The 61,519-nt window shown below is 43.8% G+C and overlaps 1 protein-coding gene across 1 annotated transcript; it reads right to left on the bottom strand.

Moving 5' to 3' along the window:
* Positions 1 to 3,635: 3,635 nt before the first annotated feature.
* On the bottom strand, positions 3,636 to 49,233 carry LOC139397296 (voltage-dependent L-type calcium channel subunit alpha-1D-like; the record flags this gene model as incomplete). The annotated part of the gene is made up of 29 exons (XM_071144091.1): positions 49,150 to 49,233; positions 45,961 to 46,100; positions 44,990 to 45,142; positions 38,947 to 39,143; positions 36,481 to 36,584; positions 34,595 to 34,767; positions 25,411 to 25,498; positions 25,256 to 25,282; positions 24,746 to 24,906; positions 24,223 to 24,448; positions 23,774 to 23,981; positions 23,387 to 23,507; positions 22,944 to 23,058; positions 22,780 to 22,837; positions 20,985 to 21,039; positions 20,746 to 20,890; positions 18,313 to 18,442; positions 17,966 to 18,025; positions 15,998 to 16,104; positions 15,772 to 15,859; positions 15,483 to 15,590; positions 15,295 to 15,347; positions 15,009 to 15,155; positions 14,628 to 14,829; positions 12,498 to 12,656; positions 6,312 to 6,422; positions 5,386 to 5,469; positions 4,325 to 4,360; positions 3,636 to 3,764 (listed from the first exon to the last, which is right to left on the bottom strand). Coding segments are annotated over exons 1-29 (3,450 nt in total), but the record flags the coding sequence as incomplete, so codon positions are not given.
* Positions 49,234 to 61,519: the final 12,286 nt, after the last annotated feature.

Genomic DNA, 61,519 nt, shown 5'->3' with positions numbered 1-61,519 from the left:
AAACCCACAGTTTCATCAGCTGTCCTGTTGGCTGGTGTCAGACAAACCCACAGTTTCATCAGCTGTCTGGGTGGCTGGTGTCAGACGATCCCACAGTTTCATCAGCTGTCTGGGTGGCTGGTGTCAGACAAACCCACAGTTTCATCAGCTGTCCTGTTGGCTGGTGTCAGACAAACCCACAGTTTCATCAGCTGTCTGGGTGGCTGGTGTCAGACGATCCCACAGTTTCATCAGCTGTCTGGGTGGTTGGTGTCAGACAAACCCAGTTTCATCAGCTGTCCTGTTGGCTGGTGTCAGACGAACCCACAGTTTCATCAGCTGTCCGGGTGGCTGGTGTCAGACGATCCCACAGTTTCATCAGCTGTCTGGGTGGCTGGTGTCAGACGATCCCACAGTTTCATCAGCTGTCCGTGGTCTAGACAAACCCACAGTTTCATCAGCTGTCTGGGTGGCTGGTGTCAGACGATCCCACAGTTTCATCAGCTGTCTGGGTGGCTGGTGTCAGACGATCCCACAGTTTCATCAGCTGTCTGGGTGGCTGGTGTCAGACGATCCCACAGTTTCATCAGCTGTCTGGGTGGCTGGTGTCAGACGATCCCACAGTTTCATCAGCTGTCTGGGTGGCTGGTGTCAGACGATCTCACAGTTTCATCAGCTGTCTGGGTGGCTGGTGTCAGACAATCCCACAGTTTCATCAGCTGTCTGGGTGGCTGGTGTCAGACGATCCCACAGTTTCATCAGCTGTCCAGGTGGCTGGTGTCAGACGATCCCACAGTTTCATCAGCTGTCCGGGTGGCTGGTGTCAGACGATCCCACAGTTTCATCAGCTGTCCGGGTGGCTGGTGTCAGACAATCCCACAGTTTCATCAGCTGTCTGGGTGGCTGGTGTCAGACGATCCCACAGTTTCATCAGCTGTCTGGGTGGCTGGTGTCAGACGATCTCACAGTTTCATCAGCTGTCTGGGTGGCTGGTGTCAGACGATCCCACAGATTCATCAGCTGTCTGGGTGGCTGGTGTCAGACGATCCCACAGTTTCATCAGCTGTCCGGGTGGCTGGTGTCAGACAATCCCACAGTTTCATCAGCTGTCCGTGTGGCTGGTGTCAGACAAACCTACAGTTTCATCAGCTGTCTGGGTGGCTGGTGTCAGACGATCCCACAGTTTCATCAGCTGTCTGGGTGGCTGGTGTCAGACGATCCCACAGTTTCATCAGCTGTCTGGGTGGCTGGTGTCAGACGATCCCACAGTTTCATCAGCTGTCTGGGTGGCTGGTGTCAGACGATCTCACAGTTTCATCAGCTGTCTGGGTGGCTGGTGTCAGACAATCCCACAGTTTCATCAGCTGTCTGTGTGGCTGGTGTCAGACGATCCCACAGTTTCATCAGCTGTCCGGGTGGCTGGTGTCAGACTATCCCACAGTTTCATTAGCTGTCCGGGTGGCTGGTGTCAGACGATCCCACAGTTTCATCAGCTGTCTGGGTGGCTGGTGCCAGACGATCCCACAGTTTCATCAGCTGTCTGGGTGGCTGGTGTCAGACAATCCCACAGTTTCATCAGCTGTCTGGGTGGCTGGTGTCAGACGATCCCACAGTTTCATCAGCTGTCCGGGTGGCTGGTGTCAGACGATCCCACAGTTTCATCAGCTGTCCGGGTGGCTGGTGTCAGACGATCCCACAGTTTCATCAGCTGTCCGGGTGGCTGGTGTCAGACGATCCCACAGTTTCATCAGCTGTCTGGGTGGCTGGTGTCAGACGATCCCACAGTTTCATCAGCTGTCCGGGTGGCTGGTGTCAGACGATCCCACAGTTTCATCAGCTGTCTGGGTGGCTGGTGTCAGACGATCCCACAGTTTCATCAGCTGTCTGGGTGGCTGGTGTCAGACGATCTCACAGTTTCATCAGCTGTCTGGGTGGCTGGTGTCAGACAATCCCACAGTTTCATCAGCTGTCTGTGTGGCTGGTGTCAGACGATCCCACAGTTTCATCAGCTGTCCGGGTGGCTGGTGTCAGACGATCCCACAGTTTCATTAGCTGTCCGGGTGGCTGGTGTCAGACGATCCCACAGTTTCATCAGCTGTCTGGGTGGCTGGTGTCAGACGATCCCACAGTTTCATCAGCTGTCTGGGTGGCTGGTGTCAGACAATCCCACAGTTTCATCAGCTGTCTGGGTGGCTGGTGTCAGACGATCCCACAGTTTCATCAGCTGTCCGGGTGGCTGGTGTCAGACGATCCCACAGTTTCATCAGCTGTCCGGGTGGCTGGTGTCAGACGATCCCACAGTTTCATCAGCTGTCCGGGTGGCTGGTGTCAGACGATCCCACAGTTTCATCAGCTGTCTGGGTGGCTGGTGTCAGACGATCCCACAGTTTCATCAGCTGTCTGGGTGGCTGGTGTCAGACGATCTCACAGTTTCATCAGCTGTCTGGGTGGCTGGTGTCAGACGATCCCACAGTTTCATCAGCTGTCTGGGTGGCTGGTGTCAGACGATCCCACAGTTTCATCAGCTGTCCGGGTGGCTGGTGTCAGACGATCCCACAGTTTAATCAGCTGTCCGGGTGGCTGGTGTCAGACGATCCCACAGTTTCATCAGCTGTCTGGGTGGCTGGTGTCAGACAATCACACAAGTGCAGAAGCCGGATGTGGAGGTCCTGGGTTGGCGTGGTTACACATGTTCTGTAGTTGTGAGGCCGGTTGGACGTGTTGGCAAATTCTCTAAAACGACGTTTGAGGTGACTTATGGTAGAGAAATTAACATTCAATTCTCTGGCAAAAGCTCTGGTGGACATTTCTGCAGTCAGCATGCCAATTCCACACTCTCTCAAAACAAACTTGAGACATCTGTGGTATTGTGTTATGTGACACAACGGCACATTTTAGAGTGGCCTTTTATTGTCCCCAGTACAAGGTGCACATGTGTAATGATCATGCTGTTTAATCAGCTTCTTGATTTTGTGCCAATAATGCTAGTACGAACTTGACCCCAGGTGCAGAGAAACACAGCAAGCAGAGGTAAGGATTGATTATATTGGCAAAGGAGAAATGCTCACTAACAGGGATGTAAACAAATTAATTTTGTGCACAACATTTGAGAGAAATAAGCTTTTTGTGGGTTTGGAACATTTCTGGGATCTTTTATTTCAGCTCATTAATCAAAACACTATCCTAAATATAAACCATCAACTTAGTGAATTCCATTGATGTTTAATATGAGGGTTTCAGCATGAAATTACCTTTATATATATATATTTTACACACTTAAATGTATTTTATTATGTCTATGTCTTGGCTGTAAATGTTTTGGCGTCACACTGGTGGCAGTTGTGAAAAAAGTTCATAGTTGGCAGAGTTTATTGAAAATAATAAGGTTGATTAGATGCTTTTTTCATTAATTAGGCAATTCTGTCTTGAACCATATGGTCTATCTACTAGAAACGCAAGGACAAAATGACACAGATCTAAAAAATAATACTGTATGAATATATATATATATATATATATATTAAAAGTTATTCAAGTATAAATTACCAAAGTTATCATAAATGACCTGTTAATAACCAAAATTACCGAAGATTTTGGTAACTTTGGTAAATTACCGGTAGCTTGGCAACCCTATACATGAGCATTTCTTCTCTCACCTGGAAGGACTTAATGAAGGTCCACAGGAGCGTTCGGATGCCCTCCCCTCTGCTGAGCAGCTTGACCAATCGCATGACTCGAAACAGACGGAAGAATGTGATGGAGATGCGAGCGCTGTCCTCGGTGTTCTGAGAGAGGGAGAGAGAGAGAGGTGGAACACCCACAGTGCTACTTTAACACACAGCTAGGAGCAGGCCAGAGATCAACACGCAGTGTGTGCATGTGTACGTACGTGCACATGTGTTCAACCACCTCTGTGCATGTGTGTACACATTCAGGTAGAGGAACATGCAACAGTCCTTAACTTGTGTGAATGCGATGCAGACACGTCCCACACACATACAGTAGCTACACTCCTAGGAGTCATACAGAGGCACTCTCCCATCTCCAGAGTGTCCAGACACAAGCAAACCTGGACAAACCCACAACATCTACAGTATGATCCAGGTCAAACATGAACAAAACAACACAAAAAAGACTGATAATGAGATGATGCTCAACACGAGCAAGATCCCGAACCAGAACTGATCTTGTCCTTGGAACCAGCCCAGGCAAGACAAAACCTCAACACAGTATATGGTTTCAGAACAGGATATTTCATGCGAACAAACGTGACGACTGACAACATAAACAGCTCTGTGCGGAGATGACGATGAGGAAGAGTGGGGTACTGGAAGGGGCTTCTTACCCCTGGGTCCACAATCACCTTCACCACTGGGATGGCCTTGAAACCAAAGGTCTGGGTTAACCACTAACAACTTCACTTCTTCGTCCCTCATATCATTGAAGTCAGCAATTAGTCATTGACATAGTTATTGACATAATTACTTATCTAACAACTAGTTCAGAACGTCATGACATTTCTTTATTGGTGATTCAATCAACCATCCACAGGATTCTAGAAACGTCTTCAACAAAAGGAGTCAGAGAACAACCATAACAGACATGTTACATAAGCAACCATATTGACACTGAAGACACGCCATCATCTGCCTTTTATGCAAAGCACGACCGCAGTAGCTCAGTACTGATTACCACACACAGTAGTACATTCAGTACATCAAACGCGACATACAATTCTACACATGTGAAGAAAGAAAAGGAAACAACATAATGCAGTACAACTTTGATGAGCACCAGAAAATAAGGAGATCCCAGAAAGACAAACTTGGTTTCATTCATATCAAATAACTACGTATATTGTTTCATGTAGTACAATTTGAAATAAACCACGTAGTGAGACAATCTCTGCATGTGTATGTGTGTACGTCCATATGTGTGCTTACATTTGTCATTCCAAAAAAAGGGAAAAAACAGAGGCACACAAACGTCATGATGGCACAAAGTCACAGAACAGCACCAGGCATGGGATCCCTAATCTAGACAACATATTGGAGGAAGGCCTTGCAATAACCCTGGGAGTGTTTTGAAACGGTTCTATCGTTAGAAAATCGTACAAATCTGGTAAAGATCTGACTCAGTTGTCATCATATTTATATAGATGTCACATGCCATTTGATCTCCGAGGCTCACCGGGTTGCATTCAAGATCACAACATTACTCCAACACGGTGGACGCTACGTAACAGCTAGATAGCTCCTCGGAAAGCTATTGCTCTAGCTAGCATAGTTAATGAACATGTTTGGGACATGAAAACATGTTGGGATCTTGAATGTAACCCTGATGTTTTTGTAATGCATTCCCTCTGATTGTGCTACATGAACAAGGAGCATGAAGATGGCTACTTACATTGATCTCTGTGATTGCAATGTCAACGACGCTACCAACAACAATTAAGGCATCAAATGTGTTCCATGCATCGGCGAAATAGTGCTGTAAGCGCCACCCCAAGGACACAAAGAGACGGGAGAGAACAGAGAGAGAACAGAGAGAGAACAGAGGCAGAAAAAGAGAAAGAGAAGGATAGAGAGAGGTGAAAATACAGACAAAAAACCATGAAAATATACAGCAGGAAATAGAAAAAAAAGATTCTGAGTGGCACTGTGTCTGGGAGAATACAAAATGTATACATGCCTCTAAGTAGCCCAACTTTACATATGAAACAGTGAAGTTCTGACTATGATCTGTTATGAACCCTCTACAACCCTCTACTATATAAGGTGCTATACGTCTCTCACTGATACAGTGCCTACACAGTGCTGAGTAACTCGCCACCATAGACCTAGACCCAATACCAGTCCTGCACAGGTAATACATCATACCTATGGTGGCCAGCCCTGACAGAGGTCCCACAGTAGGACAAGGAGCCAACAGACTGGCTTTAGGACCAGAGATGGGTTTGAGTGAGTAGAAAAAGGTGAGGGAAGTAAATAAGGAAGGAAGGGAGGAAGAGAGGAGGCAGGGATGAGGGCAGGTCTACTATAATACTCTACCTGAGTGAGAATGATGTCTACTACGCTGCCGATCACCACCAGGGCATCGAAGACGTTCCAGGCATCCCCAAAATAACCCTACAGGCCCGGGTACGGAGCCCAGCATGGGTGTGTGGGTGGGGGGGGGGGGGAGTGGAGAGTAAGAAGTAGGGAGGGAAAGGGTGAGGAGGGAGTGTTAAGGTAATATTGCAGGGGAAGATACTTGGTAGAGGGAGTGGAGTGAGGGGGTGAGATAACTGGTCTATGGTGTGAGTTGAGAGGCAGGCAAACAGACTGACTCACCCTGGGTTTGAAGGCGATGAGTTTAAAGATCATCTCCACAGTGAAGACGCCAGTGAAGACCATGTTGAGGATGTCCATGGCATAGTTGAACAGGTGAGACTGGCCGTAGTGCTGAGGAAATGGAGAGAGTGGGAGAGAGAAGAGGGAGAGAGAGGGTCGGAGAAAGAGAAAGGGGGAAGATAAGGGGCATAAGAAGAACAGAAAGAAGGATGAGCAGAGAAATTAATTTACAGTTTATGAAATGCAGAACAGAGAGACAGAAAGGCATAGTGGGACAGAGAGATAGACTCAGATATAGAGACACAAAGAGAGACAGAGATAGACTCAGATATAGAGACACAAAGAGAGAGACAGAGATAGACTCAGATATAGAGACACAAAGAAAGACAGAGATAGACTCAGATATAGAGACACAGAGAGAGACAGAGATAGACCCAGATATAAAGACACAAAGAAAGACAGAGATAGACCAGGATATAGAGACACAGAGAGAGACAGAGATAGACCCGGATATAGAGACACAGAGAGAGACAGAGATAGACCCGGATATAAAGACATAGAGATATAGAGACAGACATAGACCCAGATATAAAGACACAAAGAAAGACAGAGATAGACCCGGATATAGAGACATAGAGAGAGACAGAGATAGACCCAGATATAGAGACAGAGAGAGACAGAGATAGACCAGGATATAGAGACACAGAGAGAGACAGAGATAGACCCGGATATAGAGACATAGAGAGAGACAGAGATAGACCAGGATATAGAGACACAGAGAGAGACAGATATAGACCCGGATATAGAGACATAGAGAGAGACAGACATAGACCAGGATATAGAGACACAGAGACAGAGATAGACCAGGATATAGAGACATAGAGAGAGACAGAGATAGACCCAGATATAGAGACATAGAGAGAGACAGAGATAGACCCATATAGAGACATAGAGACAGAGATAGACCCGGATATAGAGACATAGAGAGAGACAGAGATAGACCAGGATATAGAGACATAGAGACAGAGATAGACCCGGATATAGAGACACAGAGATAGACAGATATAGAGACACAGAGATAGACCCGGATATAGAGACATAGAGAGAGACAGAGATAGACCAGGATATAGAGACATAGAGACAGAGATAGACCCGGATATAGAGACACAGAGAGAGACAGAGATAGACCAGGACATAGAGACACAGAGAGAGACAGAGATAGACCAGGATATAGAGACAGAGATAGACCTGGATACAGAGACATAGAGAGAGACAGATATAGACCCGGATATAGAGACAGAGATAGAGACATAGAGACAGAGATAGACCCAGAAATAGAGACACAGAGAGAGACAGAGATAGACCAGGATATAAAGACAGAGATAGACCCAGATATAGAGACATAGAGACAGAGATAGACCCGGATATAGAGACAGAGATAGACAGACCCGGATATAGAGACACAGAGAGAGACAGAGATAGACCAGGATACAGAGACATAGAGACAGAGATAGACCCGGATATAGAGACATAGAGAGAGACAGAGATAGACCAGGATATAGAGACATAGAGACAGAGATAGACCAGGATATAGAGACATAGAGAGAGACAGAGATAGACCCGGATATAGAGACATATAGAGAGACAGAGATAGACCAGGATATAGAGACACAGAAAGAGACAGAGATAGACCAGGATATAGAGACAGAGATAGACCTGGATACAGAGACATAGAGAGAGACAGAGATAGACCCGGATATAGAGACAGAGATAGAGACAGAGATAGACCCAGATATAGAGACACAGAGAGAGACAGAGATAGACCAGGATATAGAGACAGAGATAGACCCAGATATAGAGACATAGAGACAGAGATAGACCCAGATATAGAGACACAGAGAGAGACAGAGATAGACCCAGATATAGAGACATGGAGACAGAGATAGACCCGGATATAGAGACAGAGATAGACCCAGATATAGAGACATAGAGACAGAGATAGACCCGGATATAGAGACAGAGATAGACAGACCTGGATATAGAGACACAGAGAGAGACAGAGATGGACCAGGATACAGAGACATAGAGACAGAGATAGACCCGGATATAGAGACATAGAGAGAGACAGAGATAGACCATGATATAGAGACATAGAGACAGAGATAGACCAGGATATAGAGACATAGAGAGAGACAGAGATAGACCCGGATATAGAGACATATAGAGAGACAGAGATAGACCAGGATATAGAGACACAGAAAGAGACAGAGATAGACCAGGATATAGAGACATAGAGAGAGACAGAGATAGACCAGGATATAGAGACATAGAGAGAGACAGAGATAGACCAGGATATAGAGACATAGAGAGAGACAGAGAGAGACCCGGATATAGAGACATATAGAGAGACAGAGATAGACCGGGATATAGAGACACAGAACCAACCAAGGAAGGGCCTACAGCAGCACCTAGATCTTATGCACAGATTCTGTCAGACCTGGGCCCTGACAGTAAATCTCAGTAAGACCAAAATAATGGTGTTCCAAAAAAGGTCCAGTCACCAGGACCACAAATACAAATTCAATCTAGACACTGTTGCCCTAGAGCACACAAAAAACTATACATACCTTGGCCTAAACATCAGCGCCACAGGTAACTTCCACAAAGCTGTGAACGATCTGAGAGACAAGGCAAGAAGGGCATTCTATGCCATCAAAAGAAACATAAATTTCAACATACCAATTAGGATTTGGCTAAAAATACTTGAATCAGTCATAGAGCCCATTGCCCTTTATGGTTGTGAGGTCTGGGGTCCGCTCACCAACCAAGACTTCACAAAATGGGACAAACACCAAATTGAGACTCTGCACGCAGAATTCTGCAAAAATATCCTCCGTGTACAACGTAGAACACCAAATAATGCATGCAGAGCAGAATTAGGCCGATACCCACTAATTATCAAAATCCAGAAAAGAGCCGTTAAATTCTACAACCACCTAAAAGGAAGTGATTCACAAACCTTCCATAACAAAGCCATCACCTACAGAGAGATGAACCTGGAGAAGAGTCCCCTAAGCAAGCTGGTCCTGGGGCTCTGTTCACAAACACAAACACACCCTACAGAGCCCCAGGACAACAGCACAATTAGACCCAACCAAATCATGAGAAAACAAAAAGATAATTACTTGACACATTGGAAAGAATTAACAAAAAAACAGAGCAAACTAGAATGCTATTTGGCCCTAAACAGAGAGTACACAGCGGCAGAATACCTGACCACTGTGACTGACCCAAAATTAAGGAAAGCTTTGACTATGTACAGACTCAGTGAGCATAGCCTTGCTATTGAGAAAGGCCGCCGTAGGCAGACATGGCTCTCAAAAGAAGACAGGCTATGTGCTCACTGCCCACAAAATGAGGTGGAAACTGAGCTGCACTTCCTAACCTCCTGCCCAATGTATGACCATATTAGAGAGACATATTTCCCTCAGATTACACAGATCCACAAAGAATTCGAAAACAAATCCAAATTTGAAAAACTCCCATATCTACTGGGTGAAATTCCACAGTGTGCCATCACAGCAGCAAGATTTGTGACCTGTTGCCACGAGAAAAGGGCAACCAGTGAAGAACACACACCATTGTAAATACAACCCATATTTATGCTTATTTATTTTATCTTGTGTCCTTTAACCATTTGTACATTGTTAAAACACTGTATATATATATAATATGGCATTTGTAATGTCTTTACTGTTTTGAAACCTCTGTATGTGTAATGTTTACTGTTAATTTTTGTTGTTTTTCACTTTATATTTTCACTTTGTATGTTGTCTACCTCACTTGCTTTGGCAATGTTAACACATGTTTCCCATGCCAATAAAGCCCTTGAATTGAATTGAATTGAATTGAATTGAGAGACCAGGATATAGAGACAGAGATAGACCTGGATACAGAGACATAGAGAGAGACAGAGATAGACCCGGATATAGAGACAGAGATAGAGACATAGAGACAGAGATAGACCCAGATATAGAGACACAGAGAGAGACAGAGATAGACCAGGATATAAAGACAGAGATAGACCCAGATATAGAGACATAGAGACAGAGATAGACCCGGATATAGAGACAGAGATAGACAGACCCGGATATAGAGACACAGAGAGAGACAGAGATAGACCAGGATACAGAGACATAGAGACAGAGATAGACCCGGATATAGAGACATAGAGAGAGACAGAGATAGACCAGGATATAGAGACATAGAGACAGAGATAGACCAGGATATAGAGACATAGAGAGAGACAGAGATAGACCCGGATATAGAGACATATAGAGAGACAGAGATAGACCAGGATATAGAGACACAGAAAGAGACAGAGATAGACCAGGATATAGAGACAGAGATAGACCTGGATACAGAGACATAGAGAGAGACAGAGATAGACCCGGATATAGAGACAGAGATAGAGACATAGAGACAGAGATAGACCCAGATATAGAGACACAGAGAGAGAGACAGAGATAGACCAGGATATAGAGACAGAGATAGACCCAGATATAGAGACATAGAGACAGAGATAGACACAGATATAGAGACACAGAGAGAGACAGAGATAGACCCAGATATAGAGACATAGAGACAGAGATAGACCCGGATATAGAGACAGAGATAGACAGACCCGGATATAGAGACACAGAGAGAGACAGAGATGGACCAGGATACAGAGACATAGAGACAGAGATAGACCCGGATATAGAGACATAGAGAGAGACAGAGATAGACCATGATATAGAGACAGAGACAGAGATAGACCAGGATATAGAGACATAGAGAGAGACAGAGATAGACCCGGATATAGAGACATATAGAGAGACAGCGATAGACCAGGATATAGAGACAGAGAGAGAGACAGAGATAGACCAGGATATAGAGACAGAGAGAGAGACAGAGATAGACCAGGATATAGAGACACAGAAAGAGACAGAGATAGACCAGGATATAGAGACATAGAGAGAGACAGAGATAGACCAGGATATAGAGACATATAGAGAGACAGAGATAGACCAGGATATAGAGACACAGAAAGAGACAGAGATAGACCAGGATATAGAGACATAGAGAGAGACAGAGATAGACCAGGATATAGAGACATAGACCAGGATATAGAGACAGAGATAGACCAGGATATAGAGACAGAGAGAGAGACAGAGATAGACCAGGATATAGAGACACAGAAAGAGACAGAGATAGACCAGGATATAGAGACATAGAGAGAGACAGAGATAGACCAGGATATAGAGACATATAGAGAGACAGAGATAGACCAGGATATAGAGACACAGAAAGAGACAGAGATAGACCCGGATATAGAGACATAGAGAGAGACAGAGATAGACCAGGATATAGAGACATAGAGAGAGACAGAGATAGACCAGGATATAGAGACACAGAGAGAGACAGATATAGACTAGGATATAGAGACATAGAGAGAGACAGAGATAGACCAGGATATAGAGACATAGAGACAGAGATAGACCAGGATATAGAGACATAGAGAGAGACAGAGATAGACCCGGATATAGAGACAGAGAGACAGAGATAGACCAGGATATAGAGACACAGAAAGAGACAGAGATAGAGGATATAGAGACAGAGATAGAGACAGAGACATAGAGAGAGACAGAGATAGACAGGATAGAGACATAGAGAGAGACAGAGATAGAGATATATAGACATAGAGAGAGACAGAGATAGACCAGGATATAGAGACAGAGATAGACCAGGATATAGAGACATAGAGAGAGACAGAGATAGAGACATAGAGACAGAGACATAGACCAGGAGAGACAGAGATAGAGACATAGAGACAGAGACAGAGAGAGACAGAGATAGAGACATAGAGACAGAGACATAGAGAGAGACAGAGATAGAGACATAGAGAGAGATAGACCAGGATATAGAGACACAGAGAGAGACAGAGATAGAGACATAGAGACAGAGACATAGAGAGAGACAGAGATAGAGACATAGAGACACAGAGAGAGACAGAGATAGAGACATAGAGACAGAGACATAGAGAGAGACAGAGATAGAGACATAGAGACAGAGATAGACCAGGATATAGAGACATAGAGAGAGACAGAGATCGGACTATACATGTATGGCAGGAAAGGGACTCACCTGGATGGCCAGACACAGTGTGTTGAGGATGATGAGGACGAACATGACGTACTCAAAGCCTGTGGAGTTGACCACATACCAGAACTTATACTGGTAGGGGTTCTTAGGGATGTACCTTCTCAGTGGACGAGCCTTCAGAGCATACTCCACACACTGACGCTAGAGAGAGGAGAGGGGAGATAAAACACGCAGTAATACACAGAAATACACACACATACAGTGCTGTGCAAAAGATTTATGCAGGTGTGAAAAAATGCTGTTAAGTAAGAATGCTTTCAAAAATAGACATGTTAATAGTTTATTTATCAATTAACTAAATGCAAAGTGAGTGAAACGAAAAAAAATCTACATCAAATCAATATTTGGTGTGGCCACCCTTTGCCTTCAAAACAGCATCAATTCTTCTAGGTACACTTGCACACAGTTTTTGAAGGAACTTGGCAGGTAGGTTGGTCCAAACATCTTGGAGAACTAACCACAGTTCTTCTGTGGATTTAGGCAGCCTCACGGGCTTCTCTCTCTTCATGTAATCCCAGACACACTCAATGATGTTGAGATCAGGGCTCTGTGGGGGCCGAACCATCATTTCCAGGACTCCTTGTTCTTCTTTACACTGAATATAGTTCTTAATGGGGGCCTGTGTAGCTGTGCCACCAGAGACTCTGGGTTCGCGCCCAGGCTCTGTCGCGACCGGGAGGTCCATGGGGTGACGCACAATGGCCTAGCGTCGTCCGGGTTAGGGAGCGTTTGGCCGGTAGGGATATCCTTGTCTCATAGCGCTCTAGCGACTCCTGTGGCGGGGCGGGCGCAGTGCACACTAACCAGGTCGCCAGGTGCACGGTGTTTCCTCTGACACATTGGTGCGGCTGGCTTCCGGGTTGGATGCGCGCTGTGTTAAGAAGCAGTGTGGCTTGGTTGGGTTGTGTATCGGAGGACGCATGGCTTTCGTCCTTCGTCTCTCCCGAGCCCGTATGGGAGTTGTAGCGATGAGACAAGATAGTAACTACTAACAATTGGATGCCACGAAATTGGGGAGAAAAGGGAGTAAAAAAAATGATAGTTCTTAATGACTTTCGCTGTATGTTTGGGGTCGTTGTCATGCTGCAGAATACCTTTGGGGCCAATCAGATGCCTCCCTGATGGTACTGCATGATGGATAAGTATCTGTCTGTACTTCTCAGCATTGAGGAGACCATTAATTCCGTCCAAATCACCAACTCCATTTGCAGAAATGTAGCCCCAAACATGCAAGGAACCTCCACAATACTCCACTGTTGAACCTCCACAATGCTCCACTGTTGGACATCCACAATGCTCCACCGTTGAACCTCCACAATGCTCCACTGTTGAACCTCCACAATGCTCCACTGTTGAACTTCCACAATGCTCCACCGTTGAACCTCCACAATGCTCCACTGTTGAACCTCCACAATGCTCCACCGTTGAACCTCCACAATGCTCCACTGTTGAACCTCCCCAATGCTCCACTGTTGAACCTCCACAATGCTCCACTGTTGAACCTCCACAATGCTCCACTGTTGAACCTCCACAATGCTCCACTGTTGAACCTCCACAATGCTCCACTGTTGCCTGCAGACACTAATTTGTGTTCCGCTCTCCAGCCCTTCGGAGAACAAACTGCCTTCTGCTACAGACAAATATTTCAGTCCAGAGCACCTGCTGCCATTTTTCTGCACCCCAGTTCCTGTGTTTTCGTGCATAGTTGAGTCGCTTGGCCTTGTTCCCACGTCAGAGTTAATGATTGTGTTTCAACCTAGATATTGAATTGATGATCATGAGCACCTGTTTGGTATAATTGTTTAATCATACACCTGACTATATGTCTGCAAAATCCCTGACTTTGTACAAGTGTACCTGGAAGAATTGATGCTGTTTTGAAGGCAAATATTGATTTGATGTAAAGTTTTCTTCAGTTCACTCACTTTGCATTTATTTAATTTATAAATATAATCTATTAACATGTCTATTTTTGAAAGCATTCTTACTTAAAGCATTTTTTCACACCTGCCTAAAACTTTTGCACAGTACTGTACATATTTATGTTCACATACACACAACACACATACAAGCATTCACACACACACACACTAACACTAACTAGGTTGTTACCTGGTTCTTGTCCAGCTCACAGTTCTTGTACTCTTTCTCTCCCTGCTCCTGGAAGGTGACGATGACGAAACCGACAAAGATGTTCATCATGAAGAAGGCGATGATGATGATGTAGATGATGAAGAAGATGGAGATCTCCACGCGGTAGTTGTAGATGGGACCCATATTCTCTCGGTTGGAGTCGATGGCCTTGTACAGCAGACTGAGACACAGAAACAAACGCAAACTAATTAGTGAGATGGTTCGTCAAAATGTATGTCTGTCTGGATGTGCATACGTGGAAGTGTGCATATTCACATGTGCATTTGCTGTGTGTGTGTGTGTGTGTGCACGTGCATGAGTGTGTGTGTGCGCATGCGTGCATCTGTGAGAGGCTCTTACGCAGGCCAGCCTTCAAATGTAGAGACGGTGAACAGAGCCATCATGGCCATGAGGACGTTGTCAAAGGTGAAGTCACTGTTGTACCAGATCCTCTCCCTAACTGCAGGCAACGCTGTATCTCCATCCTTATACAGGATGTATGTGCCTCTACAAGAGAGAGAGAGAGGAGTTATACATCTAAATCTATGTATCTACATAATCATCGGTATTTCCAAACAGACACAGACACATATCTGGGTCTCAGAACTCCAGTCCTTATGTTTGAACAAAGAGCAATCAAACTCACTTGCATTCCTCCGGGCTGGACTTGGCCTCGTCTGTGCAGCGATAGAACTTGCCCTGAGAGAACAGAACGTTTAACAGCTGCCCATCTGTCACACATATTACACACACATAACCACACATATAACTACTGCATCATGCATAGACTAGACAATACTTTATGAGTGTTAACACTGTAGTGGCGGTAGGCACCTTGAATAGCTGCACTCCTATGCAGGCGAACATGAACTGTAGCAGCGTGGTGACGATCATGATGTTGCCAATGGTCCTGATGGCCACAAATACACACTGGACCACATGCTGCAGGGTCAAGGGTTAAAAACAGAGGAGACAAGAGAGAAAAGGTCATGGATGAATGACCTTATTGGACCCTGTACCCTTAGCCTGGTGATTTACAAACGGGCGACTTCAGTATTCAGTTATCTTGAGGGTGTGTTGTTAAACAGTTGTTACACTGTGGCCCACTGGCCCCCCGTCTCACCTTGAGGCCCTTGGCTCTGTTGATGGCCCTCAGGGGCCGCAACACCCTCAACACACGCAAGATCTTCACCACAGAGATGGCAGATGACCTGAACACCAAACACAGACAGTTATGGCCACATCACTGACTGATTGAATGATTTATTTATTTCTTGCTTGATGGATCGATCAATCGATTGATCGACCAATTGATTCACCAATCGACCAATTGATTCATTTTTACGTACTGAATGCCAAAGGACACCAGAGAGACTCCAACCACCAGTAGGTCCAGCAGGTTGAAGTAGTTCCTGCAGAAGGCTCCTTTATGGAGGAAAGCCCCAAAAGCTGTCATCTAGAGAGCACAGGGAGACCGGCATCAGGTATACTGACCTATACACTAGGCCATCTCATACCAGACACACAACAGGTTCAGCTACAACTGTAGATGAGCTAGACATGTAGGATCTTCATTTGAGCCAGTTTGCTACAGCAGGAAAATAATAACAGGAAATGTGAATTATTATGTGGATTCTAATTAACAGATTTTTTTGTGGGGTTTGATTCATTTTAAACCTCAAATACACGACACGTTTTAAATGTCCTGCATTTCAGGAAAGTTCTACTACAACCGGATGATCAAGCTAAGATTCTACATCTGTTGACACGCGCTCTTTCTCAGAGTGTGCAGACAAACACACCTACACACACTGATACAGATCTAGTTCCTTCTAATCTTACTCAAACTCCTACACATTCTGCTCAATAAGACATGAAGGGTATTTCAATAGAACAAAAACTGGTTTTAACAGCAACCAACAAACACAACAAAAAATAAAACATTATTTCAGAGATATGCTATTCATTTCCTTTATAGATTAGAACAAAGCTCAACCCATGTTCCTTGAATCTACAGGTAATCTATTGGTTCTGTCATTTGCATATTTAAGCCCAGGCTTAAAACACAAAACATGAGACTTGCATCAGTAGAGCGGTACAGAAGTGTATGAAAGCCTCCCAAACCAGAGAGGGGGGAGGTTGCATTCAAAATAGTCTAATTGCTTCAGAGTCATTCATGTGTGTCATGGTTTCATGCATACTCTGTGGAAGTACTCAAAACAATCATACCAAAACAAGCGTCTGACCGATAGAAATTGATGCAGATGTGAGCCTTCACATGAAGCAAAGAGATCACACAGGTGGGGGCTGAACAGCAGAAGAGAATTGGGTCTGGGGAAACATGTCAAGGATCTCCTAACCTGGTTGCTTTAGCATAAGCCAAACTGACAATGACAAAGGAGTTGTTGGCTAATGTACAAACAGACCAGGGTAAGGTTCACAAAGAGGTGACCTACAATGAACCCTCATCTTTACAGGGTGCAGTTAAAACTGGACACAATAACAAGGCAGTGATCCATGCTACTGGAGTGATCCATGCTACTGGAGTGATCCATGCTACTGCAGTGATCCATGCTACTGGAGTGATCCATGCTACTGCAGTGATCCATGCTACTGGAGTGATCCATGCTACTGGAGTGATCCATGCTACTGGAGTGATCCATGCTACTGCAGTGATCCATGCTACTGGAGTGATCCATGCTACTGGAGTGATCCATGCTACTGGAGTGATCCATGCTACTGCAGTGATCCATGCTACTGGAGTGATCCATGCTACTGGAGTGATCCATGCTACTGGAGTGATCCATGCTACTGGAGTGATCCATGCTACTGGAGTGATCCATGCTACTGGAGTGATCCATGCTACTGGAGTGATCCATGCTACTGGAGTGATCCATGCTACTGGAGTGATCCATGCTACTGGAGTGATCCATGCTACTGGAGTGATCCATGCTACTGGAGTGATCCATGCTACTGGAGTGATCCATGCTACACTCAAAAACATACAAAAATACATATTTCCCCCTCTTTTGGCTCCAAACTGGTTTGTGGTTAAAAGAGGTGCCGTGATGGTTGCTGACAGACAAGCAGAAAAAGACAGGCGCCATTTAAAAACAGGCGACATACAGTAGACGGGGGAGTGTAGCAAGACTATGGTTGTCACAGAAACCTGGTTACCTTCAACAGGATCTCAAAGGTAAATATACTAGTGAAGACATAATCTGCATAGCCTAGGATCTGGAAAGCAACGAGAAGGTCTGAGCGTTACTACACAAGCACTAGAGCACAGAACACACACACAGGGGGAGAGCATTTACCTTCAATAGGATCTCAACAGTAAAGATTGCCGTGAAAGCATAGTCAAAATAACCAAGTATCTGCAAAAAGCAATGTGAAAGTTTAACAGGAGTTCAAGGCATCAACACATTGACATGATATCAACAACTTCAGAAAGCATCAACAGTCCTAAATTGATTACTACTGCAATGAAGTATAGGTTTGAGGTTTTTAGTTCTTTTTAACACAGATATTTCATGCCACTATTAGACATTATCGTGACAGAGTCATTACTGTAAAATTACAGTCAAATTACTTTCATGGAAGCAAAGATTATCTTGATGTTATCAAATGTTATTTTTCTGTAAGACTGCTGCAGTAAACATACGATGTTGCGTGCAGAGAAGTTCCGTATGGGGTCCTCAGCAGCCAGAGACACAGAGCTCAGCATGATGAAGACCAGGATGAGGTTGGTGAAGATGTGGTGGTTGATCAGCTTGTGGCAGGCCACCCGGACTCTGAGGAAAAAAAGCCATGAAATCACACATTGTTTTTGAGTGCGTGGGTGTGCGTGCATTATAACATATGTTTAGTACTGAGACCTACAGTGACTTGCAAAAGTATTCACCCCCCTTGGCGTTTCTCCTATCAACCTGTAATTTAAAATGATTTTTATTTGGATTTCATGTAATGGACACACAGAAAATAGTCCAAATTGGTGAAGTGAAATGAAAAAAATAACTTGTTTCAAAAAATGTAAAGAAATGTAGAATTGAAAAGTGGGGGGTGTATATGTATTCTTCCCTTTGCTATGAAGCCCCTAAATACGATCTGGTGCAACCAATTACCTTCAGAAGTCACATAATTACTTAAATAAAGTCCACCTGTGTGCATTCTAAGAGTCACATGATCTGTCACATGATCTCAGTATACAGTTGAAGTCGGAAGTCTACATACACCTTAACCAAATACATTTAAACTCAGTTTTTCAATTTTCCTGACATTTAATCAGAGTACAAATTCCAAGACTTAGGTCAGTTAGGAACACCAGTTTATTTTAAGAATGTGAAATGTCAGAATAATAGTAGAGAGAATGATTTATTTCAGCTTTTGTTTATTTCATCACATTCCCAGTGGGTCAGAAGTTTGCATATACTCAATTAGTATTTGGTAGCATTGCCTTTAAATTGTTTAACTTGGGTCAAACGTTTTGGGTAGCCTTCCACAAGCTTCCTCAATAAGTTGGGTGAATTTTGGCCCATTCCTCCTGACAGACCTGGTATAACTGAGTCAGGTTTGTAGGCCTCCTTGCTCGCACACGCTTTTTCAGATCTGTCCACAAATTTTCTATATGATTGAGGTTAGGGCTTTGTGATGGCCACTCCAATACCTTGACTTTGTTGTCCTTAAGCCATTTTGCCACAACTTTGGAAGTATGCTTGGGGTCATTGTCCATTTGGAAGACCCATTTGCGACCAAGCTTTAACTTCCTGACTGATGTCTTGAGATGTAGCTTCAATATATCCACATAATATTCCTTCTCATGATGCCATCTATTTTGTGAAGCGCACCAGTCCCTCCCGCAGCAAAGCACCCCCACAACATGATGCTGCCACCCTGTGCTTCACGGTTGGGATGGTGAACTTTGGCTTGCAAGCCTCACCCTTTTTCCTCCAAGCATAACGATGGTAATTATGGCCAAACAGTTCTATTTTTGTTTCATCAGACCAGAGGACATTTCTCCAAAAAGTATGATCTATGTCCCCATGTGCAGTTGCAAACCGTAGTCTGGCTTTTTTATGGCGATTTTGGAGCAGCGGTTTCTTCCTTGCTGAGCGGCCTTTCAGGTAATGTCGATATATAACTTGTTTTACTGTGGATATAGATACTTTTGTACTTGTTTCCTCCAGCATCTTCACAAGGTCCTTTGCTGGATCTGCGATTGTTTTGCACTTTTCGCACCAAAGTACGTTCATCTCTAGGAGACAGAACACGTCTCCTTCCTGAGCGGTATGACGGCTGCGTGGGCCCATGGTGTTTATACTTGTGTAGTATTGTTTGTACAGATGAACGTGGTACCTTCAGGCGCCAACCCAACAACTCTTATCACCCCTAGAACCCTATCCCCACATTGAAGCATGGTGGTGGCAGCATCATGCTGTGGGGGTGTTTTCATCGGCAGGGACTGGGAAACTGATCAGAATTGAAGGAAAGATGCTAAATACAGCTAAATACAGGGAAATTCTTGAGGGAAACCTGTTTCAGTCTTCTAGAGATTTGAGACTGGGATGGATGTTCACCTTCCAGCAGGACAATGAGCATACTCTAAGCATACTGCCAAAGCAACACTCGAGTGGTTTAAGGGGAAACATTTAAATGTATTGGAATGGCCTAGTCAAAGGCAAGACCTCAATCCAAATGAGAATCTGTAGTATGACTTAAATATTGCTATACACCAGCGGAACCCATCCAACTTGAAGGAGCTGGAGCAGTTTTGCCTTGAAGAATAGGCAAAAATCCCAGTGGACAGATGTGCCAATGTTATAGAGACATACCCCAAGAGACTTGCAGCTGTAATTGCTGCAAAAGGTGTCTCTACAAAGTATTGACTTTGGGGGGGTGAATAGTTATGCATGCTCAAGTTTTCAGTTTTTTTGTTGCATTTCTTGTTTGTTTCACCATAAAAAATACTTTGCATCTTCAAAGTGGTAGGCATGTTGTGTAAATCAAATGATACAAACCCCCCAAAAATCAATTTTAATTCCAGGTTGTAAGGCAACAAAATAGGAAAAATGCCAAGAAAGGGTGCCACTATACTTACGGGTTAGTGTGGCTGAAGATGAAGAAAGCACTGCCCTCAGGGATGGGCGGAGTCTTCTCCTTGATGCTGAGGTCTGACAGCCTTTGAGGGCGTGGCCCAACCGGAACCTCTGGCAGATTATCATCATCATTGGCATCATCACCAACTGGGGAAAACCAGGATCAGAGATAAGGCAGTGCCAGGCCATGGAAGCTATGGCAACAAAGCTAGGACACTGATCTCAGAACAGATTAGGTTACCTGGAGTGTCTGGAGTGGGATACGGCTCCTTCTCCTCTTCCTCCTCCAGTGGAACCTACATTCATCAAGACACAAATAACATATCAGCAGTGTATCTGTACTGTTATGAATGCCATATGGTTTTAACTCACTGTATCATTTTATTTTATTGTTTTATTTAACCTTTATTTAACCAGGAAGGGCTCATTGAGATTTAAAATCTCTTTTTCAAGAGCATCCTGGCCAAGATAGGCAGCACCAAGTCATTACAAAAATTACAGACAAACAACATGAAAAACTACAAGTAATCTAGTAAAAACCATAGCATTCACAAGAGTATAACAAAATCAAAAACAGCAAATTAAAAACATTGACAGGTCAGGGAATCAGTCTCAAGATCATTCATCTGTGATTTAAAAATACCAATCGGGACAAGTTCTTCCAGTTTAAAAGTATTTTGTAAAGCGATGGCGCAGAGTACAATAAAAGCCCTTTTACCAAATTCAGTTGGGACATTTGGAACAGTTAGCAGGATAAAGTCCTGCGAACGAAGAGAGTACCCACCCCATTTCTGAACAATAAAAATGCCCAAATAAAAAGGTAGTAAACCCAAAATGGCTTTGTAAATAAAAGTATACCAGTGACTGAGCCTACAAGTGACTAGAGAAGGCCAGCCAACCCTGGTATACAAAGTGCAGTGGTGCGTAAGGGTTTTGCAGTTTAAAATGAATCTCAAAGTGCCATGGTAAAGAGTGTCAATTGATCTCAAACACTGAGCGGAAGCATTCATATATAAAATATCCCCATAGTCTAGTAAAGGCATAAATGTAGCTGATACTAGCCTCCTTCTGGCTTCAAAAGAAAAGGCCTTATTCCTAAAATAAAATCCCAATTTCAGCTTACATTTTATTGTAAGTTGTTGAATATGCAATTTAAAAGAGAGGCCGTCATCAATTAAAATTCCAAGATATTTATATGAGGTTACAGCCTCAATCTCCTTGCCCTGACAGGTAGTAATAGGTGAAAGGTTCAGAGGTCTATTTCTTGCTTTAGAAAACACTATTAGTTTAGTTTTGTCAGTATTGAGGATAAGCTTCAATTGACACAAGGTATGTTGAACAGTATAAAATGCAGTTTGCAAGTTCTGGAAAGCTTTTGTAAGAGACAAGGCACAACAGTAAATAACAGTATCATCAGCATAAAAATGAAGTTGTGCATTTTGGACATTTTTGTCTTTATTTATATAAATAGTGAATAAGAGAGGACCAAGTACAGAGCCTTGGGGCACGCCATTAAAGACAGACAATTTAACAGACATAAGCCCATCAAATTGAGAGCACTGAGTTCTATCAGACAGATAGTTAGCAAACCATGCAACTGCATGCTCTGAAAGACCTACACTTGACAATCTCTGCCTCAGTATAGCATGATCAACTGTATCAAAAGCCTTAGAGAGAGCAATAAAAAGTGAGACACAGTGCTGTTTTTTGTCAATGGCTTCAGTGATATCATTTAAAACCTTCATGGCTGCTGTAATTGTGCTATGCTACTCCCTGAAGCCCGATTGGTACATTGATAAAATAGAGTTAGTAAATAAAAACTCTTTTAGCTGTTCACTCACAAGGGTTTCAAGTATTTTCACCAGGGGTGACCGCTTTGAGATTGGCCTATAATTATTTAAAATTTATTTATTTAGAATTTATCATTCTAAGTGGGCCACCATTACAAAATATTTTGTCTAATGGTGCCTCTGTGTGGTTATGGATTGCTCTTCTCTGACTTTCTAAAACCCCAATCTAAAAGCTACTCCGATTACCTTGAGATCCCCATCCTGGTCCTCAGGTTTCAGCTCCTCCATCTTATCAGTGTCATCTCTGGAAAAAAAAGAGCCCAAACACAAGACAACATCCCGACGGGTCAGGAGGAACAACAGAAAAACACAGACCATCCTCTCTTTCAGTAAGACAGTGCTGACATTACCTGGCACTCTTCTTCCTCTCCTTCTCCTCCTCTTCCTCCTTTTGGGCTGTGTTCAGGCTCTCTGCATCTGCCAGGTTGTCAACGGCGATGGCCAAGAAGACGTTCAGCAGGATGTCTGATTACAAACTGGACTTAAGGGCAACGGAGATACAACATTGACCTAACGTTTGAGTGTAATGCACTGTTCTACACTCCTGATCCTGTGGGCTAGCAATGTGTACCGGCTATTGTTCCAGCTCAGAACTAACATATTTGATTCAACAAACAAAGAAACTACTCATCAACTCATCATGACTAGCTGAGTCAAATGGGTTAGTGCTGGGGTGGAACAAAAGCCGGCAAGTATTGCGTCTCTCTTGAACCAGTGGATAATACTGATCTAAATGCTATATGACTAGGGGCAGCTGAAGCCATGTGTTCTACATGTTTTAAAAACAGGATACAGTTTCCACAGACAAAGAGGATGATGAAGTAGATGCAGACGACCATGCCTGAGGAGAAGGGTCCACCGTACGCCATGATGCCGTCATACATCACAGCATTCCAATCCTCGCCTGTCAGGATCTGAGTCACACAACACAGTGTAACACAACGTCATCCCAACTTTAGTACAACGCCATCACGGCATTATTGCAATATTACTATTACATTATTACAAGTCATCACAATGTTATCACAACGTCATATCACAATGTTACCACAACGTCATATCACAATGTTATCACAACGTCATAACACAACATTATTACAACGCCATTATAACGTCATCACATTTTCATTATGTCAATAATCATTGTGAGAGAAGCCAGGAACAGGTAGAGTCGTCCTACCTGAAACACTGTGAGTAGTGCCTGGGGGAAGTTGTCGAAGGTGCTCCTCTTAGTTATCGTCTCGTCGAAGTTGAACTTGCCGCCGAAGAGCTGCATGCCCAACAGAGAGAAGATGATGATGAAGAGGAAGAGCAGGAGCAGGAGGGAGGCGATGGACTTCATGGAGTTGAGCAGCGATGCTACCAGGTTGCTGAGAGATGCCCAGTGGCTACAGGGCAGAGAGAGAAAGAGAAGGTCAAGATGAATGCACAAACAACCCATACGCAAGCATGCAAGCACACATACCGAGAGACTGATAAACATTCTTCCAACAGTATATGATGCATCAAAACCAGTGAGCAAAGAAAGAGATGTGACGTGAATGTATCACAGAGGTAAACATTTTGCCAAAATTACACCTCCACCACGTCAGTCTATGTCCAGCCTCTCCTGAAGTCTCCCAGTCTCACCGTGTGACCTTGAAGATGCGTAGCAGACGGACACAGCGGAACACAGAGATGCCCAGGGGAGACATGATGGCCAGCTCCACCAGGATGGTCTCCACGATGCCGCCACACACCACGAAGCAGTCGAAGCGGTTGAACAGAGACACGAAGTAGGCCTGCAGGCCCAGACTATACATCTTCACCAGCATCTCACACGTAAACAGAGCCAGCAGAACCTTGTTGGCCACATCTGGAGAGCAGCGGACATCAGCATGTAGACATTACAGTACAACATTTTCCAGTTATAAAGATCACTGCTATTAGGATCTGGTAGGAAGGGTTACTGTATGCAGCAGATACAGTAGCTGGGTAAGTCATAGGTATTGTCTGATTATCAAGGGCACTACTGTAGTACAATGGCATTGTAGATTGTAAGATTCAAGGATAACATAGCAAGTATCCTGTGGGTTTCTGAGAAAGACACTGTAAAGTACACATTATGCTAAAACTACGTGATTGGGAAATAACATTTTGACCCTCTACCCACCCTGTACTTCCGTGAGCCAGTCAGGCTGGTTGTAGTGCTCTGAGGAGATGGTGAGTGTGTTGAGAAACACCAGGATGATCACCAGCCAATAGAAAGACACTGACTTCACGGCAACACGACACTTCCTGCGGCAGAACCGGTTCCAGCGACGCCATCGCCGACTTCAAGAGAGAGGAAATGATGTCACAATCTGACTCGAATCAGGAAGTTGTGTTACATACTGGTTGATCATCACAGGATTTCATGAACAAGTTAATTGTGAACTGGAATGAAATCATGCATGTTAGACAGAATATCTTAAACAATGTCAGGGTCACAGACTAAACAAAATGCAGACATGGTGAGGATGATGAAGATGATGAAGAGGACATCAGCAGGAGTGCAGTGACTGATCAGGATGGACAGAGTGTGTGTGTGGGAAAAACACAAGCGAGTGACGATGAATTTCCACAATGTGCATCAGGGCCATGCAAAACAACTAATGACACATAGTACTGACAGAGGACTGACCTGTACTTTGATTTGATAATTTTCTGACTGAAGAAATGAAGAATCATATTGTTAATTCCATTTGCATGAATGACGTATTACAGAAGCTTTTTAAGTCTATTCAGGTAGAAAGAAACCTTGCACCTTGACAGACAGACAGAGACAGACAGACTCACCAGAGTGGTCCACAGCAGTTAGCCTTTTCGTCCTCTCCGTTGGGGTTGTCAGTGTTCACAGACTCTGTCTCGCTGGCGGGCTTGCTTGCTGTGACATCACACAAACACAGGAAGTAAGGTGAGATCCAGTCGAACTATGGCTCTGACTTTCCAACCTAAAGAACCCTTATGATCAGGTTTGGGGAGTAACTGATTACATGTGATCTGATTTTTAAAAGGCTGTAATCCGTTACGTTACCAGCAAAAATATTGTAATCAGATTACAGATACTTTTGAAAAAATAGATGATTACTTCTTGGATTGCATTTAAATTCAGAAAGGATGTTTGTGAAAAAAAAACATTATGACACCTTTCTGTTTTCTCAATGACATTCAATTCAGCATTGAAAAAGGTTTGACCACAAGTCAGAGAACACTAGGATGACACGTCAAATGCGTTTGATGGATCCTTTTTGTCTCTCTCTAATGCCTTTTAAGGGGAAAGTAATCCAAAAGTAACCAAAAGTGATCAGATTACGTTACTGAGTTCGGGTAATCCAAAAGTTACATTACTGATTACAATTTTGGACAGGTAACTGCAACAGATTACATTTAACAAGTAGCCAACCCAATCCTACTTATGCCTGAGTGTTTTGGGTAGTTTAAATCTAGTAAACATGGCATGATTTCATATCCTCATCATTCAGTATAGGGCTCTTTGGGGACCATCATTGGCTGTCAGAATACAGAGGGCTGATTGCAGCAGCTGCAGAGATCATCCATGCTGTTTACTATGTGAATGGGATAACAATAGTGTGGTTTCTGATAGGGTTAGAAACGTTATGCTAGTAGTGGATCTGTGCAGATGCTGTACAAACCTTATGAATAAGTAAGTACAAGGTCAAAAGTACTCCACAAAATATCTCAAGGAAAAATCCAAATCACAGTGCACAGGAATGGAGTAAAAAAAACAAGGCTTATAAAAATGAACTAAATAAAAGAAATGGCAATGAATGACTCAAAATGACCCCACAATGCATGTCTACAAGGCAATCTATCTGTTTTGATTGTTTACAAATATGCATACCCTTTCCATAGTCAACATATCAATGTGTTTACATTTGCAGACAATATTTCCCTTATTCACTTATGGTCCAGTTCCGGAGAGTTCTAGCTACAGTACAACATGCACATGACCTCTCGTAACCTCTAGAAGCCTTAAACCTGCTGGTTGTGTCTCAAAATACTGATGTTTGATTCACAAATCTTGTCCTACTTTACCAAAGAGTCAGGACATGAGGACACAGATCTAATGAAGAGGCTGATTGAGTGAAATGAAGAGTAGTTGTAGAGAGGATTGAACACAACAATTGGACAAGAACACATCAAACTAGTAGCAAAGCACAAGCAAGCAAAGGAGGGAGGGCAAAACACACACACACACAACCCAATTTACCCTGTGTCTCTGTGGACTGACTGAACCAGCCAAACTTCCCTTTCTTCTTCTCCGTTAGGTCAGCCAGTGTCACGCCTTGGTGTTTTAAAGGCATGCAGTACATACATTTAGACAGCAGAGGGAGCAGTGAGTCAGTAGAGAACAAGCGAGAACGGATCTCTACTACTATATAAGCAGTTAGGAAGAGGCTAGAGAAGCACTAAACAAAACATAAGAGAAAAAAGAGAAGAGAAGCCAATAACTGGAAGGCATGAAAGAAGGAGATAAGAAGAAGCAGTTGTAGAGCAGAGGAGAGAAGAAGAAGAAGGACATCTATTAGTAGCAGCTAGTGGGCCACACAGAGTTGAACTCTACGTATATTAAAACATGTACATTAAGGAAAGAGGGTTGGTAAAGTATGGTACCTAGACACCACACATAGACAACTGACATAGAGGGGTCTAATAATCTAACAACAGTGACAGATTATACTCTACACAGATATGCCCTAATAAAGCTTTCTGTGGTGACCTAAAAACCAGTGGGTAGATAGATGGCTGGAGCTAGGGTTGCGGCAGTGCCAGGCAGAGCAGTGGGAGCGGGGGGGGGGGGGGGGGGGTTGTCTCATCGCTGCAACTCTCGTACGGACTCAGGAGAGGCGAAGGTAGAGAGCCGTGCGTCCTCCGAAAGACAACCCAACCAAGCCGCACTGCTTCTTAACACAATGCCCACTTAACACAGAAGCCAGCCGCACCAATGTGTCAGAGGAAACACACCGTACACCTGGCTACCGTGTCAGCATGCACTGCGCCCGGCCCGCCATAGGAGTCGCTAGTGAGTGATGGGATAAACCCTCCCCTAACCCGGACGACGCTGGGCCAATTGTGCGCCGCCCCATGGGTCTCCCGGTCGCGGCCGGCCGCAACAGAGCCTTGACTCAAAACCAGAATCTCTACTGGCACGGCTAGCTCTGCGATGCAGTGTCTTAGACCACTGCGCCACTCGGGAGGCACAATCATCTCTTTTTAAACAGACTCACACAGACACCTCAAGGCCTCAAGGGATTCTACCACTGAGTCATGTTTGCCAAGAACCCCCATTCACATTACTTTCACTGGCTGTAAGCCAAAGCATTTGCAACACTGCTACTGAACATGTATAAATACACTATCTGAAATGAAACATTCCATTATTGAGGATGGACTTTGTTTGGGTTATCCTGATCCTGATAAGACACTGCCATAGTATTTACTGTGTTTGTTTACAGTAGCAACCAGCTCAACTAATGTCCCATACAAACTAAATGAGAAACAGCACATCAATACATATTTTGTATTGTAGAGCCCAATAGTGAGAGTACTGCTGATACCGTAGATGAGGCACTCAAACCTACCGGCATGCATTAGTCTAACTCTCTAGATCTCCCAGGCTTTACAGTTAATGACGGGGGAGACAAAAATAGAACAATAGCATCACTGATGTGCCTATTATGTCTACTAAAAATTGCCCAGATGAGATGGATACTACAGCCAATATCTCTCTCTCTCTCTCTCTGCACACTAAAACGTGCATCCATGTATGCATACACAGTCTGTCAGTCAGTCAGTCAACATACACTATGATGGGCATTAATATGGAGTTGGTCCCACCTTTGCTGCTATAACAGCCTCAACTCTTCTGCGAAGGCTTTCCACTAGATGCTGGAACATTGCTGCGGGGACTTAGTTAGTGAGGTTGGGCAATTAGGACTGGCTTGCAGTCGGCGTTCCAATTCCTCCCAAAGGAGTTCAATGGAGTTTAGGTCAGGGCTCTGTGCAGGCCAGTCAAGTTCTTCCACACCAATCTCGACAAACCATTTCTGATTGGATCTCGCTTTGTGCACGGGGGCATTGACATGCTGAAACAGAAAAGGGCCTTCCCCAAAATGTTCCCATAAAGTTGGAAGCACAGAATCATCTAGAATGTCATTGTAAGATGTAGCGTTAAGATTTCCCTTCACTGGAACTAAGGGGCTTAGCCCGAAACATGAAAAACAGCCCAGGACCATTATTCCTCCTCCACCAAACTTTACAGTTGGCACTATGCATTGGGGCAGGTAGTGTTGTCCTGGTATCCGCCAAACCCAGATTTGGCCGTCGGACTGCCAGATGGGGAAGCGTGATTCATCACTCCAGAGAACATGTTTCCACTGCTCCAGAGTCCAATGGCGGTGAGCTTTACACCACTCTAGCATTGGCATTGCGCATGGTGATCTTAGGCTTGTGTGTGGCTGCTCGGCCATGGAAACCCATTTCATGAAGCTCCCGACAAACAGTTATTGTGCTGACGTTGCTTCCAGAGGCAGTTTGGAACTCGGTATTGAGTGTTGCAACCGAGGACAGAGGATTTATACGAGCTTCAGCACTCAGCGGTCCCATTCTGTGAGTTTGTGTGGCCTATCACTTTGCAGCCGAGCAGTAGTTGCTCCTAGATAATTTCCACTTCACAATAACAGCACTTACAGTTGACCTGGGCAGCTCTAGCAGGGCAGAAATTTGACGAACTGACTTGTTGGAATGGCGGCATCCTATGAAGGTGCCACGTTGAAAGTCACTGAGCTCTTTAGTAAGGCCATTCTACTGCCAATGTTTGTCTATGGAGATTGAATGGCTGGGTGCTCAATTTTATACACCTGTCAGCAACACGTGTGGCTGAAATAGCCAGATCCACAAATTTGAAGGGCTGTCCACTTACTTCTGTATAAATAGAGTACCTACAATAGCAAATGTCTCATCCCAACAGGAAGCGCTGTGTCGTCATGCATCATGCTGCACACGCTTACATAAAGAGGATTTGGATTACTGTCTCTTTCTTCCATTGAAGTCATATCATCATCATTCCTGTGTGTGTGTGTCTGTGTGTGTGTGTGCGTGTGAGATCATGTGTGTGTGTGTGTGTGTGTGTGTGTGTGTGTGTGTGTGTGTGTGTGTGTGTGTGTGTGTGTGTGTGTGTGTGTGTGTGTGTGTGTGTGTGTGTGTACGGCTGAAGCAGCAGACATGACATTCACTTTCATTTGGTTTACCCAGAATGATAACAATTTCTCAGGAAGTCCTGGGATCAATAGCAATATGATTCAGTGACATAACATCTTAGGAACAGGTGGTAAAACCAACAGGGAACAAACACCCATTATTGCATTCCAAAAACAGATTTATTTCCAACCTGTTTAAAACCTAGACCTCTCTCTCTGTCTCTGAACCACACTGCTGGCTAGGTGCTGGTAACAGGGTAGAGTAGACTTTCAGCATGACTTTCAGTATGCTTTTAGAGAAGAGCACTCAACATGCACTGCGCTGACACAAATGACTGATGATTGGTTGAACATATTAGAAGGTTGTTGGAGCTGTACTGTTAGAGTTCAGTGCAGCCTTTGATGTTATTGACCATAACCTGTTGTTGAATTTTTTTATGTGATATGGCTTTTCAACCTCTGCCAAATTTTGGATTTAGAGATATTTATTTAATAGGCTCTGTCGCAGCCGGCCGCGACCGGGAGGTTCCGTGGGGCGACACACAATTGGCCTAGCGTCGTCCGGGTTAGGAAGGGGTTGGCCAGTAGGGATATCCTTGTCTCATCGGGCACTAGCGACTCCTGTGGCGGGCCGGGCGCAGTGCACGCTAACCAGGTCGCCAGGTGCACGGTGTTTCCTCCGACACATTGGTGCGGCTGGCTTCCGGGTTGGATGTGCGCTGTGTTAAGAAGCAGTGAGGCTTGGTTGGGTTGTGTTTCGGAGGATGCATGTCTCTCGACCTTCGTCTCTCCCGAAACCGTACGGGAGTTGTAGCGACGAGACAAGACAGTAACTACTAACAATTGGATACCACGAAATTGGGGAGAAAAAGGGGTAAATTCAAAATAAAATAAAACAACTAAAACGCTTGATTGCATTTCAAAGAATGAATGTATAGGAGCGAGAGCTGCGTGCATATTATCTGTGACAAACAGGTGCTGTTAGATGACATCCTGTTTCTGCCTGTTTGGAACAGTGTAAACAACACTAAATACATTCAAAGTAACACCAGTCTGTTGTAACAATTTTTTTAAGGCTTTATTACAACATAGCAAATATTAAAAGCAGCTGTGAAATTGCTTTATCCAACATTTTTCCGTTGCATGAGACTTGGCGCTCACAGAATCAGTAGGCTATTAAACAAACACTCAAACAGTAGCAGGTTCTGTCTTATTTCTGTAGATATGGATGATTTATAAAGCCAGGTACATTTAACAGTTAGGCTGTTGATTATAGACCTAATTAAGATGGGGTTTCCTCTCTCTCTCACTTTCGTTAGACAACTAAGGCCAGGGCTGTTCTCATCTAACGTCGCTGCAGCCTCCGCCACATTGTTCTCAACACCAATATGCTGCTTAACGTTGCTATTATGCATAGGGAAAGGCGACAATTCTACGGCGCACTGAACATGAAGTTTCAGAACTGTGGACAGTGACTGTATCCAACGCAGGAGAAATCACATTTGTTATAAAATAATATTCAAAATATTAGATTTGCAACACTATTTTGACATAATATAGTCATATACAGTTCCAGTATCACATCTTAGTGTGAAGTACCATCCTCGTGGCCTCCGCAGTGGATTAGACCACTGAGAATCAGACAGGTGTCTTGTGCACCATGAAAAAATAAGAACATGTTGACTGCTCGACTAAAGAAATCTGGGTCGACCAACAGCCTATCGACCAAACAATCGACCAGTCGACTAAATGGTGTCAGCCCTAGTGGCCAGTAAAGAACTGGTCCTGAACGTCTCTAAAACTAAGAGCATTGTATTTGGTACAAGTTCTAGACCTCAGCTGTATCTGGTAATGAATGGTGTGGCTGTTGAACAAGTTGAGAGGGCTAAATTACTTGGTTTGACCATAGATTGTAAACTTTCAGGATCAAAACATATTGATTCAATGGTTGTAATGATGGGGAGAGGTCTGTCCGGTGAGAAAGATATTGTTTTTTTTGACACCACACTCCATAAAGCAAGTCCTGCATCACTTGTTGTTTTTATAAGAAATTGTTGTAGTGAACTTACACACAGCACTGACACACACACTTATCCTACCAGACATGCCACCAGGGGTCTTTTCACAGTCCCCAGGTCCAGAACAAATTAAAGGAAACATACAGTATTATACAGACCCATGATTGAATGGAACTCCCTTCCATCTTATATAGCACAAGTGAACCGCAAACCTGGTTTCAAAAAACAAATAAAGCAACACCTCACGCCTCTCCCCCATGTGACCTACTTGTTGTGTGTATGTACTGACATGTATGTGGAAGTGATAGACGAACACACACAATACATGTTAATCTTCTAAATGTATGTCAGTTGTAATGTATTTTATTTGGTATGTCTTCTCCTTTGTGTCGGACCCCAGTAAGACTAGCTGTCGCCATTGGCGTCGGCTAATAGGGATCCTAATAACATCTAAACCTAAGTAGAACAGAGGGGAATGAGATGTGAAGGGGGTGGTGAGGTAGGAGAACAGAGGGGAATGAGATGTGAAGGGGGTGGTGAGGTAGGAGAACAGAGGGGAATGAGATGTGAAGGAGGTGGTGAGGTAGGAGAACAGAGGGGAATGAGATGTGAAGGAGGTGGTGAGGTAGGAAAACAGAGGGGAATGAGATGTGAAGGGGGTGGTGAGGTAGGAGAACAGAGGGGAATGAGATGTGAAGGAGGTGGTGAGGTAGGAGAACAGAGGGGAATGAGATGTGAAGGGGGTGGTGAGGTAGGAGAACAGAGGGGAATGAGATGTGAAGGAGGTGGTGAGGTAGGAGAACAGAGGGGAATGAGATGTGAAGGAGGTGGTGAGGTAGGAGAACAGAGGGGAATGAGATGTGAAGGGGGTGGTGAGGTAGGAGAACAGAGGGGAATGAGATGTGAAGGAGGTGGTGAGGTAGGAAAACAGAGGGGAATGAGATGTGAAGGGGGTGGTGAGGTAGGAGAACAGAGGGGAATGAGATGTGAAGGGTGTGGTGAGGTGGTAGAACAGTAGGGGAATGATATGTGAAGGAGGTGGTGAGGTAGGAGAACAGAGGGGAATGAGATGTGAAGGGGGTGGTGAGGTAGGAGAACAGAGGGGAATGAGATGTGAAGGAGGTGGTGAGGTAGGAGAACAGAGGGGAATGAGATGTGAAGGGGGTGGTGAGGTAGGAGAACAGAGGGGAATGAGATGTGAAGGGGGTGGTGAGGTAGGAGAACAGAGGGGAATGAGATGTGAAGGAGGTGGTGAGGTAGGAGAACAGAGGGGAATGAGATGTGAAGGGTGTGGTGAGGTGGTAGAACAGTAGGGGAATGAGATGTGAAGGAGGTGGTGAGGTAGGAGAACAGAGGGGAATGAGATGTGAAGGGGGTGGTGAGGTAGGAGAACAGAGGGGAATGAGATGTGAAGGAGGTGGTGAGGTAGGAGAACAGAGGGGAATGAGATGTGAAGGGGGTGGTGAGGTAGGAGAACAGAGGGGAATGAGATGTGAAGGGGGTGGTGAGGTAGGAGAACAGAGGGGAATGAGATGTGAAGGGGGTGGTGAGGTAGGAGAACAGAGGGGAATGAGATGTGAAGGAGGTGGTGAGGTAGGAAAACAGAGGGGAATGAGATGTGAAGGGGGTGGTGAGGTAGGAGAACAGAGGGGAATGAGATGTGAAGGGGGTGGTGAGGTAGGAGAACAGAGGGGAATGAGATGTGAAGGAGGTGGTGAGGTAGGAAAACAGAGGGGAATGAGATGTGAAGGGGGTGGTGAGGTAGGAGAACAGAGGGGAATGAGATGTGAAGGGGGTGGTGAGGTAGGAGAACAGAGGGGAATGAGATGTGAAGGGGGTGGTGAGGTAGGAGAACAGAGGGGAATGAGATGTGAAGGAGGAGGTGAGGTAGGAGAACAGAGGGGAATGAGATGTGAAGGGGGTGGTGAGGTAGGAGAACAGAGGGGAATGAGATGTGAAGGGGGTGGTGAGGTAGGAGAACAGAGGGGAATGAGATGTGAAGGAGGTGGTGAGGTAGGAGAACAGAGGGGAATGAGATGTGAAGGGGGTGGTGAGGTAGGAGAACAGAGGGGAATGAGATGTGAAGGGGGTGGTGAGGTAGGAGAACAGAGGGGAATGAGATGTGAAGGAGGTGGTGAGGTAGGAGAACAGAGGGGAATGAGATGTGAAGGAGGTGGTGAGGTAGGAGAACAGAGGGGAATGAGATGTGAAGGGGGTGGTGAGGTAGGAGAACAGAGGGGAATGAGATGTGAAGGGGGTGGTGAGGTAGGAGAACAGAGGGGAATGAGATGTGAAGGAGGTGGTGAGGTAGGAGAACAGAGGGGAATGAGATGTGAAGGGGGTGGTGAGGTAGGAGAACAGAGGGGAATGAGATGTGAAGGAGGTGGTGAGGTAGGAAAACAGAGGGGAATGAGATGTGAAGGGGGTGGTGAGGTAGGAGAACAGAGGGGAATGAGATGTGAAGGAGGTGGTGAGGTAGGAGAACAGAGGGGAATGAGATGTGAAGGGTGTGGTGAGGTGGTAGAACAGTAGGGGAATGATATGTGAAAGAGGTGGTGAGGTAGGAGAACAGAGGGGAATGAGATGTGAAGGAGGTGGTGAGGTAGGAGAACAGAGGGGAATGAGATGTGAAGGGGGTGGTGAGGTAGGAGAACAGAGGGGAATGAGATGTGAAGGAGGTGGTGAGGTAGGAGAACAGAGGGGAATGAGATGTGAAGGGGGTGGTGAGGTAGGAGGACTCACGGATGCGTTTTCCCCCCTCCTCGTCCCCCTCCTCGTCATTCTCAGGGTCGATGTCCTCGGCCTGAGTGATCCAGTCCAGGTAGCCCTTCAGATCCTCCTCCAGCTGCTGCTTCTCTCTCAGCTTCTGGAAGTCTCCACGAGCCTTGGCCTTCTCTCTCTCCTTGGAAAACTCTCTGTGGACGGACACACACACACAAAGACAAAACCTCAGAAACCTGTTCCCTCTATGTGTGTATTTCTGTGTGTGCACTCTCGTGTGTGTGTACAGTGCCTTGCGAAAGTATTCGGCCCCCTTGAACTTTGCGACCTTTTGCCACATTTCAGGCTTCAAACATAAAGATATAAAACTGTATTTTTTTGTGAAGAATCAACAACAAGTGGGACACAATCATGAAGTGGAACGAAAAATTGGGCGTGCAAAATGATTCAGCCCCTTTACTTTCAGTGCAGCAAACTCTCTCCAGAAGTTCAGTGAGGATCTCTGAATGATCCAATGTTGACCTAAATGACTAATGATGATAAATACAATCCACCTGTGTGTAATCAAGTCTCCGTATAAATGCACCTGCACTGTGATAGTCTCAGAGGTCCGTTAAAAGCGCAGAGAGCATCATGAAGAACAAGGAACACACCAGGCAGGCCCGAGATACTGTTGTGAAGAAGTTTAAAGCCGGATTTGGATACAAAAAGATTTCCCAAGCTTTAAACATCCCAAGGAGCACTGTGCAAGCGATAATATTGAAATGGAAGGAGTATCAGACCACTGCAAATCTACCAAGACCTGGCCGTCCCTCTAAACTTTCAGCTAATACAAGGAGAAGAGTGATCAGAGATGCAGCCAAGAGGCCCATGATCACTCTGGATGAACTGCAGAGATCTACAGCTGAGGTGGGAGACTCTGTCCATAGGACAACAATCAGTCGTATATTGCACAAATCTGGCCTTTATGGAAGAGTGGCAAGAAGAAAGCCATTTCTTAAAGATATCCATAAAAAGTGTTGTTTCAAGTTTGCCACAAGCCACCTGGGAGACACACCAAACATGTGGAAGAAGGTGCTGTGGTCAGATGATACCAAAATTGAACTTTTTGGCAACAATGCAAAACGTTATGTTTGGCGTAAAAGCAACACAGCTGAACACACCATCCCCACTGTCAAACATGGTGGTGGCAGCATCATGGTTTGGGCCTGCTTTTCTTCAGCAGGGACAGGGAAGATGGTTAAAATTGATGGGAAGATGGATGGAGCCAAATACAGGACCATTCTGGAAGAAAACCTGATGGAGTCTGCAAAAGACCTGAGACTGGGACGGAGATTTGTCTTCCAACAAGACAATGATCCAAAACATAAAGCAAAATCTACAATGGAATGGTTCAAAAATAAACATATCCAGGTGTTAGAATGGCCAAGTCAAAGTCCAGACCTGAATCAAATCGAGAATCTGTGGAAAGAACTGAAAACTGCTGTTCACAAATGCTCTCCATCCAACCTCACTGAGCTCGAGCTGTTTTGCAAGGATGAATGGGAAAAAATGTCAGTCTCTCGATGTGCAAAACTGATAGAGACATACCCCAAGCGACTTACAGCTGTAATCGCAGCAAAAGGTGGCGCTACAAAGTATTAACTTAAGGGGGCTGAATAATTTTGCACGCCCAATTTTTCAGTTTTTGATTTGTTTTTGAAATATCCAATAAATGTCGTTCCACTTCATGATTGTGTCCCACTTGTTGTTGATTCTTCACAAAAAAATACAGTTTTATATCTTTATGTTTGAAGCCTGAAATGTGGCAAAATGTCGCAAAGTTCAAGGGGGCCGAATACTTTCGCAAGGCACTGTATGTGTGCATATGTTCAGTATATAGGACAATGATGATTCTAATGTCTTACCCGCTTAAAACTCCCAGAACCAGGTTGAGAACGAAGAAGGAGCCGAAGATGACCAGACTGACGAAGTAAACCCAGGGCAACTCAAAGCCCATGGCATCATTCATCTGAAACAACAAAAACAGTCACAGTTAGCTTTAGAGGACAATCGTGAAGTTCCTGGGAAAACTAGATCAGCCACCTACAGTTGAAGTGGGAAGTTTACATACACTTAGGTTGGAGTCATTAAAACTAGTTTTTCAACCACTCCACAAATTTCTTGTTAACAAACTATAGTTTTGGCAAGTCGGTTAAGACATCTACTTTGTGCAAGTAATTTTTCCAACAATTGTTTACAGACAGATTATTTCACTTCTAATTCACTGTATCACAATTCCAGTGGGTCAGAAGTTTACATACACAAGTATGTAAGTAAGTTGTGTTATTTCCTCTTTTCAGTGACTCTCTCTTTAAGACAAGTGTGTGTGCAGGCTTTTACTTCACCCAAAACAGTAACACAGCTCATTTGTTGATGAAGACTATGAATCAGGTTGTGTTACAGTTGGCTGGAGCAAAATCCTGCACCCACAGCGCAGAAAAGATTTCCCACCACTGCTATAAAGAATCTGTCTCTCAGGACACTACACACAGGAGAGTATAGATGTGTGAGCAGACCATAGATAGAGGGGAGGGGAGGTCAAATATCTGCCAATCATCTCTCCATTCCTCCTCTGTGTTCAGCTCCCACTCCATCCCTTTCATGTCTGTTGAGTGGCTGCGTCTTTCCTCCACTCGCATTGTCACCTTCACCCCATCCATGGCTTCATTAGCATCGCATCACCATGGTAACTGGTACATGAACGAAAAGAAGAGAGGGCAGTACTGATAGAGCGGGAGGGAGAGTCAGACAGAAGAGAAGAGAAAGCAAGAGAGTAAGAGGAAAGAAGAGATGGAGCAGGAATAGGGTTCAGGGACAGGGGTAGGGTTCAGGGGTAGGGTTCAGGGACAGGAATAGGGTTCAGGGACAGGGGTAGGGTTCAGGGACAGGAATAGGGTTCAGGGGTAGGGTTCAGGGACAGGAATAGGGTTCAGGGGTAGGGTTCAGGGACAGGAATAGGGTTCAGGGACAGGGGTATGGTTCAGGGGTAGGGTTCAGGGACAGGAATAGGGTTCAGGGGTATGGTTCAGGGACAGGAATAGGGTTAGGGTTCAGGGGTATGGTTCAGGGACAGGGGTAGGGTTCAGGGACAGGGGTATGGTTCAGGGGTAGGATTCAGGGACAGGAAAAGGGTTCAGGGGTAGGGTTCAGGGGTAGGGTTCAGGGACAGGGGTAGGGTTCAGGGTTAGGGTTCAGGGACAGGAATAGGGTTCAGGGTTCAGGGGTAGGGTTCAGGGACAGGGGTATGGTTCAGGGACAGGGTTATGGTTCAGGGACAGGAATATGAATAGGGTTCAGGGACAGGGTTCAGGGACAGGAATAGGGTTCAGAGACAGGGGTACGGTTCAGGGACAGGGGTATGGTTCATGGTTCAGGGTTCAGGGACAGGAATAGGGTTCAGGGACACAGGTAGGGTTCAGAGTTCAGAGACAGTGGTAGGATTAGGGGATAGGGTTCAGGGACAGGGGTATGGTTCAGGGACAGGGTTCAGGGTTCAGGGACAGCGGTAGGGTTAGGGGACAGAGAGAGAGAGAGGGAGAAAGTGAGAGAGAGAGAAAGTGAGAGAGAGAGAAAGTGAGAGATAGAGAAAGTGAGAGAAAAAAGGATAGGCTACGACAACCGAGAACAGGTAGGCTGCTACTTTATATTCTGAATGGAGCTGATGTTTGTTTAAGTGTGTAGGACGAGTGCAGCATCAATTAGCCTAGCTACCTAGCTAGCTAGCGTAACTAGCTTCTCCCAACTTAATACAGTCAAGACAGGTACTACGTAATCATATTGAATGATAAATAACCTAGATATGGCAGCTATTAGTATACTATAGCACAAGCCGGCTTGGTTGATTGCTCTGTCGTCTCTCCCTCCCTCCTCCCTGTGTCACTCGCTCACATTCACAGTAGCCTACACACAGCACAGCCCCTGCTAGAGCGTCACCTCTCTCTACCTCACACTTTATCAACTCTGGTTAATAAAGTAGCTTAAACACTTTTCTGCTGCTTCCCTCACTCGGATTTGACCCGGGTCTGGATCCGACTAGGTCTATACTAGTCTAGTTGTCCTCGGGTCCGTTCGGAACGTGTTTCTATATTTTAAAAATGTATTCATGCATATCAGCTCCGAATGGGAAAGCCCCAGGTTCATCTTGGTACGGGTCCAAGAAGTTGGAGACCTCTAGTCTGACATGTTATAGGTTCTATAGGTTGGATTTGATTGGAGCTCATCCAGTATTAGCGATGACGCTAAGCTAACCCTGTTGAAACCTCTGTGTTACTGTGAGTAGAGATGGCTAACTAGTTGCTAGCTGGGTGTGGTTCATGAAGCAGCAGCCTCACCCAGTAGAGAACATCAGTCCAGCCCTCCATGGTGATACACTGGAAAACAGTAAGCATGGCAAACAGGAAGTTGTCAAAGTTGGTGATGCCACCGTTGGGGCCATGCCATCCCTCTCTACACACAGTCCCATTCATCATGCACTGGCGCCCATGGCCTGACACTGCACACGGAACAGGCTCCTCCTCTGCCAGAATGCCTACAGGGATATAGAAAGAGAGAGGGGAAGGGAGAGATATGGGAGAAAGAGGGAAGGAGAATAGTTAGAAGTTACTAAACATGGACAACAATAACGCACCGCATGGAATGCCAGCTTAGTAAACAATGACACAAAACATCAGAGGGCAACAAGAATATCAAATACAGTCAGAGGTGTGAAAAAACACTTGGACGCACAGAGAAGTGTGGCTTTTTATTCCTTTATAAAGCAAACCATTTCGTCTAGTTTAGCTTACATACTCTTGTTTACAGATACACATTTTATATGTATACATGTATAGTGTGCAGTACAGTGTTTAACACAGTATTCTTATGGGACACTAGCACATCAGAGGCATTTTTTCTCTCTCTCTCTCTCTCACACACACACACACACACACACACACACACACACACACACACACACACACGCACACACACACACACACACACAACCTTTCTCACTGTCCCTAACTCCCTGCTGATGTTGCATGCAAATTACATTCATAATCACACACAATACATTCATAATCACACACACACATTACATTCATAATCACACATATTACATTCATAATCACACACACACATTACATTCATAATCACACACACACATTACATTCATAATCACACACACACACATTACATTCATAATCACACACATTACATTCATAATCACACACACACATTACATTCATAATCACACACACACATTACATTCATAATCACACACACATTACATTCATAATCACACACACACATTACATTCATAATCACACACACATTACATTCATAATCACACACATTACATTCATAATCACACACATTACATTCATAATCACACACATTACATTCATAATCACACACACATTACATTCATAATCACACACATTACATTCATAATCACACACATTACATTCATAATCACACACATTACATTCATAAATTCACCCTCTGCAGTTCCACTTCATCTGCTCAACTGACATGGCTTACACCGGATGTGTACCAAACTCACTAAAAGTGGCAGTAATAAAGCCTCTCTTGAAAAAGCCAAACCTTGACCCAGAAAATATAAAAAACTATCGGCCAATATCGAATCTTCCATTCCTCTCAAAAATTTAAGAAAAGGCTGTTGCGCAGCAACTCACTGCCTTCCTGAAGACAAAGAATGTATACGAAATGCTTCAGTCTGGTTTTAGACCCCATCATAGCACTGAGACGGCACTTGTGAAGGTGGTAAATGACATTTTAATGGCATCGGACCGAGGCTCGGCATCTGTCCTCGTGCTCCTAGACCTTAGTGCTGCTTTTGATACCATCGATCACCACATTCTTTTGGAGAGATTGGAAACCCAAATTGGTCTACACGGACAAGTTCTGGCCTGGTTTAGATCTTATCTGTCGGAAAGATATCAGTTTGTCTCTGTGAATGGTTTGTCCTCTGACAAATCAACTGTAAATTTCGGTGTTCCTCAAGGTTCCGTTTTAGGACCACTATTGTTTTCACTATATATTTTACCTCTTGGGGATGTTATTCGAAAACATAATGTTAACTTTCACTTCTATGCGGATGACACACAGCTGTACATTTCAATGAAACATGGTGGAGCCCCAAAATTGCACTTGCTAGAAGCATGTGTTTCAGACATAAGGAAGTGGATGGCTGCAAACTTTCTACTTTTTTTCGGACAAAACAGAGATGCTTGTTCTAGGTCCCAAGAAACAAAGAGATCTTCTGTTGAATCTGACAATTAATCTTAATGGTTGTACAGTCGTCTCAAATAAAACTGTGAAGGACCTCGGCGTTACTCTGGACCCTGATCTCTCTTTTGAAGAACGTATCAAGACCATTTCAAGGACAGCTTTTTTCCATCTACGTAACATTGCAAAAATCAGAAACGTTCTGTCCAAAAATGATGCAGAAAAATTAATCCATGCTTTTGTCACTTCTAGGTTAGACTACTGCAATGCTCTACTTTCCGGCTACCTGGATAAAGCACTAAATAAACTTCAGTTAGTGCTAAATACGGCTGCTAGAATCCTGACTAGAACCAAAAAATGTGATCATATTACTCCAGTACTAGCCTCCCTACACTGGCTTCCTGTCAAAGCAAGGGCTGATTTCAAGGTTTTACTGCTACCTATCGCTCTGATTTGGTCCTGCCGTACATACCTACACGTACGCTACGGTCACAAGACGCAGGCCTCCTAATTGTCCCTAGAATTTCTAAGCAAACAGCTGGAGGCAGGGCTTTCTCCTATAGAGCTCCATTTTTATGGAACGGTCTGCCTACCCATGTCAGAGACGCAAACTCGGTCTCAACCTTTAAGTCTTTACTGAAGACTCATCTCTTCAGTGGGTCATATGATTGAGTGTAGTCTGGCCCAGGAGTGGGAAGGTGAACGGAAAGGCTCTGGAGCAACAAACCGCCCTTGCTGTCTCTGCCTGGCCGGTTCCCCTCTTTCTACTGGGATTCTCTGCTTCTAACCCTATTACAGGGGCTGAGTCACTGGCTTACTGGGGCTCTCTCATGCCGTCCCTGGAAGGGGTGCGTCACCTGAGTGGGTTGATTCACTGATGTGGTCATCCTGTCTGGGTTGGCGCCCCCCCTTGGGTTGTGCCATGGTGGAGATCTTTGTGGGCTATACTCAGCCTTGTCTCAGGATGGTAAGTTGGTGGTTGAAGATATCCCTCTAGTGGTGTGGGGGCTGTGCTTTGGCAAAGTGGGTGGGGTTATATCCTTCCTGTTTGGCCCTGTCCGGGGGTGTCCTCGGATGGGGCCACAGTGTCTCCTGACCCCTCCTGTCTCAGCCTCCAGTATTTATGCTGCAGTAGTTTATGTGTCGGGGGGCTAGGGTCAGTCTGTTATATCTGGAGTACTTCTCCTGTCCTATTCGGTGTCCTGTGTGAATCTAAGTGTGCATTCTCTAATTCTCTCCTTCTCTCTTTCTTTCTCTCTCTCGGAGGACCTGAGCCCTAGGACCATGCCCCAGGACTACCTGACATGATGACTCCTTGCTGTCCCCAGTCCACCTGGCCGTGCTGCTGCTCCAGTTTCAACTGACCTGAGCCCTAGGACCATGCCCCAGGACTACCTGACATGATGACTCCTTGCTGTCCCCAGTCCACCTGACCGTGCTGCTGCTTATTATTCGACCATGCTGGTCATTTATGAACATTTGAACATCTTGGCCATGTTCTGTTATAATCTCCACCCGGCACAGCCAGAAGAGGACTGGCCACCCCACATAGCCTGGTTCCTCTCTAGGTTTCTTCCTAGGTTTTGGCCTTTCTAGGGAGTTTTTCCTAGCCACCATGCTTCTACACCTGCATTGCTTTCTGTTTGGGGTTTTAGGCTGGGTTTCTGTACAGCACTTTGAGATATCAGCTGATGTACGAAGGGCTATATAAATAAATTTGATTTGATTTGATAATCACACACATTACATTCATAATCACACACATTACATTCATAATCACACACATTACACTCATAATCACACACACATTACATTCATAATCACACACACATTACATTCATAATCACACATATTACATTCATAATCACACACATATTACATTCATAATCACACACACATTACATTCATAATCACACACACATTACATTCATAATCACACACATTACATTCATAATCACACACACATTACATTCATAATCACACACATTACATTCATAATCACACACATTACATTCATAATCACACACACATTACATTCATAATCACACACATTACATTCATAATCACACACATTACATTCATAATGACACACATTACATTCATAATCACACACATTACATTCATAATCACACACATTACATTCATAATCACACACATTACATTCATAATCACACACACATTACATTCATAATCACACACATTACATTCATAATCACACACATTACATTCATAATCACACACATTACATTCATAATGACACACATTACATTCATAATCACACACATTACATTCATAATCACACACATTACATTCATAAATTCACCCCCTGCAGTTCCACTTCATCTGCTCAACTGACATGGCTTACATCTCCTTTCATCCATAATCGCTTCTAATAGCATGATGATGAGAAGGAGTCCCAGGTAGGTGCCTTTCTCAAGGGCAAACATCAGCATAGAGCCCCGGATTACAGCTAGCAGAGATCTGGGTCTACCCTGCCCTGTATTGCTGCTTCTAAACTACCACAGGGATGTAAACAAGCAAGTAACAAAGAGAAAGAGCAATACACATGTTGTCCATCAACTCCCCACTATTAAACCAGATTATTGTAGCTGAGAAATGAAACAATGTCATCTAGCTTTCATATACATGTTTCATATAGATCCCCCTGATTGACTGGAAGTAATATTCATTCATATTCATTCATATTCAGGGACTGAGTGCTAGAATAAGGGTCATGATTGTCAGCAGATTAAATATTGAATCAAAGCTGATTTCAACTAGTGAGTGACTGAAGTCTTAGGGTTTGTACAGACAGATGATTCATATCAGTCACAAAAGGATTGAGCCTAGTGTTTTTCTACAGTATTGGTTATCAGTAATGCTGCGTTTAGATGCACGAGGTAGATGGCAAACAGGATGCCATTGGTTTCAATGAGAGAACGACCTAGATGCCTCTGGGGGCTGGCGGTGAATGCCTTCAGCCACCACGGTAGACAGGATGCCATTGATTTCAATGAGAGAACGACCTAAATGCCGCTGAGGGATGGCGGTGAATGCCTTCAGCCACCACGGTAGACAGGATGCCATTGGTTTCAATGAGAGAACGACCCAGATGCCGCTGAGGGCTGGCGATGAATGACTTCAGCCACCACGGTAGACAGGATGCCATTGGTTTCAATGAGAGAACGACCTAAATGCCGCTGGGGGCTGGCGGTGAATGCCTTCAGCCACCACGGTAGACAGGATGCCATTGGTTTCAATGAGAGAACGACCCAGATGCCGCTGAGGGCTGGCGATGAATGACTTCAGCCACCACGGTAGACAGGATGCCATTGGTTTCAATGAGAGAACGACCTAAATGCCGCTGGGGGCTGGCGGTGAATGCCTTCAGCCACCACGGTAGACAGGATGCCATTGGTTTCAATGAGAGAACGACCCAGATGCCGCTGAGGGCTGGCGGTGAATGCCTTCAGCCACCACGGTAGACAGGATGCCATTGGTTTCAATGAGAGAACGACCCAGATGCCGCTGAGGGCTGGCGGTGAATGCCTTCAGCCACCACGGTAGACAGGATGCCATTGGTTTCAATGAGAGAACGACCCAGATGCCGCTGAGGGCTGGCGGTGAATGCCTTCAGCCACCACGGTAGACAGGATGCCATTGGTTTCAATGAGAGAACGACCCAGATGCCGCTGAGGGCTGGCGGTGAATGCCTTCAGCCACCACGGTAGACAGGATGTCATTGGTTTCAATGAGAGAATGACCTAAATGCCGCTGGGGGCTGGCGGTGAATGCCTTCAGCCACCACGGTAGACAGGACTGCCGCCAGAGTTAAAATATTGAAACTTTTGCCGTCTGCCATAGCATTGTTTTCTACCGGATGTTGATTTGCACTGATTGTTTACTGAAATCACTATAGCAACACACACCATTGTGCAGGCTTGCTTTTTCCGGCACCATCTTCCTTGCTTTCTTGTCCCGCTATTCCGACTGGTACAACTTTCTTTTGCATCCATCATCTAAATGCAGCATAACTTTTGTCTGTCTTTTTATGTAGAGCTGACGTGCATCAAAATATGGAAAGAGTTTAACTTGTGACAGACAGAGGAGGACTGAGATGGACAGATTACGGACGCAGGGCCTTACCGGTGCCCACCAGGTAGCAAGTGGCGTGCATCTTGCCGATGAAGAGTTCCAAGCCGATGATGGCATAGATGATGATGACGAAGAGGACTAGCAGAGCGATGTGGAGCAGAGGAACCATGGCTTTAATGATGGCGTTCAACACTACCTGTAAACCTGACAGAGACAGAGAGAGAGGGCTCAGATACACACACACACACACACACACACACACACACACACACACACACACACACACACACACACACAGTATAATGCTATGCGGACATAACGAACCTAATTCTAAACTATTTATTGATGTTTATGCCTATGGATTTCAGACTGTGCACAGGTATCAATGAAAACGTCACATTGAACTAGAGACATATGAAGATTTTAATTCCAAAATGCTATATATTTATTTTCAGAAATGCAGGTAAATGAGCTTTTATTGCTGAAAGAAATGATGAAAGAGAGAGTGAAAAAACACACCATTCTAATTATGTAACGGGGTTGTTCAATGACATGTATTTGTTTTAAGTCATTCACTTGATGGTTTCATTTCAGAGAGACAAATAATCATATTTTTCCCAAAATGCTATATATCCACCTCATATGGGATCTGTATGTAAAACATTTGACATGTTAGTCATTTAGCAGAAGCTCGTATCCAGAGTGACTTTGAGTAAGTGCATTCATCTTAAGATAGCTAACAATTATCACAATCAAATATTCCATTCTAGCTAAACAATGGATATATAGCATTTTGCCCCAAAAACATTTTCATACACATCTAAAATCTATGAATGAATTATCTGAGAATAGTAATATTTTACACACACATGAAGGTACCCATAAGCAATATTTTAAAAAGATGAAAAAACACAAATGTGAAAAATTGGTGTTTGGCATTTTGGAAATAAACTCTTCATATGGTATAAACATGGTAACATATCTCCATAGTGAAGACATGTTCTGGCACAATGGCGACTCACTGGGTACTCCTGAGACAAGACGGAGGGGGCGGAGCACACGGAATGCTCGGAGGGCCTTGACGTCAAAGCCTCCTGGTTTACCCCCCTGAGCCCCCGCATCACCCTCTTTGGTTATCACCTCCAGAACTACACTGAACAACCTGTGAGGGAGGAGAGAGGGGAAGGAGAGATAAAGAGAGAGAGAGAGAGAGAAAGAGAGAGAGAGAGAGAGAGAGAGAGAGAGAGAGAGATAAAGAGAGAGAGAGAGAGATAAAGAGAGAGAGAGAGAGATAAAGAGAGAGAGAGAGAGATAAAGAGAGAGAGAGACAGAGAGAGAGAGAGAGATAAAGAGAGAGAGAGAGAGAGAGAGAGAGAGAGAGAGAGAGAGAGAGAGAGAGAGAGAGAGAGAGAGAGAGAGAGAGAGATAAAGAGAGAGATAGAAAGAGAGAGAGAGAACGAGAGAGAACGAGAGAGAGAGATAAAGAGAGAGAGAGAGATAAAGAGAGAGAGAGAGAGAGAGAGAGAGAGAGATAAAGAGAGAGATAGAAAGAGAGAGAGAGAACGAGAGAGAGAGAGAGAGAGAGAGAGAGAGAGAAAGAGAGAGAACGAGAGAGAGAGATAAAGAGAGAGAGAGAGATAAAGAGAGAGAGAGAGAGAGAGAGAGAGATAGAAAGAGAGAGAGAGAGAGAGAGAGAGAGAGAGAGAAAGAGAGAGAACGAGAGAGAGAGATAAAGAGAGAGAGAGAGATAAAGAGAGAGAGAGAGAGAGAGAGAGAGAGAGATAGAAAGAGAGAGAGAGAGAGAGAGAGAGAGAGAGAGAGAAAGAGAGAGAACGAGAGAGAGAGAGAAAGAGAGAGAGAGAGATAAAGAGAGAGAGAGAGAGAGAGAGAGAGAGAGAGAGATAAAGAGAGAGATAGAAAGAGAGAGAGAGACCGAGAGAGAGAGAGAGAGAAAGAGAGAGAGAGAGAGAACGAGAGAGAGAGAGAGAAATATCACAAAGGTCAGACACACAGAGAAATTGATGACATCATTGTAACATACAGCTCTGAGAATCAGGTGACAGAGCTTTGATTTATCTTAATGGTATTTTCTGGGCCATCTACTGTAGTGTGTATGGGTGTGTGTGTTTTATTGTCACATACACCAAACAGGTGCAGTGAAACGTGTTGTTTAATCCCCCTTTATCTCTCTATGTTTACATTCAGTGTTTCACACCTCGTCCTCAGTTTACACTGGAGCTCCACGAGGAAGCTGTGCAGGATATAAACGTCACCCTGACCACCACACAAGGTCTCTGTGTGTGTGTGTGTGTGTGTTTCCCCTGATTAACACACCCCAGAGTCTGTCTGCCAACACACCCCTCAATATAATTATATATTTCTGTCAATAATGAGTGTAGGAAAATATAATTCAAATGATATCAACTACCATTACAGAAAGCCACTGAAACGAGAGAAAATAACGAGAAGAATACCCTTCAAGGAAGGCTCAGCTCTTCCCAGATATAACCTACTCATTCAAGGGTTTTTCTTTATTTGTACTATTTTCTACATTGTACAATAATAGTGAAGACATCAAATCTATGAAATAACACATATGGAATCATGTAGTAACCAAAAAAGTGTTTAACAAATCAAAATATATTTTATATTTGAGATTCTTTAAAGTAGCCACCCTTTGCCTTGATGACAGCTTTGTACACTCTTGGCATTTTCTCAACCAGCTTCATGAGGTAGTCACATGGAATGCATTTCAATTAATAGCTGTGCCTTGTTAAAAGTACATTTCTTTCCTTCTTAATGCGTTTGAGTCAATCAGTTGTGTTGTGACAAGATAGTGGTGGTATACAGAAGATAGTCCTATTTGGTAAAAGACCAAGTCCATATTGTGGCAAAAGCAAAGAGAAATGACAGTCCATCATTACTTTAAGAAATGAAAGTCAGTCAATGCAGAAAATGTAAAGAAATATGAAAGTTTCTTCAAGTGCAGTCGCAAAAACCATCAAGCACTATGATGAAACTGGCTCTCATGAGGACCTCCACAGGAAAGGAAGACCCAGAGTTACATTTACTGCAGAGGATAAGTTCATTAGAGCTACCAGCCTCAGAAAATGCTTCACAGAATACAAATAACAGACACATCTCAACATCAACTGTTCAGAGGAGACTGTGAATCAGTCCTTTATGGTCAAATGCTTCAAAGAAACCACTACTAAAGGACACCAATAAGAAGAAGAGACTTGCTTGGGCCAAGAAACACGAGCAATGGACATTAGACCGGTGGAAATCTGTCCATTGGTCTGATCCAAATTTGAGATTTTTGGTTCCAACCGCTGTGTCTTTGTGAGACGCAGAGTAGGCGAACAAATGATCTCTGCATGTGTGGTTTCCACCATGAAGCATGGAGGAGGAGGTGTGATGATGTGGGGGTGCTTTGATTTGTTCAAACATTTTTTGGTTAGTACAAGATTCCATGTGTGTTATTTCATAGTTTTGATGTCTTCACTTATATTCTACAGTGTAGAAAATAGTAAAAATAAAGAAAAACCCTTGAATGAGTAGGTGTGCCCAAACTTTTGACTGGTACTGTATCATGGGATCCAGCATTATGTAGTAGGCTACACTAAGTATTTTTTTCCCATTTCCTTTTTTAAAATCAGAAGCGAGTGTGTGACTTCCTCCTGACCAGAACCCAAATCCTAAAACCATGTGACAGACAACAGGATCTCAGGTCATTCACAGAGGTACTACCGTGTGTGTGTGTGTGTGTGTGTGTGTGTGTGTGTGTGTGTGTGTGTGTGTGTGTGTGTGTGTGTGTGATTGCCAGAGCCTCTTGTTGTTACTGGATGTGGTGAAGAGACTTAAGCCGATGATCCTTCTTGATCAAATAGTGACTGATACACAGGGAGGGTGAATTGTTGCATGTGTGTTTTCTCTCTGAATATGTTGCTGTGTGTTTGTGTGTTCTACAGTGTTTTTCATTACATAACATCTTACAACATACTTGTGTTTATGTTAACATTTTTGTAACCTTTCAGTGTTCAGTGCTCATTCAGTCCACCAGACTGGGCTTTATTTTGGGCCTTGGGCATCAGCAGGATCTGACATAGTCATGTGTGTACATGCATGCGCGTGTGTGTGTGTGTGTACGCACCTGAGTGTGTGTGTGTGTGTGTGAGTACATGCATGTGTGTGAGGAATGTGGTACTTACCCTACTATGACAATGACAAAATCTAGCATGTTCCAGCCATTCCTTACGTAGGAGTTCTGATGCATGACTAAACCATACGCTATGATCTTCAGAAAGGTCTCTATCGTAAAGATGATCAGGAAGGCATATTCTACTGTTTCCTGTGGGGAGGGAGGGAAAGTGAGGGTGAGAAAAAAAGACAGAGGGGGCCATTAGACATCACAGATGTGAATAATAACAGTGTTTCCCTCAGATTTTCTTTCAGCAGCGGTGGAAGAATTAGCGAAGGTGGCGGTGTGGTGAGCGATTCGGGTCTTCCTGGGGTATTCCTGGGGCATACACCTATACATCTACATTATCATTAAACAACATATATATATTTGCAATGGCGGCCATAATTTACAATATAGGGGACACAGTGCATAAATAAAAACAACAAATACTCTTTAAAAGAAAGAAGTCTGATTGGTTCATTGTGCAGTAAGCAGGAAGTAATGCCTGAGCCAACAGGTTTAAACTGTACTGGGGAAAAGAGAGAGAACAGGTTTAAACTGTACTGGGGAAGAGAGAGAGAGAGAACAGGTTTAAACTGTACTGGGGAAGAGAGAGAGAGAGAGAACAGGTTTAAACTGTACTGGGGAAGAGAGAGAGAGAGAGAGAGAGAGAGAGAGAGAGAGAGAGAGAGAACAGGTTTAAACTGTACTGGGGAAAAGAGAGAGAACAGGTTTAAACTGTACTGGGGAAGAGAGAGATAGAGAACAGGTTTAAACTGTACTGGGGAAAAGAGAGAGAACAGGTTTAAACTGTACTGGGGAAGAGAGAGAGAGAGAGAGAGAGAGAGAGAGAGAGAGAGAGAGAGAGAGAGAGAGAGAGAGAGAGAGAGAGAAAGAGCAGGTTTAAACTGTACTGGAGAAGAGAGCGAGAGAGAGAGAGAGAGAGAGAGAGAGAGAGAACAGGTTTAAACTGTACTGGGGCAGAGAAAGAGAGAGAGAGAGAGAGAGAGAGAGAGAGAGAGAGAGAGAGAGAGAGAGAGAGAGAGAGAGAGAAAGAGAACAGGTTTAAACTGTACTGGGGAAGAGAAAGAGAGAGAGAGAGAGAGAGAGAGAGAGAGAGAGAGAGAGAGAGAGAGAGAACAGGTTGTCAATCCAGATAGACAGATAAAAGGTTTGTGAAAACAACATTAATGTAATTTATACGATGATCGATGATGATGGTGCAGAGCCACACAGACAGATGATTGTCAGGTGACAGGACATGAGGTCTGGATTTGTGCTGCGGTAACAATATACTCAACAAAGCAGAATGGCTTGCACAAGACACCGGACAGAAATGACTGTCACACAACGTGGTGCACAAAATCTCAGATTCTGTGACTTTTCAACACTATCGTCATAGCAACGCATTTCTCCACCACCAAACCACCAAACTCAGTGAAATCATCTCAGAGCACAAAGTCAACATCAGGAAAATGCAATCTCCCGTTTGTTGCATAATTCAAATGTTACCGGGGTAACAGCATGAGTTTTACACTTACACAGTAATACTGTTCAGAGAGCATATCCCTTTATTCAAACCGTATGCTCTTATAATTCAACAGCAGATTTTAAAGAGACATAAAGCCAGCCAGGCAGCCTCTGCTTCTCTGCCTCAATGTTGATTCAGTACAGAACAGGACGTAATGCTACTGATATTCACAGAGCAATAAAAGACAGGCAGCCAGACAGCAGACATTTTCACACAGGGATTAGCTAATTCAGAGTAATATAGAGACAGAGCAAATGAACCTGTGAGGCTGATAGGATGACAACAATGTGGGTAAATAATCTATTCATACGATGAATGGCTAAATGGTTCTGCCCCTGAACAAGGCAGTTAACCCACTGATCCTAGGCCGTCATTGAAAATAAGAATGTGTTCTTGACTGACTGGCCTAGTTAAATAAAGGTTAAATAAATAAAATAAATAAATAATTGGATGGATGGCTAGAGGAAGCTGCTTCACAACCAAACAAGCATGCTTCACAGAGGAAAGAGGAATGACAAAGGACATGGAGAAGATGGACAACCAGCTACATAAGTGATATCCTCGTTCCCAAGAGAGAGCCGGCTTTATGGGTGAGATTACAGAAGTCTGGAAGAGACTAAACCTCAGCCACCACACATCCAGGACATAGGTTTTCAACAGACACACACAGTCGTCTCCAGTAGTCTTTGAAGTGGGCAGCTGATGCATCTCCAAGTGAAGACCTTGTGGGGTCAGAGATTGAGTCAGCGCTAGCTGCTTCACACTCATAAGAGCTCTGTCATTGTGCAGTCATTTGGATTGTAAACATCTCTCACCACACAACCATTGATCCAAAATATAGGTTAATTGTCAAATGTAATGAGAACATTGGTTTAATCACTTTTCAATTTAGTTGTTTTAACTACCAGTTAATCGAATAGCAAACAATGCAAGCTACGTGTTTCAAATCACCCTTAGAAGTGCTGAGAGTAATATGCTCCAGTCCTGTCGATTACAGTTTTCACATTGGGCAATACACTTACATTACATAAACAAAATATACAGAAAATCAATCCAATGTGAAATCAAAAGTGTGATCAATCATTCATGCAAAAAACTATTTCATTTTTCAGATATAATTGCAACATAGGTGTACTGTCTGTAATCAAATGTAAGAAATGTAATTAAACAAATTCAATTAATAACTTTTAGCACGCATTCATTTGCGTCAAGCCTGTCTTGAGCATTTATTTGGCCATAAATTCTCCCCCACATCACAGTGAATGTCCTCATTGTTCATGCACCGCGGGTAAAACCTTTTGGCATGGAGAATCCAAGCTTGACATTGGTCTGCATTGATGTTGTCAAATGCCTCATCCATGGCCAGAAGGAGGGTGGTACGCTCAAGAGGATGGTGATCGTACACCTTCCACCTCCATGCGGAAATAGATCCTCAATAGGGTTGAGGAAAGGAGTGTATGTGGGCAGGTATATGGTCACGAATCGGGAATGGGCCCAAAACCATGTCTGAACCACCTCTGCATGGTGGAACCTGGCATTGTCCCACACAATGACATAGGTGACCCCTTCACCTTGACAAGCCTGTTCAATTTCATTGAGAAACACAATAAGGTGTGCAGTGTTGTAGGATCCAAGTAATGGCTTACGTCCCACCACACCATCTTTAGAGAGAGCTGCAGACATGAAAATGCCCTCTGAAGGGCCCCTTGCCCACCTCTCTGAAGGGCCTCTTGCCCACCTCTCTGAAGGGCCCCTTGCCCACCTCTCTGAAGGGCCCCTTGCCCACCTCTCTGAAGGGCCCTTTGCCCACCTCTCTGAAGGGCCCCTTGCCCACCTCCCTTGCCCATGAGCTCTTTGACTTCTTCCTATCCCTTGCTGTCTATCCTGCATCATGTTGAAATTACAAGTGTTCACACACACCCTTTTATACGGTGACCAATTGTGGGTTACCACTATGTGAAATCGATTAGGAATAATGAGTAGTCCTTATGTATGGTTATCATGTATCATACATTACATTAAGATGTTTATACTTTACAAACACACATTTTACTTCTGTAGTTTACAATGTCCATATATAGTAGACAAACCAGTTTAAAATCTATATATAGTAGACAAACCAGTTTAAAATCTATATGTAGTAGACAAACCAGTTTAAAATCTATATATAGTAGACAAACCAGTTTAAAATCTATATGTAGTAGACAAACCAGTTTAAAATCTATATATAGTAGACAAACCAGTTTAAAATCTATATGTAGTAGACAAACCAGTTTAAAATCTATATATAGTAGACAAACCAGTTTAAAATCTATATGTAGTAGACAAACCAGTTTAAAATCTATATGTAGTAGACAAACCAGTTTAAAATCTATATATAGTAGACAAACCAGTTTAAAATCTATATATAGTAGACAAACCAGTTAAAATCTATATATAGTAGACAAGCCAGTTTAAAATCTATATATAGTAGACAAACCAGTTTAAAATCCATATATAGTAGACAAGCCAGTTTAAAATCTATATATAGTAGACAAGCCAGTTTAAAATCTATATATAGTAGACAAGCCAGTTTAAAATCCATATATAGCAGACAAACCAGTTTAAAATCCATATATAGTAGACAAACCAGTTTAAAATCTATAGGTTTACCAAACGGTTAAGTGATTAACCGTTAAGCGCAGTTGGATTAAGTGATGGTCAAATAGATTTAAACAAATGAGAAGAGAATCATATGAAAAGTATTGTGAGCATCGCATTGTGAGAGGCATTTACTTTATATGAAAGGTATTTCTAGTCAATTGAAAATTGAAAATGTGCTTAAAGTTTGAAGAAAAATGCCTTTTTGATGATCTGTTTTGAGTTTTGTACTAAGAGTTGTGAAATGTACTACATACGTATGAAAATAGTACCAGAGCGATTCAAAAAATATGTACCTGCTTGAATGTGTGTCCCCTGCCTCACCCCTGTCCCCTGTGTTTATTTTGGTCTGAAATGGCCCCTTTTGTGCTCTGTCAACAGCTGACAAAGCAGACCTGCCGACTACCTCTTTAATAATCACGTCTGAATGAAGGCACTTAGTAGAGCTCTGACGCTGTGGCAGCCACGTAGGCCAAATCCACCCGCCTGCTGCCTTTGTGGCCTTAAGTCACTGTGTGTGTGTGTGTGTGTGTGTGTGTGTGTGTGTGTGTGTGTGTGTGTGTGTGTGTGTGTGTGTGTGTGTGTGTGCGCGCGTGCGTGCACCTGCGTGCCTCCCACCTACAACCACCTGCTTTGTAACAGAACAGACATGGAAGGGGAAGGGCCTGAAGAGGAGATATTACAGGTGACAAAAGAGACAGAAGGTGTAATCAGTGGGAGGAGGGGAGCAGCATCTCTCACTAGAAAGCCATTGTGAACAGCCAGCCAACAGATGGAACATCAGTTAATATTACAGCTAAGATCTATGAAACATCAGTTAATAGTACAGCTAAGATCTATGAAACATCAGTTAATAGTACCGCTGAGATCTATGAAACATCAGTTAATAGTACCGCTGAGATCTATGAAACATCAGTTAATAGTACCGCTGAGATCTATGAAACATCAGTTAATAGTACCGCTGAGATCTATGAAACATCAGTTAATAGTACCGCTGAGATCTATGAAACATCAGTTAATAGTACCGCTGAGATCTATGAAACATCAGTTAATAGTACCGCTGAGATTTATAGAACATCAGTTAATAGTACCGCTGAGATCTATGAAACATCAGTTAATAGTACCGCTGAGATCTATGAAACATCAGTTAATAGTACCGCTGAGATCTATGAAACATCAGTTAATAGAACCGCTGAGATCTATGAAACATCAGTTAATAGTACAGCTGAGATCTATGAAACATCAGTTAATAGTACCGCTGAGATTTATAGAACATCAGTTAATAGTACCGCTGAGATCTATGAAACACCAGTTAATAGTACCGCTGAGATCTATGAAACATCAGTTAATAGTACCGCTGAGATCTATGAAACACCAGGTAATAGTACCGCTGAGATCTATGAAACATCAGTTAATAGTACCGCTGAGATCTATGAAACATCAGTTAATAGTACCGCTGAGATCTATGAAACATCAGTTAATAGTACCGCTGAGATCTATGAAACATCAGTTAATAGTACCGCTGAGATCTATGAAACACCAGTTAATAGTACCGCTGAGATCTATGAAACAACAGTTAATAGTACCGCTGAGATCTATGAAACATCAGTTTATAGTACCGCTGAGATCTATGAAACATCAGTTAATAGTACCGCTGAGATCTATGAAACATCAGTTAATAGTACCTCTGAGATCTATGAAACATCAGTTAATAGTACCGCTGAGATTTATAGAACATCAGTTAATAGTACCGCTGAGATCTATGAAACACCAGTTAATAGTACCGCTGAGATCTATGAAACACCAGTTAATAGTACCGCTGAGATCTATGAAACACCAGTTAATAGTACCGCTGAGATCTATGAAACATCAGTTAATAGTACCGCTGAGATCTATGAAACATCAGTTAATAGTACCGCTGAGATCTATGAAACATCAGTTAATAGTACCGCTGAGATCTATGAAACATCAGTTAATAGTACCGCTGAGATCTATGAAACAGCAGTTAATAGTACCGCTGAGATCTATGAAACATCAGTTAATAGTACCGCTGAGATCTATGAAACATCAGTTAATAGTACCGCTGAGATCTATGAAACACCAGTTAATAGTACCGCTGAGATCTATGAAACATCAGTTAATAGTACCGCTGAGATCTATGAAACATCAGTTTATAGTACCGCTGAGATCTATGAAACACCAGTTAATAGTACCGCTGAGATCTATGAAACATCAGTTAATAGTACCGCTGAGATCTATGAAACACCAGTTAATAGTACCGCTGAGATCTATGAAACATCAGTTAATAGTACCGCTGAGATCTATGAAACACCAGTTTATAGTACCGCTGAGATCTATGAAACATCAGTTAATAGTACCGCTGAGATCTATGAAACATCAGTTAATAGTACCGCTGAGATCTATGAAACATCAGTTAATAGTACCGCTGAGATTTATAGAACATCAGTTAATAGTACCGCTGAGATCTATGAAACATCAGTTAATAGTACCGCTGAGATCTATGAAACATCAGTTAATAGTACCGCTGAGATTTATAGAACATCAGTTAATAGTACCGCTGAGATCTATGAAACATCAGTTAATAGTACCGCTGAGATCTATGAAACATCAGTTAATAGTACCGCTGAGATCTATGAAACATCAGTTAATAGTACCGCTGAGATCTATGAAACATCAGTTAATAGTACCGCTGAGATCTATGAAACACCAGTTAATAGTACCGCTGAGATCTATGAAACACCAGTTAATAGTACCGCTGAGATCTATGAAACATCAGTTAATAGTACCGCTGAGATCTATGAAACATCAGTTAATAGTACCGCTGAGATCTATGAAACATCAGTTAATAGTACCGCTGAGATCTATGAAACACCAGTTAATAGTACCGCTGAGATCTATGAAACATCAGTTAATAGTACCGCTGAGATCTATGAAACACCAGTTAATAGTACCGCTGAGATCTATGAAACACCAGTTAATAGTACCGCTGAGACCTATGAAACATCAGTTAATAGTACCGCTGAGATTTATAGAACATCAGTTAATAGTACCGCTGAGATCTATGAAACATCAGTTAATAGTACCGCTGAGATCTATGAAACATCAGTTAATAGTACCGCTGAGATCTATAGAACATCAGGTAATAGTACTGAGGAGAGAAGAGTGTGAAAACAGCTCCAGGATGAGAACAGCTCCAGTGTGAGAACAGCTCGAGGGTGAGAACAGCTCCAGGGTGAGAACAGCTCCAGTGTGAGAACAGCTCCAGGGTGAGAACAGCTCCAGTGTGAGAACAGCTCCAGGGTGAGAACAGCTCTATGGTGAGAACAGCTCCAGTGTGAGAACAGCTCCAGTGTGAGAACAGCTCCAGTGTGAGAACAGCTCTAGGGTGAGAACAGCTCCAGGGTGAGAACAGCTCTAGGGTGAGAACAGCTCTAGGGTGAGAACAGCTCTAGGGTGAGAACAGCTCTAGGGTGAGAACAGCTCCAGGGTGAGAACAGATCCAGGGTGAGAACAGATCCAGGGTGAGAACAGCTCGTGTGAGAACAGATCCAGGGTGAGAACAGATCCAGGGTGAGAACAGCTCCAGGGTGAGAACAGCTCCAGGGTGAGAACAGCTCGTGTGAGAACAGCTCCAGGGTGAGAACAGATCCAGGGTGAGAACAGCTCCAGTGTGAGAGCAGATCCAGTGTGAGAACAGATCCAGGGTGAGAACAGATCCAGTGTGAGAACAGATCCAGTGTGAGAACAGATCCAGTGTAAAAACAGCTCCAGTGTGAAAATATATCCAGTGTGAAAACAGCTCCAGTGTGAGAACAGATCCAGTGTGAAAACAGCTCCAGTGTGAAAATAGCTCCAGTGTGAAAACAGCTCTAGGGTGAGAACAATTCCAGGGTGAGAACAGCTCCAGTGTGAGAGAGCCAAGTGATGATGAGGGGGTGCCAAGAGGTTGAACTCTTCATCCGTTGGTAGAGGATGAGGTGTTTCCCCTAATGTAAAGCACTTTAAGCACATCATTCAGTAGAGTGGAATAGTATCCTAAAATACTTCCGAAACAGGTCCCTGGTAGCCACTGTGACTGGCCAAATCACAGGATGAGAGTGAGGCATGACCCAAACCACTGTCAAAGGATTGCTTCATTTTATTACATTTTTATTTAACCGTTATTTAACTAGGCAAGTCAGTTAAGAACAAATTCTTAATTACAATGACAGCCTAGGAACAGTGGGTTAACTGCCTTGTTCAGGGGCAGAACAATTTTTTTTACCTTGTCAGCTCGGGGATTCAATCTAGCAACCTTTCGGTTACTGGCCCAATGCTCTAACCACTAGGCTACCTGCTGCCCCGTTGACTTTGGACTACTAGACCATAAGTTTAAATCCCCACATTTGGTTCCAACCCTAAAGTGACGTTTTTGGATCCAGTCCACTAATCAACATCTTTGTGGTGCTTTTGAATGGTCTGACCGTCATCTGTCTTAATACATGGTAGACTACGTTCTCCTTATTAAGGAATATACTAAACTCACTGAGGGTTGGCATTATGGGTTTGCATAGAGAAGACTCTAAATGGACTTATGTTTCAGTTTTGTCCCACAACGTAAACATTATTTTATTGAGCACATACAGTTGAAGTCGGAAGTTTACATACACTCAATTAGCATTTGGTAGCATTGACTTTAAATTGTTTAACTTGGGGCAAATGTTTTGGGTAGCCTTCCACAAGCTTCCCACAATAAGTTGGGTGAATTTTGGCCCATTCCTCCTGACAGAGCTGGTGTAACTGAGTCAGGTTTGTAGGCCTCCTTGCTCGTACACACTTTTTCAGTTCTGCCCACAAATGTTCTATAGGATTGAGGTCAGGGCTTTGTGATGGCCACTCCAATACCTTGACTTTGTTGTCCTTAAGCCATTTTGCCACAACTTTTGAAGTATGCTTTGTGTCATTGTCCATTTGGAAGACCCATTTGCGACCAAGCTTTAACTGATGTCTTGAGATGTTGCTTCAATATCTCCACATAATATTCCTTCTCATGATGCCATCTATTTTGTGAAGCTCACCAGTCCCTCCCGCAGCAAAGCACCCCCACAACATGATGCTGCCACCCTGTGCTTCACGGTTGGGATGGTGAACTTTGGCTTGCAAGCCTCCCCCCTTTACTGTGGATATATTTTACTGTGGATATCTACATTGTATAATAATAGTGAAGACATCAAAACTATGAAATAACACATATGGAATCATGTTGCAACCAAAAAAGTGTTTAACAAAAATATATTTTATATTTGAGATTCTTCAAAGTAGCCACAATATGCCTTGATCAAAGCTTTGCACACTCTTGGCATTCTCTCAACCAGCTTCATGAGGTAGTCACCTGGAATGCTTTTCCAACAGTCTTTAAGGAGATCCACATATGCTGAGCACTTGTTGGCTGTTTTTCCTTCACTCTGTGGTCCAACTCATCCCAAACCATCTCAATTGGGTTGAGGTTGGATGATTGTGGAGGCCAGGTCATCTGATGCAGCACTCCATCACTCTCCTTGGTCAAATAGCCCGTACACAGCCTGGAGGTGTGTTTTGGGTCACTGTCCAGTTGAAAAACAAATGATAGTCCCACTAAGCACAAACCAGATGGGATGGCGTATCGCTGCAGAATGCACACCATCACGCCTCCATATGTGTTATTTCATAGTTTTGATGTCTTTACTAATTATTCTACAATGTAGATAATAGTGAAAATAAAGAAAAACCCTTGAATGAGTAGCTGTGTCTTGACGGGTAATGTATATATTTTTTTTTTAACTTGTTCATGAAACCTGGTGTTTGAGTTAGATTGAGTTAGATTAAATAGTGTCTGTAGTCTTGATCTGACAGAGTAGAGTCCTGAGGGTTGTACTCATGGGACATGGAAAAGAAACATAGAGCATGACTCTCTCAGTGAACTCTTTCTGAACCCAAACCCTACTTTTCTGAGGCATCTAAATGAACCAATCTAAATTGAATTGAGGACTCATATAAAACATCTAGTCCTTGCTACAACAAATGAATGATTGATACTGTAACCAATTTATTTACACCGCCAGGACAGTGTTCTTTATCTCTTTAGTCTTGTTTGTTATCAGTGTAGAGTGTTTGTCTTTTCACAGGGAAGGAGAGGGAGCTCTCCTAATGTACAGTCCATAGCCCAGTGACCAGTACAGGAGAACGTCACTCTCCTAATGTACAGCCAATACCCAGTGACCGATACAGGAGAACGTCACTCTCCTAATGTACAGCCAATACCCAGTGACCAGTACAGGAGAACGTCACTCTCCTAATGTACAGCCAATACCCAGTGACCAATACAGGAGAACGTCACTCTCCTAATGTACAGCCAATACCCAGTGACCAATACAGGAGAAGGTATCTCTCCATCAATAAATGGCTGTCACAAGTGTCATTTTTAAAGAGCAAGTGAGAGACTGAGGGAGAAAGTGCAAAATAAATATTTGTGTGAGAAAGAGAGATAAAGAGAGAAGAGATAGAAAAAAACGAATGTGAATAAGAGATGGAGGAGAAAGACTGGAGGAGAGACACTGGAGGAGAGACACTGGAGGAGAGAGAGCAGCTGTGTGAGACAGAGAGTGTGTTCCTCTCTTCACTGTAATCCTGTCACCCACTTCCCCTGGCCCCCAAGGCCTGAGCTGCTCAGATCACTCATCATAATCTAGCCATGTACACAGAACAATCTATCATCCCACCAAATAAACCAATAACTCAACATGGCAACATGGAGTTGACAGATTGATGCTTCGTAATAATAATAATAATAATAATAATGTGGTGGGTGCGTATATTTGTCCAATTTCACGCATGTACACGAGTGAATTAAAAATGTGTTTTTTGCATATCCCAAATCCAACCTCGGAGAGTTGGGTCATGGCCAGGGTCTCCCATTATCAACTTTGACCCTGGAGAAATTAGATCTAAGCGTCAAATTGCTCCTAAGGGCACAGACAGATGTTTCACCTTGTCGGCTCAGGAATTCGAACTGACAAACTTCCGGGTTACTTGCCCAACGCTCTAACTGCTAGGCTACCTGCTACCCTGTCTGTCTACTCAGGTGGACAGAGGTGGAGCCCCCTTCGATCCCAGGAATCAATCCAGAAAGTGAATTGAAATTCAACCTAAGAATGGATTGAATTGAAAACGGAATTGACCCAAATCCTGAGGTATCCTCTGTTAAACTGTGGGTGTGTGGGCTAGAGGCAGGCAAATGTCTGTGCAATCTTTTATTAATTTCTTTGTTGTTTCAGCCATATCTAGCCTGAAGGGATGAAGTAACTCCCATTAGTCTATGTTCATTTTAAGAAGCTGTGATGGCTGTGAATAGAGGCAAATCTGTTTATCAAGGCATTCACATGAGATGAAGCCAATCAATTAGACAGTCTTTATTTCAGACGTCTGCTGTCTCCCGCCACTGGCCTTCTTCTCTCCTCGGTGTTTGGGCTGAGACGCTAGCTAGCTACGCTCGTGTTAGCATTAGCCTGAGGTATAGACCATGAGTCAGCAAGGCTTAGCCACGGCTTCACAGGCTTAGAAGGACCACATACGCATGCCCACAAATGAATACACACACACTTACATGCAAGACACATCCACACACACACACACATACACACACGAGTGTGCATGCTCTGTAGGGGCATGGTGCTTAGTGAGATAGCATGAAAAAGGAGTGAGGACATTACTGATGGATTAGGCCTGACTCCATACAGAACACCACTGCTGCTGCTCACTGGCCCAAACAACCACTGCAAATGTACAGATCTAACCCAGTTCTGCCATTCATGTTGTATTCTCACTGTACAGAGTGATAGGGTCCGTAGAGAAAGCGGTAGAAGAGAGAAAGAGGAATAGAGAGGACGGAGCAGACAGAGCGAGAGAGAGCATGGGGGAGATCACACTGTGTACACCAACTACACAGGGGTGTGCCAGTCAAATTGATTCATGTTAATCGGACATAGAGAGATACTGTGTACAGTATAATCAGTTGTATGTGCTGTGCTGCTACGTCTGCTGTGCAGCCTACATGGCACCTATCGCTGGGGGGGACAGGTCACTGTGCTTTCTACTCAGTCAGTCTCTCTCTTTCCCTCCCTCTCTCGCTACTTTTCTGTGTGTTTCGGATCGATCGGTTGGCAGGGTTGGGTGGGCAGCCTCACGCAGG

Source organism: Oncorhynchus clarkii, unplaced genomic scaffold (assembly GCF_045791955.1).
Source record: "Oncorhynchus clarkii lewisi isolate Uvic-CL-2024 unplaced genomic scaffold, UVic_Ocla_1.0 unplaced_contig_9873_pilon_pilon, whole genome shotgun sequence".
NCBI classification, from domain to species: Eukaryota; Metazoa; Chordata; class Actinopteri; order Salmoniformes; family Salmonidae; genus Oncorhynchus; species Oncorhynchus clarkii.
This window is presented reverse-complemented; position numbering and strand designations above follow the sequence as displayed.